Source organism: Hyperoodon ampullatus (assembly GCF_949752795.1).
Source record: "Hyperoodon ampullatus genome assembly, chromosome: 2".
NCBI lineage: Eukaryota > Metazoa > Chordata > Mammalia > Artiodactyla > Ziphiidae > Hyperoodon > Hyperoodon ampullatus.
Window position 1 is genome coordinate 10,021,469 of NC_136915.1, and position 72,089 is coordinate 10,093,557.

Consider the following 72,089-nt stretch of genomic DNA (forward strand, 5'->3'; position numbering starts at 1 on the left):
CGGTGAGAGGCCCGTGTACCGCAAAAAAAAAAGGGGGGGGGTAGGTGATTTGCAGGTGATGCAGGGGTGTAAGTGAGCCCCTGTAGACTGGAAAATCACAGTTGATTTGGGAACTTGTACAGGTTGGTTTTCTATGCTTATCACCCAGGACTCTCACTTGGCCTGAGATATAGGTGCTGGGGGCCCAATAATGGACTGAAGGAACCTGAGTTGAAAGCATTTTTTTTCGTGTCTCTCAATATTAAAATTCAGTGATGCCACTTGATTGAAACTCTGTGTAAGACTCTCCTCTGAGCATGTTTTAGTCCATGCCATAATCTTCATTCATCCTCATAAGGAAGTAGAGTAAAATTTATTCTGCTTGACAGATGAGGAAAGAGCTTTCAAGATTCTGTGAACTCGACCCAGTCACACAAGGAAGATGAAAGGACTCAGGCTAAAATAAGATTGGGTATTCTGGGTATTGACCTTTATCTGATGGTCAGAACAACCTTGATCTTGGGCTTTTCTCTCACCTGGAGTTTACCTGCCATTCCAGTTTTCAAGACCTAATTCATTGGTTTCTCTCCAGCTGCCTGAAGACCCCCTTGGACAACCTCTCAATAACCAACTGCCAGCTTACAGAATCAGACGTGACACATCTGTCCCAGTGCCCGAACATCAGTCAGCTAAAAGGCCTGGATCTGAGTGGCGTCACTCTGACCAACTTTAGTCCTGAGCTCCTCCAAGTTCTGCTGGAGAAAGTTTCAGCCACTCTCCAAGAACTGGACTTAGATCTGTGTGGGATCATGGACTCCCAACTTGAGGCCATCCTGCCTGCCCTGAGCCACTGTTCCCAGCTCAGGACCTTCAGCATGTGTGGGAACCTCCTCTCCATGGCCATCATGGAGAAACTACTGCGTCATACTCATGGACTGCCCAGTTTAATTCTAGAGCTGTATCCTGCCCCAAGGGAGAGTTACAGCCCTCAGGGAGATTTCCACCCAGAGAGACTTGTCCAGCTTCAGGCTGGGCTGTTGAAGATTCTTAGAGACTTAGGACGTCCCAGGATCATCTGGATTAGCTCCAGCCCCTGTCCTCACTGTGGAGAAAACACATTCTATCATCCCGAGCCTGTTGTATACAGCTAAAATACCCCTGCCTAGTTGGTATTCTGCCTCGTTCTCTATCAAAAACTTTCTTCTGAGCACTTGGACTCCGAAATCTAGGCAAAGGTGCATCCTGAAGGGAAAACTGACCCATGGTTTCCAACATCTGATCAATGTGAATGGGGAAAGGAAAGGTGATCCAGCAAGGGTGCAGGATTGCAGGGGGAAATCTTGACTCAAGTAGTTGATGGGACATTCAGGAATATGTGTTTATAGAGTCTGAAATATTGATCTAAATTTCTGGAAGGAAGTTCAGGCTTGAGATACACATGTTGGAGTTACCCCTGAGTGGATGGCTGTAAATAAATGGTCAGAAATAAAGAGACCCCCAGTGTAAACCGACTGCTGCCCCCCATGATGTATTATTCTGTTTTTGCAGTTTATACCTCAGTAATCTTCAGTTACTGGTAAAAAAAAAAAAGGCACTGAGTTGTCTATAATCTGAAACCTTACCATTCCTGCAAATTCTTTATTCTATCTGGGGCATCTCTTACTGCATTGCTTATTTCTGTGGCTGTCCAGTGGGTTAATATACACAACAAGGAGAACATACTCAGTGGCCAATGAAACAATAGCATGAAGAGCTCTTGGCAGGGTCTTCACTGCTGACTCAGGCCATGATCCTGGAAATGAGTAGTCCTCGTGGTTCTCCTGGTGGGTCCATTAGTCTCAGTTTCTGGTCTTTGAATGTGCTGGGGAAAAGCTTCACTACACAAGGCAGTGCCCATGGTTCTGGAAGGTGTTATCTATACACGTAAGCTGAGCCTCTGGTCCTCACCAACCCATGCCTGTCATGGGTGGGTAGTGGTCCTTCTTTAATTAATCTAGTTGTGGCCAGTATAGACATCCAAATTCCTTTTAGCAAAATTTTAAAACCATGTAGGCATGTAACATGTTTTTAGTATTTTTATAGTGTGGTAAAAATTATACCATTTGGGGGCTTCCCTGGTGGTGCAGTGGTTGAGAGTCCACCTGCTGATGCAGGGACACGGGTTCATGCCCCGGTCCGGGAGGGTCCCACATGCTGTGGAGTGGCTGGGCTCGTGAGCCATGGCCATTGAACCTGTGCGTCCGGAGCCTGTGCTCCACAATGAGAGAGGCCACAGCAGTGAAAGGCCCACATACCGTTAAAAAAAAAAATTATACCATTTGGGGGAACCAGTTCATGTCAATTAGAGATTGACTTTATTCCCTTAATACCTCCTGTCTCTCCTCGTTATGCAAAACTGGTATAGAATGTTTTGACATCAGCATATCAGGATATATAACAAATACCTGTTATGTACCTCATACAACTCATAGCCTGCTGTCCCCATCATCTGTTTCACGTCCTCGGATTCAACCAACTTCAGATGGTTTAGTGCTATATTTACTATTGAAAAATATCTTTATGTAAGTGGACCCAAGTAGTTCAAACCCATGTTTCCAGTGTCAGCTGTATATATAGTTATGTATTAGAGGGGAGTTATTATGGGAATGGGCTTACATGGTTCCAGAGGCTGAGAAGTCCCACAGTCTGCTGTCTGTAAGCTAGAGAACCAGCAAAGCTGATGGTATAACTCAGACCAAAGTTTGAGGCTGAAAAACGGTGGAACTGACAGCATTATTCCAAGTCTGAGGCTGAAGGCCTGAGAACCAGAGGACCCCTGGTGTAAGTTCAGAGTATGAAGTCTCTAGAGCCACAAGCTTCAGTGTTCATGGGCAAGAAGAGAGAGAAGGTGAGAATTGGATTTCTTGTTCCATTCAGGCCCCCAAGGGTAGGATTATGCCCACCTACATTGGTGAAGGCAGATCTCTTCCCTCAGTCTATGGATTAAAATGCTAATCTCTTCCAGAAACACCCTCCCAGACACACCCAGAATTATTGTTTTACCAGATATCTGGGCATTCCTTCACCAAGGTGACTCAAAATTAACCATCACAGTCGCCCTAAACAAAAGGCACCAAAATGAAGACTCCTCGTTACAAAATCAAAGACTGGTGTTATTGGCTTGAGGGAGGAATAGGATATAAGGGTGGGAGGACTTTAGGCAAGGGCCTCATTTTCCCCATAACATGAAGATAATGGCGCACACTCAAGTTACAGGATTTCAGCACGAATCAATGAGACAATGTTAGTTGGTGGCCTGGCACAGGACCTGACATGCAGTAAGAGCTCAGCAATAGGGTCTTTCCCTTGTTTTTTCCTCCTGGTGGACACACCCACTATCTTCATCCTCTAGTTTACCCTCTATTCCTGACAACCTCAAGGAGAGCAGAATCCAGGGTGTGAAGTGGGACTCAGGTTATACCTCTGGCACCAAAGAATCCTGATTCACCCAGGGTGCTTTAGCAGCCAGTGCAGAGAGGGGGAAAGAGAAGAGATTGGATTCATCTCTAGTGATTATTAGGTAGACATTCTGAGTCTCAGAACTTTTAGGCACCTACTGGTAGACCAGACCAGAGGATATAAATTAGTTTTGCTAGCAGAACTATATAATTCAGTATTTTAAAAAAATCTTGAAACCACTATATGACGTTTTGGGGGGCTCTGAAGAGCTCGGGTCCTTTATGTCCTCCATGCAGAAAGAATTCAGTGAGAGGCAAAGTGATAGATAAGAAGTGATTTATTAGAATAGGATGCTTGTGAGGCTTATAAGTGGGTGGGCAACAGGGTGCTGCCCTGGAGAACTTAGTGGGCTACAGTTTAATAATCAAAGGAAAAGTGGGGAGGAAGAAAAGACCACCTTCTTCTTCATTCTTGAGTAGATGTCATGCCTCCATCATCAGCTCCTCCTCCAGGTTGGACAGGGGAGTTTTCTTGTCCCTACATGGTCAAGCCTGGACTGTCATGGCACTATGAAAAAATTATTTTAGGTCTCAGTACAATGAGGGTCTTTCACTTTGAAATGCCACCTTTCCATAAATTATTGTTTTTCATGGGGGTAGAGAGCATGTCCTAGGGGCCATTAACTTACTGAGCTCACGGGGCAGGATGTGGGTCTCATGCCACCATTTTTTTATTGTTTGGGGGCATGTCTCATGTTTCTGTTGCATGGTTTTGTTGCTAAGCATGCCTGCTTGGTTTTGTGGTCAAGCAAGCCTGTTTTCTTAAGTGATCATTAACTTAGAGGGGTTTCCCATATATATTTTTTTACTTAATCCCCTCATGGAATTAACTACTTAATTACCTACTTTGTCCCTTTACTCTGTCCCTATCAATCTTATATTATGTAAATGTTAGTTGAGTAAATAATTACACTGTGATTTCTATAAATAATAAAGATATAAATGTTCCTTAAAAATTATAAAGTATCCTTTATCAAAGATAAGGTGAGGCTTCCCTGGTGGCGCAGTGGTTGAGAGTCTGCCTGCCGATGCAGGGGACACGGGTTTGTGCCCCGGTCTGGGAAGATCCCACATGCTGCTGAGTGGCTAGGCCCGTGAGCCATGGCTGCTGAGCCTGCGCATCCGGAGCCTGTGCTCTGCAACGGGAGAGGCCACAACAGTGAGAGGCCCGCGCACTGCAAAAAAAAATAATAATAATAAATAAAAGATAAGGTGACCGTATGTGCGTGGGTTTATCTCTGGGCTCTCTATCCTGTTCCATTGATCTATTTTTCTGTTTTTGTGACAGTACCATACTATCTTGATTACTGTAGCTTTGTAGTATAGTCTGAAGTCAGGGAGCCTGATTCCTCCAGCTCCATTTTTCATTCTCAAGATTGCTTTGGCTATATGGGGTCTTTTGTGTTTCCATACAAATTGTGAAATTTTTTGCTCTAGTTCTGTGAAAAATGCCAGTGGTAGTTTGATAGGGATTGCATTAAGTCTGTAGATTGCTTTGGATAGTAGAGTCATTTTCACAATGTTGCTTTTTCTAATCTAAGAGCATGGTATATCTCTCCATCTATTTGTATCATCTTTAATTTCTTTCAACAGTGTCTTATAATTTTATGCATACAGGTCTTGTCTCCTTAGGTAGGTTTATTCCTAGGTATTTTATTCTTTTTGTTGCAGTGGTAAATGAGAGTGTTTTCTTAATTTCACTTTCAGATTTTTCATCATTAGTGTATAGGAATGCCAGAGATTTCTGTGCATTAATTTTGTATCCTGCTACTTTACCAAATTCATTGATTAGCTCTAGTAGTTTTCTGGTAGCATCTTTAGGATTCTCTATGTATAGTATCATGTCATCTGCAAACAGTGACAGCTTTACTTCTTCTTTTCTGATTTGGATTCCTTTTATTTCCTTTTCTTCTCTGATTGCTGTGGCTAAAACTTCCAAAACTATGTTGAATAAGAGTGGTGAGAGTGGGCAACCTTGTCTTGTTCTTAATCTTAGTGGAAAAGGTTTCAGTTTTTCACCATTGAGGATGATGTTGGCTGTGGGTTTGTCATATATGGCCTTTATTATGTTGAGGTAAGTTCCTTCTATGCCTACTATCTGGAGGGTTTTTATCATAGATGGGTGTTGAATTTTGTCGAAAGCTTTCTCTGCGTCTATTGAGATGATCATATGGATTTTCTCCTTCAATTTGTTAATATGCTGTATCACATTGATTGATTTGCGTAAAGTGAAGAATCCGTGCATTCCTGGGATAAACCCCACTTGATCATGGTGTATGATCCTTTTAATGTGCTGCTGGATTCTGATTGCTAGTATTTTGTTGAGGACTTTTGCATCTGTGTTCATCAGTGATATTGGCCTGTAGTTTTCTTTTTTTGTGTGGCATATTTGTCTGGTTTTGGTACCAGGGTGATGGTGGCCTCGTAGAATGAGTTTGGGAGTGTTCCTCCCTCTGCTATATTTTGGAAGAGTTTGAGAAGGATAGGTGTTAGCTCTTCTCTAAATGTTTGATAGAATTTGCCTGGGAAGCCATCTGGTCCTGGGCTTTTGTTTGTTGGAAGATTTTAAATCACAGTTTCAATTTCAGTGTTTGTGATTGGTCTGTTCATATTTTCTACTTCTTCCTGGTTCAGCCTCAGAAGGTTGTGCATTTCTAAGAATTTGTCCATATCTTCCAGGTTGTCTATTTTATTGGCATAGAGTTTCTTGTAGTAATCTCTCATGATCCCTTGTATTTCTGCAGTGTCAGTTGTTACTTCTTTTTCATTTCTAAATCTGGTGATATGAGTCTTCTCCCTTTATTTCTTGATGAGTCTGGCTAATGGTTTATCAATCTGTTTATCTTTTCAAAGAACCAGCTTTTAGTATTATTGATCTTTGCTATTGTTTCCTTCATTTCTTTTTCATTTATTTCTGATTTGATCTTTATAGTTTCTTTCCTTCTGCTAACTTTGGTGGTTTATTTTTCTTGTTCTTCTTTCTCTAATTGCTTTAGGTGTAAGATTAGGTTGTTTATTTGAGATGTTTCTTGTTTCTTGAGGTAGGATTATATTGCTATAAACTTCCCTCTTAGAACTGCTTTTGCTGCATCCCACAGGTTTTGAGTCATCGTCATTTTCATTGTCATTTGTCTCTAGGTATTTTTAAATTTCCTCTTTCATTTCTTCACTGATCTCTTGGTTATTTAGTAGTGTATTGTTTAGCCTCCATGTGTTTGTATTTTATACAGTTTTTTTTCCTGTAATTGATATCTAGTCTCATAGCATTGTGGTCGGAAAAGGTACTTGATATGATTTCAATTTTCTTAAATTTACCAAGGCTTGATTTGTGACCCAAGATATGATCTATCCTGGAGAATGTTCCATGAACACTTGAGAAGAAAGTGTATTCTGTTATTTTTGGATGGAATGTCCTATAAATATCAATTAATTCCATCTTGTTTAATGTATCATTTAAAGCTTGTGTTTCCTTATTATTTTCATTTTGGATGATCTGCCCATTGGAGAAAGTGGGGTGTTAAAGTCCCCTACTGTGATTGTGTTACTGTCAATTTTCCCTTTTATGGCTGTTATTATTAGCCTTATGTATTGAGGTACTCTTATGTTGGGTGCATAAATATTTACAATTGTTATATCTTCTTCTTGGATTGATCCCTTGATCATTATGTAGTGTCCTTCTTTGTCTCTTGTAATAGTCTTTGTTTTAAAGTCTATTTTGTCTGATATGAGAATTACTACTCCAGCTTTCTTTTGATTTCCATTTGCATGGAATATCTTTTTCCATCCCCTCACTTTCAGTCTGTATGTGTCCTTAGGTCTGAAGTGGGTCTCTTCTAGAGAGCATATATACGGGTCTTGTTTTTATATCCATTCAGCCAGTCTAGTCTTTTGGTTGGAGTATTTAATCCATTTACATTTAAGGTAATTATTGATATGCCTGTTCCTATGACCATTTTCTTAATTGTTTTGGGTTTGTTATTGTAGGTCTTTCCCTTCTCTGGTGTTTCCTGCCTAGAGAAGTTCCTTTAGCATTTGTTGTAAAGCTGGTTTGGTTGTGCTGAATCCTCTTAGCTCTGTTTGTCTGTAAAGGTTTTAATTTCTCTGTGAAATCTGAGTGAGATCCTTGCTGGGTAGAATAATCTTGGTTGTAGGTTTTTCCCTTTCATCACTTTAAATATGTCCTGCCACTCCCTTCTGGCTTGCAGAGTTTCTGCTTAAAAGATCAGCTGTTAACCTTTTGGGGATTCCCTTGTATGTTATTTGTTGTTTTTCCCTTGTTGCTTTTAATATTTTTTCTTTGTATTTAATTTTTGATAGTTTGATTAATATGTGTCTTGATAAAGGAGGCAAGAATATACAATGGAGAAAAGACAGCCTCTTCAATACATGGTGCTGGGAAAACTGGACGGCTTCATGTAAAAGAATGAAATTAGAACACTCCCTAAAACATTACACAATAATAAACTCAAAATGGATTAAAGACCTAAATGTAAGGCCAGAAACTATCAAACTCTTAGAGAAAACATAGGTAGAACACTCTATGACATAAATCACAGCCAGATCATTTTTGACCCAGCTCCTAGGGAAAAGGAAATAAAAACAAAAATAAACAAATGGGACCTAATGAAACTTAATAGCTTTTACACAGTAAAGGAAACCATAAACAAGATGAAAAGGCAACCCTCAGAATGGGAGAAAGTATTTGCAAATGAAGCAACTGACAAAAGATTAATCTCCAAAATTTACAAGCAACTCATGCAGCTCAATATCAAAAAACCAAATAACCCAATCCAAATATGAGCGGAAGACATAAACAGGCATTTTTCCAAAGAAGATATACAGATTGCCAACAAACACATGAAAGAATGCTCAACATCATTAGTCATTAGAGAAATGCAAATCAAAATGACAATGCGATATCATATCACACCAGTCACAATGGCCATCATCGAAATATCTAGAGATGATAAATGCTGGAGAAGGTGTGGATAAAAGGGAACCCTCTTGCACTGTTGGTGGGAATGTAAACTGATACAGTCACTATGGAGAACATTATGGAGGTTCCTTAAAAAACTAAAAATAGAACTACCATATGACCCAGCAATCCCACTACTGGGCATATACCCTGAGAAAACCATAATTCAAAAAGAGACATGTACCATAATGTTCATTGCAGCTCTATTTACAATAGCCCAGAGATGGAAACAACCTAAGTGTCCATTATTGGATGAATGGATAAAGAAGATGTGGCACATATATACAATGGAATATTACTTAGCCATAAAAAGAAACGAAATTGAGTTATTTGTAGTGAGGTGGATGGACCTAGAGTCTGTTATACAGAGTGAAGTAAGTCAGAAAGAGAAAAACAAATACCGTATGCTAACACATATATATGGAATCTAAGGGAAAAAAATGTCATGAAGAGCCTAGGGTTAGGACGGGAATAAAGACACAGACCTACTAGAGCATGGACTTGAGGATATGGAGAGGGGGAAGGGTAAGCTGTGACAAAGTGAGAGAGTGGCATGGACATATATACACTACCAAATGTAGGGTGGATAGCTAGTGGGAAACAACCACATGGCACAGGGAGATCAGCTAGGTGGTTTGTGACCAACTAGAGGGGTGGGATAGGGAGGGTGGGAGGGAGGGAGATGCAAGAGGGAAGAGATATGGGAACATATATATATGTATAACTGATTCACTTTGTTGTAAAGCAGAAACTAACACACCATTGTAAAGCAATTATACTCTAATAAAGATGTTAAAAAAAATAAAGAAGATGCGGCACATATATACAATGGAACATTACTCAGCCGTAAAAAGAAACGAAATTGAGTTATTTGTAGTGAGGTGGTTGGACATAGAGTCTGTCATACAGAGTGAAGTAAGTCAGAAAGAGAAAAACAAATACTGTATGCTAGCACATATACATGGAATCTAAAAAAAAAAAAAAGTCATGAAGAGCCTAGGGGCAAGATGGGAATAAAGACCCAGACGTACTAGAGAATGGACTTGAGGACACGGTAAGGGGGAAGGGTAAGCTGGGACAAAGTGAGAGAGTGGTAGTGTATATATGGACATACATATATCCATTACCAAATGTAAAATAGATAGCTAGTGGGAAGAAGCTTCATAGCACAGGGAGATCAGCTCAGTGCTTTGTGACCACCTAGAGGGGTGGGATAGGGAGGGTGGGAAGGAGACACAAGAGGGAGGAGATATAGGGATATACGTATACATATAGCTGATTCACTTTGTTATACAGCAGAAACTAACACATCATTGTAAAGCAATTATACTCCAATAAAAATTTAAGAAAAAAATTATAATGTAAATTTAATACTTTTAAAGAGTGAATGTTTACTTTTAGGAAAAGTTTAAATTGATTTGTAGCCTCTAAACAAATGAGACTTTAAAACTGATTTTAAACATTAATGAACAAGAATGGTTTCTTCTTTAAGAAATTTTAGAATAATAAAAGTTTAGGGCTGGAAAGTTTACAGTCATATATATTTTTTACAGTAGACTTTATTTCTTGGGGCAGTTTTAAGTTCATCTCGAAAATGAGCAGAAAGTACAAAGAGTTCCCATTTAACTCCTACCCCACCACATGCACAGCCTTCAGAACTATAAACTTCCTTCACCAGCTTGGTACATTTGTTACATTGATGAACCTACATTGACACATCATTATCACCCAAAGTCCATAGTTTACATTAAGGTTCAGTCTTGGCGGTGTAGTTTCTATGGGTTTTGGCAATCATATAATGACGTATATCCATCATTATCATATCATAGAGAGGACTTTCACTGCTATAAAAGTACTTTTGCTCTTTTTCATCCCTCCCTCTCCCTCATTCCCTGGAAACCACTGATCTCTTTTGCTGTCCCCAGAGATTGGTCTTTTCCACAATGTCACATAGTTGGAATCATACAATATGTAGCCTTTTCAGATAGGCTTCTTTGAATTATTAATACAAATTTAAGCTTCCTCCAAGTGTTTTCATGGTTTGATAACATACCATTGTCTGAATATACTGCAGTTTATTTATTCATTTACCTACTGAAGGACATGTTAGTTGCTTCCAAGTTTTGGCAATTATGAATAAAGCTGCTCTAAGCATCTGTGTGCACATTTGTTGTGGACATAAGATTTAAACTCATTTGAGTAGATACCAGGGAGTGAGATGGCTGGATTGTATGATTAGGGTGTGTATTACAATTATTTACCTTGACAATCTCACCTGTTAGAGATTGTCCCATAAAGGGCAGGTATTGTGTCCCTCACACTGTGGTAGTACAACTGAACACAAAGCCTGAACTGCATGGTGTGTGGAAATCTTTAACATCAGTTTATAGCCAAATGATACTTTTCACTGAAATGCAGATCTGTGCAAAATCAACATTTTCTGGCTACCAATAACATAGATAAGTTGATATGGAAGAAATAGCAATTGTGGTCTATATATTTGTACATGTAAATGTACATGAAAGAAAAGTTTTGTTTTCAATACTATTTTTTTTTGTTTTGCCCAAAGCAATACAAGACCCATTCTCAATGTACAACATTCCAATAATACAGATAGAGCAGGCATCTCCACTGAACTTCCTCCTCATCCCAAGCCCCTCTCCAGAGGGCAAAGTTTAGTGTATTTTCCAGACTTCTCTCTGACTTTCTATACATTTATACGTTCATGTAGAAATATCTGGTTTGTCTTCCCTTATAGAGGAGATGTCTTAGTGTGGTTTTGATCATCTTGCTTTTTTCACTTAAGGGTAGGTCTTAAAAATCCATCCTTATTCGTATTAACTTGCATATTTTATTCCATAAAAATGAATGGTCCACAGTTTAACCCTTTGCCTGTTTGTGTACATTTAGTTTGTTCCATTTTTGTTCTTGTTGTTGTTACCAAGCATATACTACAAAAATCCTTATGCCCAGGAAAGCTTCTCTTTGGTTTCTCAGTGTTTTCTCCATCTCTCTAAATTATTCATTTTATCTTATCTTAGATCAACTTCACCAACTTCTGACAGGCCCTCCACTATCTTCTATTAAAAAAAAATAGCAAGAAGGAAGAAAAGAAAATCCTCACATGACTTCATCTTATCCTCCAGTTCTTATATCCATGGGCTGAACTGCTCTACTTTTATTTTTTTAATCTGTGCAATTTCTTTGGAATAATAGATTCTGTGGTTAAAACAAGGTAGTAAATATCTGGACCAGATTCTCTCTCAGGTCTTCCAGCAAGGTAGGAGTCAATGACTCCAAAATTTTATTACAAATGTTAAAGTGAGCAGTGCCTTGCCAGGATCTGGGGCAGCATAGTGCAATATTCAAGAGCACTGACAAACAGACGGGACAGAATTCCAGTTTTAACATTTACTGGTGTGTGTCCTTGAAGAAGTTTCTGTCCTTCTCTGAATCTATGTCTTCCCCTATTGAATGGGTACCATGATGATCTCTAACTCAGATACAAACACTGAGCCCAGAACTTGTTGCAGAGTAAATCCTCCAAAAATGGCAGCAGCTGTTTCTTGACATTCAAAGACCACAAGCATAAATAGCCAGGCCCCAGGGAATGACCCAGCTCTGCAGCAGAGTCCAGTAACCTGCCAGCTGGTCCCTCTGCCAAGATGTGATGGGTTGACTGTGGAACCCAGCATCTTAGGAGCCAAGCCTGGGTGACCCCCTAGAGTTCAGCCCATTGGCTGGCACAAGCCCCCTGGTGGCCAATTTGACACCAATTTGCAGGTGGCTATGGCTTCAGGATCACGGTTTGTCTGATTGGTGCCAACTCATGGGAGCAGATGTGAAAATAAGTCAACACCTGATTGCCCCCTGCCCCCAACGATTTTCTGTTTCTTCTTGGCAAACATCTGGGGGTTGTTGGTGAACTCCAGTGGGCCAATGCTCAGATAATTCATCCATGAATTTGAAGGCGTAGCCGTGTTGACCTGCAAACCCTGTGGGGCTCACTCCGAGGTCCCAGTTCTGGTCAGACATTTCTTGCTGGCACATTTCATGCTCTGGGCCTCCGGTTCTTTGTCTGAAAAGAAACTGTCTCTGAGGTCCCCAGTTCACTGTAGTTGCCAGATACACTCCTGAATCTGGATTTTGTGCTAGATTATTTTTTTTCTTGAACTAAGGTTCCGATAGTCACTGGAGTAGGAACAACTTGGATACATGCCGTTTCTGTAGCCTAGGTCCCCAAATCCCACTTTGGGGTCATCCCACCCTTTGCCCACTGCAGGAGTGGGTGAACAGTTTCCTTCTCTCCCAGTCTCAGGTCAAATTGCCTGGGCATCTTCCTACATGAGACACAAACCCCACAGAACCCAGGGCCAGACAGGGGGTGAGTGAAGGATTGCAGGCAGGGACCATGGAGACCTGGAGGGCACGGGTCCCCACATCAGGGAAGCTGCCTCGCAGTTCATGCCCAGTGACACCCCTTAGGGATGTGGGTTCAGTGATGCTACATTTTTCTTTTAAGATTTTTTCTTCAAGGGATATTGGGCAGTAAATTATGATTAAAAAAAACTTGATTTTTAACCTCTGGCCACAAATCTTATTTGTTAAAACATTGTCCCAAAACATGCCTGTAGGAGTCTCTTGAGCCCCACTGTTGAGAGGCCTCCAGGGGAACTACCCCCCACCCCAGACCCCAAGTTCTCCACCTGGTTTGCCGTATCCTACAGAAAAAACAAACTTCTGGTTGACCTGTATCCTGTATTTCTCTACACTCTACCTATTTGCAGGGGACTGACCATTACTGACTTCATTCTGGCAAAGAAGACATGCAGATGGCCAACAGGTACTTGAAAAGATGCTCAGCATCACTAATCAGGGAAATGCAAATCACAACCACAAGGAGATATCACCTCACACATTTTAGAATGGCTGTTATCAAGAAGACAAGAGATAACCAGTGACGGTGAGGGTGTGAAGACAAAGGAGCCCTTGTGTAGCCACTGTGCTGGGAATGTAAGAATGTGCAGACAATGTGGAAAACAGTATGGAGGTACCATAACATCCAGCAATTTCAGTTCTGGTTATATATATGAAGATAATGAAATCACTTTCTCAAAAAGATATCTGTAGCCCTAAGTTCTCTGCAGCATTATTTACAATAGTCAAGAAAGGGAAACAACCTAAGTGTCAATCAATGAATGATGAAGAAAATGTGAATATATATATAATACATATATATTCATATATATATATATGAATATTATTCAGGCTTGAAACCATAAAAAAGAAGAAAATCCTGCCATTTTCAACAATATGGACAGATCATTAGGGCATTATGTTAAGTGAAACAAGTCAAAGAAAAATTTATGGGGAAATGAATAAAGGCGGTCAAAAGGTACAAACTTCTAGTTATAAAATAAATGTGTCATAGGGATGTAATGTATAGCACAGTGACAAAAGTTAACAATTCTGTATTGCGTACTTGAAAAAAAATGCTAGGAGAGTAGATCTTTAAAGTTCTCACCACAGGAAAAAAATTTAACTACATGAAGTGATGGATGATAACTAAACTTATCGTGGTGATAATTTCACAGTGTATACATACATCAGATCATTATGTTGTACACCGAAAAAGAGGTCAATCGTATCTCAATAAAACTGGAAAAATTCTTCTAGGAAAATATGCCAAAAGAAAACTGAAAAAAGAAAAGAGTCACGGCTTTTACAATGGAAAAGAGAAAAACAAATATTTGCACTTAGGGTTGATTTAGCTGTATAAACTTAAAAGAACCAACTGAGAAGGAATAGAGAGAGTGTGGCTGTATCACTCTGTGCAAACCCTCACCATTCAGACCATACCAGGTGTGCTTGGATGGTGTGTACCAGAATAAATAACAATATAAGAATAAAACAATCTTCCCCTAACTTTCTTCACCAGTAGGGAAAGAATTAATAAGATCATGAAAATCTTCTGATGGATCCTTCCTGAACTGCCTGCACCTCTTTGCCCAGCCTCAGTGGCTTACTTCCTGTTCTCAAGTTGGCCACGCTCTTCACTACATCAGGATTTGCACAATGCACCCATGGCTCCAACATGATCCCCTCAACTGGCATGTATACTTCCAAACTCTAAGTCAGTCTCCTGAACTTCTGCTAGGCCCATCTGTTCACATCCTTGTAAAATCCAGCTTTAGGAAGAACCCTGATTAGTCAGTTTTAGAAGAATCCACACCTTTGATACCTGATATTCCAATAATATCTGATCCAAGTTCCTCATTCTCCACTCTTGGTATCTGATCACCCTGGACAGCCTTCGGTAGGAATCCTGTTACACTGGTTTAGCCAGATTTCCCCCAGAACTGAAGTCTCCTCATAGTAATTTTCCAGCCACAAACCCCCCTGCTTGTTGGTTGTGAATCCTCAAATGTCTTCATTGTATTGTGAATGGAGACCAGTTCCATACTGGTGTATCTTTTCCTCTGTTGCAATAATCCTGAATAAAATTCATCTTTACCATATAAACCTGTGTCTGTCTCTGGTTTTCTTTGACACAGATCCCACAGTTGATTACTGCTCAGACAAGAAAACTCCTTCCCAGTATCCTGCAAATTCCCAAATATCCCAGAGAGGCTCAACTTTGAGTCTGCCCACTTTGGACCTTTCCATTTCATCCCTGGAGTTTTCTTCAGAGAATTAGTTACAACCTGCCACTTTAAAACAATGGTCTTTTTGGATCTCATGGAAGCTGCAAACCCATAGAAACATCCCCACCTGAGACACTGCGATTTCCCCATTTCCACTAACATACAAGTGAAGTCTCTCAGTCAGTCCTCTCCAAAATTTAGGTTGTTTGACAACTCAGGGTTCCTTGGTTCCTTCTGATCCCGTCAACAAAGGGAATCTACCAGTTATTCATTGCATGGCAGTGGGCAGATTCCTCTACTGAATAAAACCCCAATCCACCAGGTTAAAAATGCAGAAAAATAGCAGTGACCTCTAGATTTTCTGTGAAGGTTACCTGAACTAGTGGGTAAAAAGTGCCAGCACCATTGCTCACCCAGTTTGTGTTCAATAAACAAAGATGGTTATGATTATTCTTGTTACAAATCTCACTATACTGCAACTCATTAATAAAGGTGCTTGATGGCCTGGGAGTTATAAGTCTATTGAGTACAATTTGGTTTAGCCCAATTTTATGTAAAAGCCATTTATACCCATGGTAGAAATATGGTGAAAAGAATCTTCAGGAAAGATACCAAGATGGAGAACAATCTTCAAATAATCCTTGCCTTGGCAGCCAATGGTATACAAGAATTCTTTGGGAACCTTATTGAATGGGGTGGGGGGAGGCATGGAAAATTCTGGGGGTGGAGGGAGGGTCCAGCTTTTTTTGTGTCCTGAAACTTCAAAAGAATCTCTGTGTGGTGTAGCTGGGGTGGAACTCATACCTGAATGTGGCAGATCCTTAAACACCAAATACAGCTTCTGAATTTTGTTTGGAAGAGGTGTTGGTATTTGTGAACAGTGCTTAATGTGAAGAGAAAACCAGAATTTTATTTCTGTGCCCATTGCTATTACCTTGATCAGAATCTGTGCTGAACTTAGTTAAGTTTTAGAAAACAGTAATTATCAAAATATACTTGGAAAGGGGATAATGGGACTATAGTTCAGCTTCCAAGACCCCTGGAAAATGGGTGGGGCTATTTGCCATCTGGGAATTATCCTCTGTGGGGAAAAAACCTAAAGGAAAACATCTCTTCTTAGCAGCTGCCCTTGGATGGCAGGGTTATTTGTGACTGACCATGTTCATGTCTCCCCCTGGGTCCAAGTTCCCAAACAGCCCACAGTGCCCACCATCAGTGGGTCTCAGTCTTGGAAATGCCTGACTTCTCAGGGCTCCCAGCCTCTCCCTCTTCTCACATTCTCAGATTAATCTTTTCATGCCTGTTTGTTGTGCTGATCCCATCATTCTGGGAGGAAACACCGTCAGAGATGACACTGCCTCCTCTTAGTCACTTCCTTTTAATTTCTAAACTCCACCCAGAGAATAGCCTTTAAATCTTCTCCCTTCTCAGGAGAAAACAACAACAACAACAACAACTATGCTTTCCACTGTTTAGCTCATTCACAGTCTCCCTTTAGGAATGCCCAGCTCCATGCTGCCCAGCCCCGCCCTTCTCACTGTGATTTTGACCTGACCTCCTTCAGAGAAGCCTTGACATAGGCTGGAAAACCAACCACATCCCCAAAAGCACTTCCCTTGCTGCCTGAATAAGCTCATGATCTCCCATGTTTCTGACATGACACCTGAGTGACACTTGATACAGGGATGGATTTATTGTGTTTCCTTTGGGAACAACACCACTGTCTTCATGAAGCTGTTTTTATTCTGAGACATTTTGATAATTGTGATATGGCCAAAGATCCCCCAACACTGATGCTTTAAATTTTTGTTTTTCCTATCCAATATCACAAATCGATAACCCCTTCCCTGTCTCATACCCGCAGGTATAACTATTGGTATTGGTAAAACCCAATCAATATTTGTGGAGTGAATCAAGGAACGTGCCTTTGACTCCAATACCCCTCCTTCGTTCTTTCTCTTTCCTGAGTGAATATCTGATTCAATCCATTCCTCTTGAGATAGACAAAGATCCGATCAGGATTAACCTGACGGACAGTCTGGAATCTAATCAGGTATGCTTTCTGATTGGAAGTTAGTAGTTGGAAAGAAGGAAGTTGTGATTAGAAAGGTCTATAAAGTCTTCATGTACCAAAGAAGAGATGCAGAATCCAGTCACCTCCTGGATTTTCCGAGGAGTCTGAGGTCCTAGCACCACCCCGCCGATATCATCAGAGCTGGTCAGTTACATACCTCAGCTAAGGACACACTCATCTTACCCATGATCTCTGTGTCTTGAATGGTGGCATGCAGCTTGATATGGAAGGTTTCTTATTTCTTTTCAGATAAACTGATTTAAAATTTTCGTTTTACCTCTAAGTGTAATTTTGCCTTAATCCCAAATACTTTGATTTGTGCTTTGGTATATATTAAATGTCTTAACCAAACAGATATTCTTTTTTTTTTTTTTTTTTTTTTTTTTTTGTGGTACGCGGGCCTCTCACTGTTGTGGCCTCTCCCGTTGCAGAGCACAGGCTCCAGACGCGCAGGCTCAGCGGCCATGGCTCACGGGGCCAGCAGCTCCGCCGCATGTGGGCTCTTCCCGGACTGGGGCACGAACCCGTGTCCCCTGCATCAGCAGGCGGACTCTCAACCACTGCGCCACCAGGGAAGCCCCAGATATTCTTTTTAATGAAAAGTATCTCTTTGGAATTTTATTTCTTGACATTTAAAATATTTACTTTGTGCAAATAGCATTCATTTTAGGGGTATCTCCTTCATCTTTCTCAGCCAAGTTAACTGTGGGAATTGAGGATGGAGGCTGTGCTGGGCCACATGATGCTCCTATTCCCATAGTTTTGGGGCCCTGAGTGATGGTCTGAAAGTTTTCCCCCAAGAAAGATAAGGGACATTGTTAAGGCTCATGGTACAGACTTACCACTGGGACATGAATTAAGCAAAGCACTGGGTGGAAATGGATGGACTAGTGGCTGCCTTTCCTTTTCCTCGGCACTTGTGAGATACTTGTTCTGCTGCCAGTAGGGAGAGAGTTATGGCTTTGTGCCCACTGAACCTAGAGTGGAATTGGGGAAAATTGAGGCTCTTCTACCACTGCACTAAGTCCCTCTGAAGGGTGGGGAGACAATGGAGGCTTGCTCATGCTTGGCATGAAAAGGATGTCTTGTTCTCTGATGGCTTCCACAGGTTTCCTTTTGGAAAAGATCAGAATGAGTATCTGGAATCCACCCAGACTCCTGGACCTGGTGGGAATGAGCCTGCTGAGGAATGAGGCCTTGGTGTTTGCTGCTCTGGAGGATCTACCAACAGAGTTCTTCCCATCACTGTTCATGGAGGCCTTCCATGGGAGACACAGTGAGACCCTGAAGGCCATGGTGCAAGCCTGGCCCTTTGTCCGCCTACCTCTGGGAGGCCTGATGGAGATGCCTCATGTGGAGACCTTACAAGCAGTGTTGGATGGGCTTGATGTCCTGCTTGCCCAGAAGGATTGCCCCAGGTGAGTCTGCCAGGTAGGCTGGTAGGGTCCTAGACATTGTTGAAAAGACAGCTGGTGTCATAAGAGTAGATAGCCAAGAGATGGACCAGAGGCTTCTGATGATGCCAAGGAAGAAGCTCAGAGGCCTTGGACATTGCTGAGCTCACTTCGGGAAATGCCTTCTGGAAGTGTAGGAGTGCCTAAGATGCAGGGGAGCCTGAAAGAACATGCCCCCACAGCCTTCTAGTGATGATTAAAGGTACTAGAAGTAGAAAACCAGAAAGAATGGAAGTGGGAAAGGAGATGGAGGAAAGAAAGGCAGAGAGGAAAGAAGAGGGCAAGGCAGCAGGTGATGTCAGGAATGTGAAGTAAAAGCACATGTGGGAAATGAGTGTTGCCTAAATTCTGAGTCTGTGCTTTCATTCAGTGTGGATCTTAAACCATCCCTGCCAATCTGCTGTTTCCCCCACAGGAGGTGCAAACTGCGGGTGCTGGATTTAAGGAATACTGGCCAGGACTTCTGGAGCATGTGGTCTGGATCCAATGTCAATGTGTCCTCAAGCTCATCAATGGCACCAGTGGCTAAGGACAGGTCAAGGACAGAACAGCCCTTGGCTCCCTTGGAGGTGTTTATAGAACTTTGCCTCAATGAAGGGACCATGGATGAATTCTTTATCTACCTCATGCAGTGGGTGGAGAAGAGAAAAGTTTCCATACACCTGTGCTGTAAGAAGCTGAAAATTGTTACAATGTCCATGGAAAATATTATGAAGGTCCTGAGTATGGTGCAACTGGACTGTATCCAGGAGGTGCAAGTGAATTGCACCTGGCATCTGTCCACCTTGGCCGTGTTTGCTCCTCTCCTGGGCCAGATGGGTAATGTGCAGAGACTACTTCTCTCCCACATCCACGTCTCTGCACTTGAGGAGCAGGAACAGCATCACGTTGTCCAAATTACCTCTCAGTTCCTCAGGCTGCACCACCTCCGGGATCTCCGTATGGAATCTCCCTCCTTCCTCCAAGGTCGCCTGGACAAGATGCTCAGGTGAGGATGGCACCACTGACCGAGTAACAGAGAACACAACACTAGAATGTCACATGCATTGTTTCCTTTGTTGCTCTACCTTGAAGTGTGGCATCACATAACCACACAAATCAAGGTAGAGGGACAAAGTGCAATAGAGGCTCTGGAAAGGAACACCATGCTAGGAAGCTATAGATTGGAGGGTTCAGATGTATCAGAGTGTTTGTGATTTCTTTCTCAGGAAGAGATGTCTTTGTTCAGGTGACTTAAAAAAAAACAACAACAGGTAAGAGGGCACTGAAGAGGGGAAACAAGCTCAGACCTGAGTATTTCTAGGGAAGCTCTGTGCTCAACCATTTTGTGACCACAGTGAGCCTGTCTCAAATTCCCCATCTGTAAAATGTTGCTTGTGCTCCGGATAAGGTAATTAATATACGGGAAATGCATGATTCTGGTGGTAAGGAATGGGGAGCCAAAAGCAAAATGAAAAGCGGTAGGTGGTTTTCAGATGATGCAGGGATGTAACTGAGCCCCTGCAGACTGGAAACCCCAGTTGATGATGTGGGATCTTGTCCAGCTTGGTTCTCTGTGCATGTCTTCCTCCAGCCTCATCTGGCCCAGAGGTATGGGCACCTGGGGCTCAAGTAGTGAGCTAAAGGCACCCTGATTTGAGAGTAGTTTTTTGTTTGTTTTGACTCTAAATATGAAAATTCAGTGATGCCCACTCTTGATTGAAACTGTGTGCTAGGCTCTCCTCTGAGCATGTTCTAGTGAATTCCACTATTTTCGTTCATCCGCAAAAGGAAGTGGAGTATGTTGTACCCTGCTTGACTGATGAGGAAAGAGAGCTTTCAAGATTCTGTGTACTTATCTCTGCCAAACAAAGAAGATGACAGGAGTCAGGCTAAAATGAGATTGGGCCTTCTGGGTATTGATTGTTATCAGATGGTCAAAATGACCTTGGCCTTGGGTAAATCATTTATCTCCCACCTTGACATCACATTCTATTCTAGTTTCCAAGACCTAATTCCTCAGTTTCTCTCCCAGGTGCCTGAAGACTCCCTTGGAGAACCTCGCAATAACTCACTGTCTGATTACAGAATCAGACTTGAAACATCTGTCCCAGTGCCTGAACATCAGCCAGCTAAAGGGCCTGGATCTGAGTGGTGTCACACTGACTGACTTTAGTCCTGAGCTCCTCCAAGTTCTGCTGGAGAAAGTTGCAGCCACGCTCCAGGAACTGGACTTAAACCTGTGTGGAATCATGGACTGTCAACTTGAGGCCATCCTGCCTGCCCTGAGCCACTGCTTCCAGCTCAGGACCTTCAGCATTTGTGGGAACCTCCTCTCCATGGTCATCATGGAGAAGCTGCTGCGTCATACTCATGGACTGCCCAGTTTAATTCTAGAGCTGTATCCTGCCCCAAGGGAGAGTTACAGCTCTCTGAGAATCCTACACCTGGGGAGACTTGCCCAGCTTCAGGCTGAGCTGGTTGAGATTATGAGGAACTTAGGAAGGCCCAGGACCATCTGGATTAGCTCTAGCCCCTGTCCTCGCTGGGGCAATGAGATATTCTGTCATGAGAAGACCACTATATACTGCTGTTTTGTCCCTCCCTAGTTGGTTGCCTCTATGAAAAGCTTTCTTCTGGGCGCTGGAAACTGAAACCTAGGACATAGGTGCATTGTGAAGAGAACACAGACCTATGGTTTCAGGCATCTGCTCAATGTGAATGTGAAAAGGAAAGGTGATCCAGCAGGGGTACAAGATTGAAGGGGAAAACTTGACTCAAGGAGTTGATGGGAAATTCAGTGGGTTGGTGCTCCAGGGATGGAGTGGATATAGGGGTGGAGGAACCTTAAGCAAAAGCCTCGGTTACGGGCTTCCCTGGTGGCACAGTGGTTGGGAGTCCCCCTGCCGATGCAGGGGACACGAGTTTGTGCCCCGGTCCGGGAGGATCCCACATGCCGCAGAGCAGCTGGGCCCGTGAGCCATGGCTGCTGGGCCTGCGCGTCCGGAGCCTGTGCTCCGCAACGGGAGAGGCCACAGCAGTGAGAAGCCCATGTAATGAAAAAAAAAAAAAAAGCCTCGGTTACCTTGCAAAAGGAAGATAATGATACAAACCCAGCTCATTAGACATTTGTTAAGTTCCAATGAGATAATGCACTTGAGGGCTTGGCCCTGGAGCTAGCATACACTAAGAGATAATTAAATGAGTCTTTCCCTTCTTTTTCTCTCCTAGAGGAAACCTCAGTATCTACATTCCTCTAGCTTACCCTCTATTCCTTACAACAGGGTGGAGAGCAAACCCAGGGCCTGAAATGGGTCTCACCTTTCACATGTGGACACCAATGAATCATGGTTCACTCAAGCTGCTCTATCAGCCAGTGCAGAGAGGAGGAAGGGAGGGCATAGGAGAGATTGGATTCATCTCTAGTGATAGACATTCTGAGCCTCAGGTCTCCTAGTCCACCAGCTGGTAGATCAGACAGGAGGATATAAATCAGTTTTGTAAGCAGGACTGTATACGTCAGTACTTTAAAAATTTTTTTCTGTCCTGTTAATACTAGTTGAGTTTAAATATTTGCACATTTATATGAATATTAAATACATGAAATTTCTTTGAAAATTATAGAGGTAATTTAGTACTTGTAAAGAATGCATGTGGATTAAAAAAAAATGTTGAACTTCCTTTGGCGTCTCAAGACAAATAAGACATGAAAACTGATTTTAAAGATCAATGAATGAGATTTTTTCACTTTTAAAAATATTTAGAATAATAAAATTTTAGAGGTAGGATTACAATTATATTTTTTAAAGTAGACTTTATTTTTTAGAGCAGTTTTAGATTCACAGTGAAACTGAGCAGAAAGTACAGAGAGTTCCTATTTGTCTCTTGCCCCCACATGTACAGCCTCCCTGGATATCCAAATCTCCCACCAGAAGAGTACATTTGTTATAATTCATGAATCTACATTGAGACATCCTTATCAACCAAGCTTCATAGTTTACACCAAGGTTCACTCTTAGGGTTGTACGTTCTATGGGTTTTGACAAATGTATAGTTGCATGTATCTACTAGTATAGCATCATATGGAGTATTTTCACTGTCCTAACTTATAAGAACCTGCTGTATAACACAGGGAACTCTACTCAGTACTCTGCAATGGCCTATATGGGAAACAAATCTAAAAAAATAAAGAGAGAGAGAGAGAGAGTGGATATATGTATATGTATAACTGATTCACTTTGCTGTACACCTGAAACTAACACAATATTGTAAATCAACTATACTCCAATAAAATTTTTTTTTAAATCCTCTTTGCTCTGCTTATTTATCTTTTCCACCCCCCAGTCCCTGGCCACCACTGATATTTTTGCTTTCCCCAGAGCATTGCCTTTTCCAAAATGTCATATAGAGTTACAGGTGTAGGAAACAATGTTATGGTTTCCAGGGTGGAAAGGTGGGGGAGGGATAAATTGGGAGATTGGGATTGACATATACACACTACTATATATAAAATAGATAACTAGTAAGAACCCACTTTATAGCACAGGGAACTCTACTCAATACTCTGTAATGACCTATATGGGAAAAGAATCTAAAAAAGAATGGATATATGTATATGTAGAACTGATTCACTTTGCTGTACAGCAGAAAGTAACACAACATTGTAAATCATCTATGCACCAATAAAAATTTTTAAAAAAGAAAAAATGTCATATTTCTGGAATCATACAGTATATAGCCTTTTCAGATTGACTTCTTTCACTTAGTAATAGATATTTAAGTTTCCTCCATGTCTTTTCATGTTTTGATCACATTCCTTGTCTGAGTACACCACAGTTTATTTGCTCACTCATATACTGAAGGACAGCTTTGTTGCTTCTTTGGTTTGCTGCTAAAATCATCTGTGTGCATGTTTGGTTTGGACATAAGTTTTCAACTCATTTGGGTAGATACCAAGGAACAAGGCTGCTGGATCATATGAAAAGGGTACGTATTACAATTTTTTCTGTTGACAAACTTACCTGTTAGACAGTGATGAAATAAAATTTATATTTTAAGACAGGACAAGAAAAAAATTAAACATAAAAGTCTCTCTCTGTGTTTGTTTGGGCCTCCTGCCTACCTAATATGCAATGAGCTCCTCAAAGATGGGAGTGCCTGCTCAACATTAAAGATCAATTTTTTTTTCTTCTGATGCTAGCAATGTAACTTCTTAAAAGAATAGTGTTCTTTCCCAGCTCTGTAGGGGTTCATGGTGACTTGCTGCCCACTTTGTATGTGCTTACCTGGACTATGTATCTTTGGTGAACTTTATGTAAAATATCAGGATGTCATTTTGATGTACGATCCTTTGACTCAAAAATGTATATTACTATGCCTTTGACTTCTAACACATGGAACAGTTCCCAGGGCTTTTTGAGAATCTGCTTCCTGGGTTATAATCCTCAGTTTGGCTCAAATAAAATTCCCTTTTTTTTCTTCTTAACTTGAGAGTTAATTGAATTTTCATCAACAACATTAATAGTCTCATAAAGTGCAGGGACTGTGTCTCTATCACCCTGTGGTCCTGCAGCTGAACAAGAAGCCTGGTGTGGCAGTAAATGCTTATAACTGTGGGTGCATGGACATATTTAACAACAGTTTATAGCCAAACATTATTTTGCACTGAAATGCACATTTGGGGAAAGTCAACACTAACTGTCTACCAATAACATAAATAAATTGGATTTGGAAGAAATAGCATTTGTGGTCAACGCATTTGTACATATAAGTTGTACTTGAAAGTGTAACTGAGCAGAACCCTATGGGCCCTTCCTGGGACAGACTCCCCCTCATGTCCTGCACCTGCCTCTTGCTTGTAGAAAACCTTTATCCTCCTAGGCCTATCCTGAGTTCCAAAGAATAAACAGAAAATATGACAAAATGCAGAAACAAAGGAAAATAATCAAGCAGGACAAAATAATAATAGCTTAGCCATTAAACAAATTCAAAGACCTTTAGTTCCTCCTCAAGGGCTATAGATGACATTCTGAGCCATATCCTTGAGCTACTTTGAAAACACTGAATGAAGTGAACTCCAGGCTGACTACAAGCACATAGAGACCAGAGGGGTTGGAAGCAGAAACTTGATGATATTTATTCCTGATTACCTCATCGCCAACAACCAGAAGAATGTCCATGAGCTGATCACACACCCTACAACACTCTCTCTCACCCTGTCTTTAAAAATCTTTTCCTGAAAGTCATCAGGGAATTTGGGCCTTTTGAGCAATAGTTGCCCCTGTTCTTTGCTTGGTGCCTGCAATAAACGCTACACTTTCCTTCATCACTCTCAGTATCAGTAGATTGGTTTCACTGCACACAGATCAGTGGACCCAAGTTTGGTTCAGTAACAAAAGAAACCTTCATTTGTTTCCCATACTTCTGTTGGTTTTGCCCAAGTAAGACAGGACTATACTCTCAATGTAAATATCCCAACAATACAGATAGAAGAAACATATCCCCTGAACTTCCTCTTCATCCCAGGCCCCTCTCCAGAGAGTTCAGTTTAGTGTACTTTCCAGACTTCTCTCTGACTTTCTGTACATTTATTTTTGCATGTGCTAATATCTGGTTCAGCTTCCCTTATGGAAATGGTGTCTTAGTGATTCAGATCATCTTGCTTTTTTAAGTTTAAGGGTGGGTCTTAAGGATCAGTCCTCATTCATATCAGCAGGCATATAGTAGTTCATAAAATGAATGGCCTACATTTTAACACTTTGCCTCCTTATGTAAATTTAGGTTGCTCCAATGTTTTGTTGTTCTCGCCAACCATAGAGTAATAAAGGCTCATGTGTGATCTCAGGACACGGGATGGGAGAGAGTGCCAGGTCTTCAATGGGGAAGAGTGTGATTCACAGAAGAGCTAGTAATTTGTTTGGTAATTAGATGTTTGTTCTGCCATACAGATACATCACTCAGATAAAGTTGTCTCTGGATAATAGCTCTCTCTCTGGCCCAGGCCCCCTTTCTAAATTCTTTTAGGTAGTTCAGAGAGAGGTGAAAGGTTTTCTTTGTTTGTTTCAGTCTGCTGTGTCTTCATTGCCTACAGCTCAAAACAATAAGTATACCAGTGTTGCACATTGGGAAGGGCTCTTTTTTAATCCCCTTACCTTCCTGTGTACCTGTCTAGGTACACATCTGCCTGTATTTAATTTAGTTTTCAGCTTATGTGTTTTTTGTCTGCCTCAATAGAATGTAGTCTGTACCTATGAGATAACATGGTAGTGGGACATATCACATTAATTGGATGTTTCCCTGATACCCAGAATAGCAGTTGGTACACTGTAGATACTCAGTAAACACATTTTAATTGAATGATAATTGACAAATATAATTGTAGATATTTAAAGTGTGCAATGTGGTGATGTGATATATGTATACACTGTGAAATGATTACCAAGGTCAAGATAATTAAGACATCCACAACCTCATAGTTAACTCTTTTTGTGTGTGTGGTGAGAATGCTTATAAGATCTACTCTCAGCAAATTTTAAATATACAATATTATATTATTAACTATAGTCACTGTGAGTGTACTAGATCCTTGAAGAGACGTCTGAACACCCATGTTCACTGCAGCGTTATTCACAATAGCCACAATATGGAAACAACCTAAAAGTCCTTTGATGGATGAATGAATAAAGGAAAAGTTGTATATGTTCATACTGGTATATTATTCAGCCATAAAAAGGAAATTCTGCCATTTGTGAAAATATGGATAAACTTGGAGGACGTTATGCTAAGTGAAGTAAGCCAGAGAGAGAAAGACAAATACTACATTGTATCATTTATATGTAGACTCAAAAAAAGGAAAAGAAAATCAATTTCTCATGAACAGAGAATAAAATGGTGGTTGACAGGGGCTGGGCTGGAGGGAATGGAGAGAAGTACATCAAAGGGTACAAATTTTCAGTTACGAGAAGAATAAATAATCCTTTTAAATGAATCGAGGAGAAAAGAGTGAGAGGGCAATACTGGGTAAGAGTATTAGGCTGTGTCACATGTGCTGGAGACACCCCAGTGAACTTGTCCACAGAGCCCTCCCCCCAACCACCGCCACCACCAGAAGCTCCTGCCGGTCCTCAGCCCGGGACGTTAGAGGATTTTCCTACAAGAGGGAGGCCAGTACAGGTCCCTGCGCTCCTCCTTCATTTGTGCTGGACAAGCAATGGGTCCTGGTTTGACTTTCATCTCCTATGACCTTCATAAGGATTAAAGTAGGCAATTTGCTGTCATTTGGATGATGGAGACACAGTAACAGACCTCATTATTTCTCATTTTCTCCTGAAAAACACAATTCTCAAAGTCTGAAAGCTGAGATGGGTGAGGAGACAAAACTGCAAAGTTTCCAAAGAGCGTCCCTTCCTCTGGCATAAATGTCAAGGTGAGGATCCTCGCCTTCCCTCCTAACCTGCCCCTGATATTTGCATCCAGACTGGATGCTCACCACTCTTTCTCTCTCCAGACTCTTCACTGGCCAGACACTGTGCCCTTGCGGTGAGTACGAGAGCAGCCACTGGAGCCTAATGCCAGGCAGGGCAAGAAAATCCAGACCCTGGGAACTCACAGTCCCAAATCCAGGGCCTCAGTGTCCCCAGTGGCCTCAGACACAAATCCTCAGACTTGATGGGACATGGTCCTGTGAGAGCCAGAGGACATGATCTCCTGCTAGGCTGACATTTCTCTACTCCCACCTCATTCTGGGTCCTACACCAGCTCCTCTGGATATTCTCTGCACTTCTCTCTCTTCTTTCTTTCATGCCCTGTGGCCCAATCCTGCCTGGAGAGAGTCCCAGACATCCTCCCCACCCACCATGTCTCTACAAGCCTGTCCTTTGGGATTAATTGCCCAGACCCAGGGTAATGTTGTCATCAAGTCTTTATTGATGAGGAAGAAAGAGCAACAGCTCCTTGTTTATAGCAAGTTATTAATGGATCTAAAGTGGAACCAGACCCTGTTGAGACTGGAGGGGGCAAGGAGGGTCAACACAGAGACCTGGACTTTAAAAAGGCACAGAAAGCAAGACATTCAGGGAAAGAAGACATTTGATTTAGGAGAGAAAAAAAGGCTTACTGGACCTGAGGAGAAATTTGTCAGCTCAAGGGCTGGGCCAAGAGAGCCACAGATGGGAGAGCCTCTGCAGGGGACTGGTCTTCAAGGTGCTCCATCACCTGTCGCACCTAGGAAGACCAGAGGAGTCAAGATCCTCCTCTGCTACCCAGGAGAGTTCACCCCTCAGCAGTCCTGTGTGCCTCAATGGATCCAGAGGCGCAGCAGGGAAACTCTATGCTTTGGGGTTAGTCATATTCTACAAAATAACTCAGTAGAATTAGAGAAGAGTTCCTTGATTTCTTCTGATCCCAGTGGAAGGGTGTCCCAACATTCTAGCCAGGCTCCAGGTTCGAGGAGAGGTGATGTTGGTGGGCTTCAGAAAGAGAGGACTTCCAAGTCAGTTCATGCTGGGAGAGGGAACTGGAGGCACACATATATTCTAAACCCTTATGCAGAGACCTGGGAGCAGATGTTTTAGAATCTCACTTGGGATACTGTGCCAGGAAAAGCAGACCAGGGCGTCCCCCTGATGGGTTCAGAGGGTAGCTCTGACCTGGGCAGCAAACAAGGTCATGAGGACATGCAACCAGGACAGGCTAGAAATGCCAGATCCACCAGATCCACTCTCACCAGACTCTGAGAGTCCTGCTGGACCCAGAATTGGGCAGGAAGGATGGCCCCTCTGTGCACATGGGCTCCCTCTTCCTCAACAGCCAGTGTGTCCCCTGAGTAAACAGGCTCTGTGTGGAGGTGGACAGAGGAGGTTTCCTCTGTGCAGGAGGAAGGGAGACGGATGGGCTTTTAAAATTTCTAGAACATTCCAACATTTTGACCCCTCCTATATACTTGGATCTCATGGACTGGGATCCCATAGAAACATCTCCAGCTTGGACTCTGTTATTTGCCCATTTACACTGACATCATGTGAAGTTTGTCAGTCAGTTTTTCCTAATGTTTAGGTTCCTTCTGAACCCCTCATCTGAGGGAATCTACCAATTATTCACAATGTGGAAGTGAGCAGGTTTCTCTCCCAAGCCCACACCTGAATCCACCAGCCTAAAAATGGGAAAAGAGCAGTGAACTTTTCATTTCCTGTGAAGGTTATTTGAGGTAATGGATAAAAAGTGCTGACACCATTGCTCACCAAGTTGTGTGTTCAATAAAAAAGAGTTGTTTATGTTGATCATTGTTACTTATCTCACTCTACTGTAGCTCATTAGTAAATGTGTTTGCTGGCCTGAGAGGTAAAATGTCTACTGAGTACAATTCAGTTTATCCCTATTTTATGCAAAGGCTGTTTATACCCATAGCAGAAATGTGGTGAAAGGAATCTTCTGGAAAGATACCAAGATGGAGAACACTCTTCAAGTCTCCTAGTCTTCTTAGGCTGCTTTATAATTGAATTACATGGACATCACAGTGAATGGAGGAAAGACATGGAGAATGCTTGGGGGTGGAGGAAGGGTCACACTTTCTTTGTATCCTGAAAAATCAAAAAAATCTTCATGTGATTCAGCCCAGGGTGGGAGTTATCGCTGAACATGTCAGATCCTTAAACACCAAATATAGCTTCTGAATTTTGTAGGGAAAGGTGTTAGGATTTGTGAACAGTGCTTAATATGAGGAGAACAGGATTTTATTTCTGTGTCTAATGACGTCACTTTGATCAGAATTTGTGTTGAACTTTTCTAAATTTGAGGAAGTACTAACTATCAAAATATACTTGGAAAGGGGTCAATGCAACTGTGGTTTGGCTGCCAAGCCCCTAGGAAAATAGCTGTGGCTAATTGCCGTCGGGGAGCGTCCCCTGCAGGAAGAGCCTAAAAGAAAATGTTTACTGGTAACAGCCACCACGATGAGGACAGGGTTTGGTGCACCTTATCCACATTCATGTCTCCCTCTGGGTCCAAGTTCCCAAACAGGCCACAGTGCCCACCCTCAGTGGCTCTCAGACTTGGAAATGCTTGACTTCCCAGGGCTCCCAGCCTCTCCCTCTGCTCACATTCTCAGATTTAGTCTTTTCATGCTACTTTGCTGTGCTGATATCATCGTCCTTCTGGAGAGAAACACCTTAAACACGACACAGGTTCCCTTTTTAATTTCTAAACTCCACCCAGAGAAAAGTCTTTTAGTCTCCATTTTCCCAAGAGAAAAAAATATATGCCCAAACTATACACTGTCTTGATTCATTCACAGTGTCCCTTTAGGAATGCCCAGCTCCACACTGCCCAGTCCCCATTCTTCCTTCTCATTGTGATTTTGATCTGACCTGCTTCAGAGAAGCCCTGACTTAAGCCCGGAGTGCCAAGCATATCCCCCATTGCATTTCCCTTGCTCCCTGAATAGGCTCATGATCTGCTATGTTTCTTATATAACACCTAAGTGACAACTTGATGCAGATAGAAGTTTATGCTGTTTCCTTTGGGAATGACAGCACCATATTTTTATAATGTTTTAATTTTTGGACATCTTGATTAGTTTGATCTTCACAAAGATTCTCCAAAAATGATGCTTTCTAGTTTTGTTGTTTCTGTCCAATATCAGGAACCAATAATATCTTTCCACACCCGTGGCTATAACTGACCCTATTAGTAAAACTCAATCAATGTTTGTGCAGTGAATCAATGATTGAGTCCTTGAATCCCCTACCCCCATTTATTCCCTCCTGAATGAAAATCAGACTCAATCAATTCATCAGGATGTAGGCGAAGATCCAATCATGATTAACCTGATGGACAGTCTGGAATCTAATCAGGCATCGCTTTCTGATAGGTTGTTAGTAGTTGGAAATGGGGAAGACGTGATTAGAAAGACCTATAAAAGCCTCGGGCATCAAAGAAGAGATGCAGAAACTTCTTCCTCTGGAGTCACTGTCTGGGTTCTCCACCTGGTCTTAGGACTGAGCACCCTGCCAACCACATCAGAGCTGGTAAGTTATAGACCTCAGTTAAGGACACTCTCCTCTTATGTATGGTCAGCTTGTCTTGAATTGTGCCATGTAGATCCGAATGGCAGGGAGAGGGGTTTCTTTAGTTATTTCTTTTCCGATGAACAAACTTCATGCTTTGGTTTTGCCTCTCAGTGTAGTTTTGCCTCATTCTCAACATTTTGATTTGTCCTTTGGTTTATATCATTTTTAATTATCTTAACCAAGAAGAGTTTCCTTTTAATGAAAACATCTGTTTGGAATTTTATTTCTTGACATTTAAAATATTTAGTTTGTACACAAAAGAGCATTCATTTTAGGGGTATGTCCTTCATCTTTTCCAGTCCAAGTTAACAGTGGGAATTGAGGATGGAGGCTGTGTTGGGCCACAAGGTGCTCTTATTCCCATAGTTTTAGGGACCTAAGTGATTTTCTAAAAGTTTTCACCAAAAAGATTAAGGTAAGACTTCAGGCTCATGGTACCCAATTCCCAGTGCAATACAATTAAGCAAAGCAGTGAATGGAAATGAATGGGCAAGTCGTTGGTTTTCTACCTCTTTGGAAGGAGGCTTGCTCTGGTTCCTGTAGAGGCAGCGTTATGGATTTGTGCCCACAGAGACTAGAGTAGAATTCTGCTAAACAGAGGCTCTTCCACTACTGTTGGAGCAGTGATTTGGCTATGAGTTTGTTCCTCTGCAAGGTGAGAAGAGAGATTAAGGGGTGTTCATGCTTGACTGAGAAAGATGCCTTTTTCCCTGCAAGTTTCCACAGGATTCCTGTTGCAGCAGAGTCAGAATGAGTGTCTGGAACCCACCCAGACTCCTGGGCCTGGCGGGAAAGAGCCTGCTGAGGGATGAGGCCTCAAACATCATGGCTCTGGAGTATCTGCCCATCGAGCTCTTCCCCCCACTGTTCATGGAAGCATTCTATGGGAGTCGCAGTGAGACCCTGAAGGCCATGGTGCAAGCCTGGCCCTTTGTCCGCCTGCCTCTGGGGGGCCTGATGAAGAAGCCTCATCTGGGAACCTTACAAGCAGTGCTGGCTGGGCTTGATATCCTGATTGCCCAGAAGGATCGTCCCAGGTGAGTCTGATCCAGGTCGCCTGGTAGGGTCTGGGGAGTCTTTGAAGAGACACCTGGGGTCAGGAGAGTGGATGGACAAGGGATGGACCAGAGGCTTCTGATGATTCCAATGAAGAAACACAGAGGCCTTGGCCATTGATGAGCTCACTTTGGGAAATGCCTTCTGGAAGTGTAGGAGTGCTTAAGATGCAAGGGAACCTGAAAGTACATGCCTCACCTCCTTCTAGTGATGCTTAAGCATCACTAGAAGGAAGGTACCAGAAGTGGAGAACAAGAAAGGATCAAAGGGGAAAAGGAAATGGAGGAAGGTAAGGCAGAGAGGGAAGAAGAGGGCAAGGCAGCAGGTGATGTCAGGAATGTGAAGTAAAAGCTCAGGTGGGAAGTCTGAGTGCTGCCTAAATGCTGAGACCGTGGTTTCATTATGTGTGGATCTTAAACCATCGCTGCAAATCTGCTGTTTCCCCACAGGAGGTGCAAACTGCAGGTGCTGGATTTAAGGCATACTGCACAAGGCTTCTGGAGAATGTGGTCTGGAGATGGGGCCCATGGGTACTCAAGCACTCTGATGGCACCAGTGGCTGAGGACAGGTCAAAGGCAGAGCAGTCCTTGGCTCCCGTGGTGGTGTTCATAGAACTTCACCTCAAAGAAAGGACCATGGATAGATTCCTCACCTACCTCATCAGGTGGGTGGAGGAGAGGAAAGCTTCCATACGCCTGTGCTGTAAGAAACTGAAGATACTTTCAATGCCCATGGAAAATATTATGAAGGTCCTGAGTATGGTGCAACTGGACTGTATCCAGGAGGTGCAAGTGAATTGCACCTGGCATCTGTCCACCCTGGCCGTGTTTGCTCCTCTCCTGGGCCAGATGGGTAATGTGCAGAGACTCCTTCTCTCCCACATCCACATCACTGCACTTGAGGAGCAGGAAGAGCAGCACGTTGTCCAAATTACCTCTCAGTTCCTCAGGCTGCACCACCTCCGGGATCTCCATCTGGAATCTCCCTCCTTCCTTGAAGGCTGTCTGGATGAGATGCTCAGGTGAGTGTGCACCACTGGCCAGGTAATGGTGAACACAACACTAGAATGTGAAACACACTGTCCGCTTTGCTGTTCTATCCTGAAGTGTGGTATCACATAACCATACAAATCAAGGTAGGGGCCCAAACTGGGATAGAGACTCTGGAAAGGGATACCACGCTAGGAAGATATGGACTAGTGGTTAGGATCTAGTGGTGTGAGTATGTTATTTCTTCTTTAGGAAGAGATATTTTTGTTTAGATGACTTAGGAAAATAGGTAAAGGAAGGGGGCCTTAAAGAATGAAAACTCCATCAGGCCTGAACATTTCTAAATGGAAGCTCTGTGCTCATCAGTTTTGTGACCACATTGAGCCTGTCTCAGATTCCCTGTCTGTAAAAGGTTGATTTTGCTCTAGATAAGGTACTTAATATATGGATAATGCATGATTCTGGAGATGATGGTAATAGAGCAGGAGCCAAAGGGATAATAAAAATTGGAAGATGGTTTGCAGTTGATGCAGGGATGTAACTAAGACCCTGGAGACAGGCAACCCCAGCTGATGTTGTGAGATCTTGCCCAAGTTGGTCCACTATGCATGTCACCCAGAAGCCTCACCTGGTCTGAGTTATGGGTGCCTGTGACCCAAGCATGGGCTGAAGGAAGCCTGAGTAGGAAGAATTTTAGGTATGTCACTTACTATTAAAATTCAGTGATGCCCACTCTTGATTGACACAAGGTGTCAGGCTCTCCTCTGAGCATGTTTTAACGCATTCCATTATCTTCATTCATCCTCAAAAGAAAGTGGAGTATGTTGTACCCTTTTGACAGATGAGGAGAGAGAGATTTCAAGGTTCTGTGGACTTGATCCAGTCACACAAAGAAGGTGAAAGAAATCAGGATAAAATGAGACTGGGCATTCTGGGTATTGATCATTATCAGATGGTGAGACCAAACTTAGCCTTGGGCAGATGACTTGTCTCCCACCTTAAGTTCACTTTCCACCCCAGTTTCTAGGACATAATTCCTCTTTTTCTCCCCAGGTGTCTGACAACCCCCTTGGACAACCTTGCAATAACTCACTGCCTCCTTTCGGATTCAGACTTGAGCCAGCTGTCCCAGTGTTCGAACATCAGTCAGCTAAAGGGCCTGGATCTGAGTGGCGTCTCCCTGACTTACTCTAGTCCTGAGCTACTCCCCGTTCTGTTGGAGAAAGTTGCAGCCACCCTCCAGGAACTGTACTTAGATCTGTGTGGGATCATGGACTCCCATCTTGAGGCCATCCTTCCTGCCTTGAGCCATTGCCCCCAGCTCATGTTCTTCAGCCTGCGTGGAAACCTCATCTCCATGGTCATCATGGAGAAGCTGTTGCGACACACCTCTGGGCTGCCCAGTTTAAGTCAAGAGCTGTATCCTGTCCCTCAGGAGAGTTACAGCTCTCAGGGGATCCTCCAACCTGGGAGAATTGCACAGTGTCGGGCTAAACTGTTTGAGATTCTGAGAGTCTTAGGACGTCCCAGGATCATCTGGATTAGTTCCAGCCCCTGTCTGCACTGTGGAGATAACACATTCTATCATCCCCAGCCCATCATATATCGCTGAAATACCCCTAACTACTTGGGTGCATCTATCAAAAGCTTTCTTCTGAGCACTTGGAAACTGAAATCTAGGACATAGTTGAATCATAAAGGGAAAACAGACCCAGGGTTTCAGATATCTGCTCAATGTAAATGTGAAAAGAACAAGTGAATAAGCGAGGGTGCAGGATTGCAGAGGGAAAAGTTAACTCTGAGGCCTTTAGGGGACATGTGTCCTATAAAGTCAGAAATATGAATCTAAATTTCTTTAGGTGGATTCGAGCTTGAGACACATATGTTGGAGTTCTCCCTGGGTGGATTTTGTCAAGAAATGGTCAGAAATAAAGAGACCCTCAGTATAAACTAACTGCTGCTCTCCATGATGTATTATTCAGTTTTCTCAGTTTATAACTCAGCAAACTCCTGTTACTGATGGAAAAAAAAAAAAAAAAGGCACTGAGTTGTCTGTGATCTGAAATGTTACCATTCAAGCAAGTTCTTTATTCTGTCTGGGGCATTTCTTTCTTCCATCCTTATTTCTGTGGCTGCTCAGTAGGTTAATACACACAAAGGTGAACATACTCAGTGGTCAATGAGCCACTGGAATGAGAGTTCTTGGCAGGGCCCTCACTGCTCACTCAGACCATGACCCTGGACATGAGCAGCCCTCATGGTTCTCCTTGTGGGTCCATATGTCTCAGTCAGGGCAGGAAGGGCATGGGGAGGGCATAGGAGAGATCAGAGTCATCTCTTGTGATAGACATTCTGAGCCTCAGTTCTCCTAGGCCACCTGCGGTAGATCAGACCAGAGGATAAAAATTAGTTTGGCAAGCAGGACTCTACAGTTCAGTATTAAAAAATAAATTAGGGCTTCCCTGGTGGCCCAGTGGTTGAGAATCTGCCTGCTAATGCAGGGGACACGGGTTCAAGCCCTGGCCTGTGAGGATCCCACATGCCCTGGAGCAACTAGGCCTGTGAGCTACAACAGGAGAGACCAAACAGTGAGAGGCCTGCGTACCGCAAAAAAAAAAAAAAGAAAAAAAGGAAGCAAGGGAAAAGCAACAAATAACAAAGGGATTCCCCATAAGGTTATCAGCTGATTTTTCAACAGAAACTCTGTAGGCAAGAAGGGAGTGGCAAGATATATTTAAAGAAATGAAAGGGAAAAACCTACAACAAAGATTACTCTACCCAGCAAGGATCTCATTCAGATTCCACGGAGAAATCAAAAGCTTTCCAAACAAGCAAAAGAAAAGAGAATTCAGCACCACCAAACTACCTTTACAACAAATGCCAAAGGAACGTTTCTAGGAAGGAAACACAAGAGAAGAAAAAAAAAAGACCTACAAAAACAAACCCAAAACAGTTAAGAAAATGGTAATAGGAACATACATATCAATAATTACCTTAAATGTAAATGGATTAAATGCTCCAACCAGAAGACACAGACTGGCTGAATGGATACAAAAACAGGACCCGTATATATGCTGTCTACAAGAGACCCACTTCAGACCTAGGGATACATACAGACTGAAAGTGAGGGGATGGTAAAGATACTCGATGCAAATCAAAAGAAAGCTGGAGTAGCAATACTCGTATCAGACAAAATAGACTTTAAAATAAAGACTGTTACAAGAGACAAAGAAGGAAACAACATAATGATCAAGGGATCCATCCAAAAAGAAAATATAACAATTGTGAATATTTATGCATCTAACATAGGAGCACCTCAATACATAAGGTAAATGCTAACAGCCATAATAAGGGAAACTCACAGTAACACAATAACACTGGAGGATTTTAACACCCCACTTACACCAATGGACAGATCATCCAGACAGAAAATAAATAAGGAAACAGAAGCCTTAAATGACACATTAGACCAGATAGACTTAATTGATATTTATAGAACATTCCATCAGAAAGCAGCAGAATACAGTTTCTTCTCAAGTGCACATGGAATATTCTCCAGGATAGATCACATCTTGGGTCACAGATCAAACCTTGGTAAATTTAAGAAAATTGAACTCATATCAAGCATCTTTTCTGATCACAACACTATGAGATTAGAAATCAATTACAGGAAAAAAACTGTAAAAAAACACAAACACGTGGAGGCTAAACAACATGCTTCTAAATAACTAAGAGCTCACTGAAGAAATCAAAAAATACCACAATGACAATGAAAACATAACCTAAAACCTATGGGATGCAGCAAAAGCAGTTCTAAGAGGGAAGTTTATAGCAATACACTCCTACCTTAAGAAGCAAGAAACATCTCAAATGAACAACCTAACCTTACACCTAAAGCAACTAGAGAAAGAAGAACAAACAAAACCCAAAGTTAGCAGAAGGAAAGAAATCATAAAGATCAGAGCAGAAATAAATGAAATAGAAACAAAGAAAACAATAGCAAAGATCAATCAAATTAAAAGCTGGTTCTTTGAGAAGATAAACAAAATTGATAAACCTTTAGCCAGACTCATCAAGAAAAAAAGGGAGAGCACTCAAATCAATAAAATTAGAAATGGAAAAGGAGAAATTGCAACTGACACCACAGAAATACAAAGGATCATAAGAGACTACTACAAGCAATTATATGCTACTAAAATGGACAACCTGGAAGAAATGGACAAATTCTTAGAAAGGTACAATCTTCCAAGACTGAGCCAGGAAGAAATAGAAAATATGAACAGATCAATCACGAGTAATGAAATTGAAACTGTGATTAAAAAGCTTCCAACAGGGAGGGTGGGAGGGAGGGAGACGCAAGAGGGAAGAGATATGGGAACATATGTATATGTAAAACTGATTCACTTTGTTATAAAGCGGAAACTAACACACCATTGTAAAGCAATTATAGTCCAATAAAGATATTTAAAAAAATGGTTAGCACCATTTTTAAAGTAAATATTGGTGCAATACGAAAAATAAATAAATAAGAGCATACAAAAAAAAAAAAAAAAAAGCTTCCAACAAATAAAAGTCCAGGACCATATGGCTTCACAGGCGAATTCTATCAAACATTTAGAAAAGAGCTAACACTTATCCTTCTGAAACTATTCCACAAAATTGCAGAGGAAGAAACACTCCCAAGTTCATTCTACAGGGCACCATCATCCTGATGCCGAAACCAGTGATATTACGAAAAGAAGAAAATTACAAATGAACATCACTGTTGAACATAAACACAAAAATCCTCAACAAAATAGAATCCTAGCAAACAGAATCCAACAACACATTAAAAGGATCATACACCATGATCAATTGGGATTTATCCCAGGGATGCAAGGATTCTTCAATATATGCAAATCAATCAATGTGGTACACCACATTAACAAATTAAAGAATTAAAACCATATGATCATCTCAATAGATGCAGAAAAAGCTTTTGACAAAATTCAACACTCATTTATGATAAAAACTCTCCAGAAAGTGAGCATAGAGGGAACCTACCTCAACATAATAAAGGCCATATGCAAGAAACCCACAGCAAACATCATTCTCAATGGTGAAAAACTGAAAGCATTTCCTCTAAGATCAGGAACAAGACAAGGATGTCCACTCTCACCACTCTTATTGTATTGGAAGTCCTAGCCATGGCAATCAGAGAAGAAAAAGAAATAAAAGGAATACAAATTGGAAAAGAAGAAGTAAAACTGTCACTGTTTGCAGATGACATGATACTATACATAGAGAATCCTAAAGATGCCACCAGAAAACTACTAGAACTAATCAATGAATTTGGTAAGGTTGCAGGATACAAAATTAATGCACAGAGATCTCTTTCATTCCAATACACTAACAACAAAAGATCAGAATGAGAAATTAAGGAAACAATCCCATTTACCATCACAACAAAAATAATAAAATACCTAGGAATAAATCTACCTAAGGAGGCAAAAGACCTGTACTCAGAAAACTATAAGATACTGATGAAAGAAATCAAACAGATAGAGAGATATGCCATGTTCTTGGATTGGAAGAATCAATATTGTGAAAATGACTATACTACCCAAAGGAACCTACAGATTTAATGCAATCCCTATCAAATTACCACTGGCATTTTTCACAGAATTAGAACAAAATACCTTACAATTTGTATGGAAAGTCAAAAGACCCCAAATCACCAAAGCAGTTCTGAGAAAGAAAAACGGAACTGGAGGAATCAGGCTCCCTGACTTCAGACTATACACAAAGATACAGTAATCAAGACAGTATGGTACTGGCACAAAATCAGAAATATAGAACCATGGAACAAGATAGAAAGTCCTGAGATAAACCCATGTGCCAATGGTCACCTAACCTATGACAAAGGAGGCAAGAGTATATCAACACAATGGAGAAAAGACAGTGTCTTCAGTAAGTGGTGCTGGGAAAACTAGACAGCTCCATGTGAAAGAATGAAATTAGAACATTCCTTAATACCATACACAAAAATAAACTCAAAATAGATTAAAGAACTAAATGTAAGGCTTGATACTATAAAACTCTTAGAGGAAAACATAGGTAGAACACCCTCTGACATAAATAGAAGCAAGATCTTTTTGATGCACCTCATGAAGTAATGAAAATAAAAGCAAAAATAAAGAAATGAGACCTAATTAAACTTAAAAGCTTTTGCACAGCAAAGGAAACCATAAACAAAATGAAAAGACGATGCACAGAATAGGAGAAAATATTTGCAAATGAAGAAACCAATAAGGAATTAATCTCCAAAATATACAAATAGCTCATGCAGCTCAATATCAAAAAAACAAATCACTGAATCAAAAAATGGGCAGAAGACCTAAATAGACATTTCTCCAAAGAAGACACAGAGATAGCCAAAAAGCACATGAAAAGATGCTCAGCATCACTAATTATTGGAGAAATGCAAATCAAAACTACAATGAGGTATCATCTCACACCAGTCAGAATGGTCATCATCAAAAAAATCTACAAACGATAAATGCTGGAGAGGATATGGAAAAAAGGGAACCCTCTTACACTGTTGGTGGGAATGTAAGTTGGCATAGCCACTATGGAGAACAGCATAAAAGTTTCTTAAAAACTCAAAATAAAGCTACCATATGATCCAGCAAGTCCACTTCTGGGCATATATCCGCAGAAAACCATAATTCGAAAAGACACATGTACCCCAGTGTTCATTGCAGCACTATTTACAATAGCCAGGACCTGGAGTCAACCTAAATGTCCACTGATAAAGTAATGGATAAAGAAGGTGTGGTACATATATACAATGGAATATTACTCAGCCATAAAAAAGAACGAATAATGCCATTTGCAGCAACATGGATAGACCTAGAGATTGTCATACTGAGTGAAGTAAGTCACACAGAGAAAGACCAATATCATATGATATCACTTATATGTGGAATCTAAAAAAATGGTACAAATGAACTTATTTTAAAAACAGAAATAGAGTTATAGATGTAGAAAACAAACTTAAGGTTGCTAAGGAGGAAAGGGGCAGGGAGGGATAAATTAGAACTTGGGATTGACATATACACACTATTATATATAAAAAAGATAACTAATAAGAACCTACTGTATAGCACAGGGAACTCTACTCAATACTCTGTAATGACCTGTATGGGAAAAGAATCTGAAAAAGAATGGACATATGTATATGTATATGTATAACTGATTCACTTGGCTGTACACCTGAAACTAACACAACATTGCAAATCAACTATACTCCAATAAAAATTTTAAAAAAGAGAAAAAAATCCACAAGGAGATATCACCTCAGAACATTTAGAACGGCTGTTTTAAAGACAAGAGTTGATGAGGACATGGAGAAAAGGGAGCTCTTGAACACTGTTGCTGGGAATGTAAGTTGATGCAGTCACTGTGGAAAACAGTATGGAGGTTCCTCAGAAAATTAAATATACAACTACCATATAATCCAGCTATTCCACTTCTGGGTATATATATGAGTGAAATGAAATCAGTATCTCAAAAAAAATCTGCAGCCACAGTTTCACTGACGCATTATTTACAGTAGCAAGACATGTAAACAATCTAAGGGTCCATCAATGGATGATGGAGAAAATATGAATGTATATATTTATATATATATATGAATATTTTTCAGCCATAAATCCATAAAAAAGAAAGAAATCCTGCCACTTTCGGTAACATGGACGGACTGTGATGGCATTATGCTAAGTGAAATAAGTAAAGAAAGACCTAATGGGGAAAGACATAAAGGTGGTTAAAAGGTACAAACTTCCAGTTACAAAATAAATAAGTCAAGGGGATGTAATGTGTCTGTCATAGCACAGTGATAAAAGTTAAAAACATTGTATGTTGTGTATGAAAATTGCTAAGAGAGTAGATCTTTAAAATTCTCATCATGAGAAAAAAAACTTATATTTATGTGATGTGATGTATGATAACTAAACTTCTTGTGGCGATCATTTCACAGTGTATACATGTCACATCATTATGTTGTACACTGGAAAAGGAATACAATGTTATAGGTCAATTATACCTCAATAAAACTGGAAAATTTCTTCTAGGAAAATATGCCAAAAGAAAAATGAAAAAAAATATAAGGAGACAGGGCTTTTACACTGAAAAAGAAAAAAAAAACCCACAAATATTTGCATGTCTGACTGGCTTAGCTGTGTAAACTATGACAGCCAGCGGAGAAGCAGTAGAGAGAGTGTGGCTGTACCATCCTGTGCTCACCCTCACCGCACAGACCATAACACGCGTGCTTGGATGGTGTGTGCAGGATTAAATAACAGTATAAGGGGGAAAGAAACCTCACTTTTCTCACTAGTAGGGAAAAACCACTGCTTTCATTATTGGTAAATTTTCTTCCTAGAGCGACTGTTCTCAAATTTTCAGTCTCAAGATGCCTTTATATTTTAAAAATATATCGATGATCCTAAAGAGCTTTTGAGTATCTGGGTTATATTTATCAATATTTGTCATGCTAGTTACAATGGGAAATATTTAAAACTCATTTATCAATTCAGTTATGCATAACAATACCAACCCGTGACATAAACAACACATTTTTACCAAAAGCTGTTATGTTTTCCAAAACTATAAATAAATAAATAGATAGATAGATAGATAGATAACATTTTTTAAAAAGTAACATGAAGTGTCTCATTTAAAAAATATATACTCTTTATTGGGACATAATTTACTACTATGCAGTTCATCTTTTTCTGTAATATAATTTTTATTTTATATTGGAGTATGGTTGATTTACAATATTGTGCTAGTTTCAGGTGTACAGCAAAGTGATTCAGTTACACATATACATATATCCATTCTTCTTCAGATTCTTTTCCCATATAGGTTATGAAAGAATATTGAGTAGAATTCTCCTCCACACTGGACCTTGGCTGACCCTTGCCTGACTTCCAGGTGCAAGAATCCCAGGAGGACTTGGAGGGAAGGAAACCTGCCGTGAACTCAAGGGAGGGGAAAGCGCCAGGGAGACAACCTCTTCTGCGCTCCCCCACCCACTGCCAAATGCCTCTGGTCCCCTATGGACTTTGCACCCAGGTGTGTGCTGGGGCCCTCTCCTGCACAGGGATAGGTGCAGCTGTCCTGCAGCTGAGACTTCTCTAGAGGAGGGACACAGGAATATGTGAGGACCCCAGAACCAGCTGTTCTCTGACTCTGCACCTGATAGAGGGAAAGGGCTCACCTGCACTGCAGGCCCTGGTGTGGGCCCTGGTCTCAGCGTCTCATCCTCTCCCTTCCAGAGATCCAGAGTCCAGTGGGTGTGGCCTCAATCCTTACCCTGATCCCCTGGGTTCCCAGCCCAAGGAGAACAAACTCCTCCCAACTCCCTGGTCAATCTGGTCCTTGATCCCCACGGTCCTGTGAGTTTCTGCCGGGAAACAGAAACCAGCTTTGATCAGGTACACCATATTAATACTCTTAGGAATGCTTCCCATCTGCTGTTCCAGGGACTTGCTGCTCCAGGACCTTTCTCCTTCAAATGGAGCCAAACTGCACTGGTGAGGCGCCTCATGTGGATAAAATGCAGGTAGATCCAGACCCTTCTCCCTCCATTTTCCCACGTGTGACCTTGAACCAGTCAGGGTATCCCCTCTCTCCATGGCCTCTCTTCCTCTCAGGCTCACACCCCGTATCTCCCAGAGATGCAGTAAAGAGGAAAGTGTGTGAAGAAAAGAATGAAGAAGCCCCAGACGAGGTGACACTGGTCAGAAAGTTCACACTCACAGAACTCTTGGGGAATTTCATGACATTGGAAGTCCAAAGGATCAAATGTGGGAGGCTGATACAAACTTAGTAAGGAGGATGACAATTTACAAAACATAGAAAAGATGCCGACGTCCTGTCATCAGTTATGAGAAGAAGGCAGTCACTGCTCACACTACGCCTGATAAGTTTCTCACAAGGAAATAAAACACTTTAATTCTCAACATCTTAAATTACAGTGTGCTAAGTCAATGGTAGTTTACTAGTTTTTATTTATCTGTATATTCATAATCACAGCAAGAGAGTTCTTAAATTTTTTTTTTTTTTTTTTTTTGCGGTACGCGGGCCTCTCACTGCTGTGGCCTCTCCGGCTCAGCAGCCATGGCTCACGGGCCCAGCCGCTCCGTGGCATGTGGGATCCTCCTGGACCGGGGCCCGAACCCGTGTCTCCTGCATCGGCAGGCGGACCCCCAACCACTGCGGTACCAGGGAAGCCCAAGAGTTCTTAAATTTTTTAAATGTCAGAGGATAATCATATTTTTTTCTACTGATTATTAAGATTGTGTTGTAGTTTCAGTTTGCACATTCATTTTTATTATTGTTGGGGAAGAATAATTCCTCTAACCTTCTACTTTCTTCAACTGATCTAATAATCAAGTTGACATAAGACAGATTAACACAAGAAAAAAAGAAGTTTAACTGGGAAAGTTCAGGAGTCCCACAAGCACAGTGAGACCCCAGGAGAAGCCAAGCAATGGAGGCTTATGTGTGATCTCATGACACAGAATGCGAGAGGGGCCCCAGGCTTCAAAGGGGAGGAGGGTGATTCACAGAAGAGCAGGTATTTGGTAATTAGATGTTTGTCCAGCCATACAGGTATGTCATTCAGATGAAGTTGTCTCTTGGTAATAACTCTCTCTCTGGCCAGGACCCCTTTCTAAATTCTTTTAGGTAGTGCAGAGAGAGGGAAAAGATTTTCTTTGTTTCAATTGGCTGTGTCTTGATCGTCTATAGCTCCAAAAATATGCATACCAATGTGGCACATTAGGGGGGTGGCGTTTTTAATCCCTTCACCCTCCTGCACTACTGTGGTCTAGGTACAGCTCTGCTTGTATTAAATTTATTTTTCAGCTTATGTGTTTTTTGCCTACCTCAATAGAATGTAAGGTCTGTACATGTGACCTAACATAAGAGTGGGTCACATTCATTGGATGGTTCCCCGACACCCAGAGTAGCAGTTGGCACACTCTAAATACTAAGTAAATACATTTTTCTAATTGAGTAATGATTGACAAATATAATCGTAGATACTTAAATTGCACAATGATGATGATGTGATCTATTGCACATATACATTGTGAAAAGGTTACCAAGATCAGGATAATTATGACATCCATCACCTAATAGTTAATTCTTTTTGTGTGTGTAGTGAGAATGCTTAAGATCTACTCTCAGCAATTTCAAGTATACAATATTATATTATTAACTATAGTCACTGTGTGTGTCTTCGATTTTTGAAGAGATAACTGAACACCCGTGTTTATTGCAGCATTATTCACAATAGCCACAATATGGAAACACATAAATGTCTTTTGATGGATGAATAAATAAAGAAAAGGTGGTATATGTACATAATGGTATATTATTCAGCCATAAAAAGAAGGAAATCCTGCCATTTGTGAAAACATGGATAAAGCGGCAGGGCATTATGATAAGTGAAGTAAGCCAGAGAGAAAAAGACAACTATTATATGGAATCTTTATATGTAGAGTCAAAAAAGAAAAGAACAATTTCACAGAAACAGAGAATAAGATGGTGGTTGCCAGGCACTCAGCCAGGGGGAATGGGGAGAAGGGTAAAACTTTTCAGTTATATGAAGAATAAATAAGTACATTTAAATGGATCAAGTAGAAAGGAGTGAGGAGGCAGTATTGGGTATTAGGGGCTGTCATGTGCGCTAGATACTTCCTAGTGAAAGTGCCCACAGAGTCCCCACCTCGATGGGTTCCTGCTGTCCTCAACCCGGTCATTAGAGGAGTTTTCCCACAAACGGGAGGCCAGTGCCCCTGAGGCCACTGCAGGTCGTCCCTGCGCTCCTCCTTCATTTGTGCTGGGCAAGCAATGGATCCTGGTTTGACTTTTATTTCCCATGACCTTTCTATGGGTCAAAGTAGACAATCTGGTGTCACTTGGATGACAAAGACACAGTGTCGGACCTCCTTCTTTCTCATTTCCTCCTGAAAAGCACAATTCTCAAAGTATGGAGGCTGTGTTGAGTGACGACACTAAGTGGCAAAATTTCCAAAGAGCATCCCTTTCCTTGGCCTAAATACCAAGACGGGGACCCTCCACTTCCCACCTAACTTGCGTGCCATCTTTGCATCAAGAATGGGTGCTATTTACCCTCTCTCTCCAGACTGTCCATTGGACAGACCCTGTGACTTTGGGCTGGAGGTAGGGGCAGCCACTGGAGCCTAAGGCAGGTCAGGCCAAGCAAATCCAGTCTCTTGGGAACTCCCAGCCCCAAGCACTGGCCCTCAGTGCTCCCAATGGCCTCAGACACAAGTCCCAAGTCTTGAAGGGATTACAGCCCTGTGAGTGCCAGAGGACATGGTCTCCTGCTCAGCTGCCATTTCTCTTTTCCCCCCTCATTCTGGGCCCTACAGCAGATCCTCTGGAAATTCTCTGCCCTCTCCCTCTTCCTTCCTTCAGTCCCCATGGTCCAATCCCACCTGGAGAGGGTCCCAGACATCCTCCCCACCCACCATGTCTCTACAAACCTGTCCCTCGGGATTAATTGCCTGGACCCAGGGTAATGTTCTCATCAAACCTTTATTGATGAGGAAGAAAGAGCAACAGCTCCTTGTTTATAGCAAGTTATTAGTGGATCTAGAGTGGAACCAGAGCCTGTTGAGAACTAGAGGGGGCAAGGAAGGCCAACACAGAGACCTGAACTTTAAAAAAGGCAGAGAGGACAAGACATCTCAGGGCAAGAAGGAATCTGAGTTGGGAGAGAAAAAAGACTTACTGGGCTTGAGGAGAACTTTGTCAGATCAAGGGTTGGAACAAGAGAACCACGGAGGGGAGAGCCTCTGCAGGGGACTGGTCCCCAGGGCCTCCCATCAGCTGTCACCTCTAGGAAGACCAGAAGAGTCAAGATCCTCCTCTGTAACTTGGGAGGGGTCTCCCCCTAGCATTTCTGGGTGCCTCAGTGGATCCAGAGGAGCAGTGGGGAACTCTATGCCTTGGGGTTAGTCATAAACTCCAAAATAACTCAGAGGAATTAAAGCAGAATTCCTTGATTTCTGCTGATCCCAGTAGAAGGGGGGCCCAGCATTGTAGCCAGGCTCCAGTTTCTAGAAGAGGTGATGTTGGTGGGCTGCAGAAAGAGAGGACTGCCGAGTTTCTTCATCCTGGAAAGGGAACTGGATGCACAGAAACATTCTAAACCCCTGAACAAAGACCCTGGAGCAATGATTTGGAATCCCTCTTGAGATCCTGTGACTGGAAAAGCAGGACAGGACGTGCCCCTGATGGGTTCAGAGGGCTGCTCTGACCTGGGCTGCAAATGAGGTCATGAAGACAGGGAATCAAGACAGGGTAGAAATGCGAAATCCAGGCTCCTCACCTGACCCTGGGAGTGCTGCTGGGCCCAGAACTGAGTGGGAAGGATGACACCTCTAGGCACCTGTGCTCCCTCCTCCTCGATGCTCAGTGTGTCCCCTGAGCAAAGAGGCTCTGAGTGGATGTGGACAGAGGAGGTTACACTCTACCCAGGGGAAAGGGAGAGGTCTGGGCTTTTTTCTAGAACATTCCAACACTTTGACCCCTCATAGCTCCTTGGATCTCACAGAAGCTGTGATCCTATAGAAACATCCCCGGCTTGGACTCTGCTATTTGCCCATTTACACTGACATAACCTGAAGTCCGTCAGTCAGTCCTTCCTACCACTTAGGTTGTCTGACAACTTGGGGGGCCTTCGGTACCCCTCACATGAGGAAATCTACCAATTATTCACAGTGTGGAAGTGGGCAGGTTTCTCTCCCAAGCCCACACCTGAATCCACCAGCCTAAAAATGGGAAAAGAGCAGTGAACCTTTCATTTCCTGTGAAGGTTAACTGAGGTAGTGGATAAAAAGTGCTGACACCATTGCTCACCACGTTGTGTTCAATAAACAGAGAGGTTTATGATTATCATTGTTACTAATCTCACTCTATTGCAGCTTATTAATAAAGGGGTTTGGTGGCCTGGGAGTTAAAATTGAGTACAATCCAGTTTACCCCAATTTTATGCAAAGGCTGGCTATTTATACCCATAGCAGAAATGTGGTGAAAGTAATCTTCTGGAAAGATACCAAGGCAGAGAACACTCTTCAAAACTCCTAGCCTTCTTTGGCAGTTTTATAATTGAATTACTTGGACATCACAGTGAATGGAGGAAAGGAAGGCAAGAAGAGCTCTTAGGGGTGGAGGGAGGGTCACACTTTCTTTGCACACTGAAACTGCAAAAAAACTCCATGTGATGAAACCCAAGGTGGGAGTCATCCCTGACTGTGGCAGATCATTAAACACCCAATATAGCTTCTGAAGTTTGTAGGGAAAGGTGTTGGTATTTGTGAACAGTGTTTGTTCACAAATATGAGAAGAAAAAAATTTTATTTCTGTGCCTAATGGTGTCACTTTGATCAGAACTTGCGTTGAACTTTCTTAATTTTGAGGAAATAGTAATTATCAACATATACTTGGACAGGAGCCAATGGGGTAGTGGTTCAGCTGCCAGAGGTCCTGGACAAAGGCTGTGGCTAATTGCCATCGGGGAGCGGCCTCTGTGGGAAGAACCTAAAAGAAAATGTTTACTGGTAGCAGCCACCACGATGAGGACAGGGTTTGGTGCACCTTATCCACGCCCATGTCTCCCCCTGGGTCCAAGTTCCCAAACAGCGCACAGTGCCCACCCTCAGGGGTCTCAGTCTTGGAAATGTCTGACTTCCCAGGGCTCCCAGCCTCTCCCTCTGCTCACATTCTCAGATTTAGTCTTTTCATGCCAGTTTGCTGTGCTGATCCCGTCTTTCTGTAAGGAAACACCCCAAACATGACACTGTTTCCCTTTTTCATTGCTAAACTCCACCAAGAGAAAAGTCGTTTAGTCTCCCTCTTCCCCAAGAGAGAAAAAAAATATTTCACACTGTTTGGGTCATTCAAAGGGTGCCTTTAGGAAGGCCTACTCCACACTGCTCACTCCCCACCCTTACTCCTTATTGTGATTTTGACCTGACTTCTTTCAGAGGAGCCCTGACTTTAGCCTGGGGGACCATGAACATCTCCAATTGCATTTCCCTTGCTCCCTGAATAGGCTCATGATCTGCTATGTTTCTGATGTAAAATCTAAGTGACAACTTGATACAGATAGGAGTTTATGTTGTTTCCTTTGGGAATGACCCCAATGTGTTTTTGAAGTTGCTTTAATTGTGGGACATTTTGATTAAGTTGATCTGGCCAAAGATTCCCCAACAATGATGCTTTCAAGTTTTGTTTTATCTTTTCAATGTCAGGAACCAATAATCTCTTCCCTGTCACACACCCTTGGCTATAACTGACCCTATTAGTAAAACTCAATCAATGTTTGTGCAGTGAATCAATGATTGAGTCCTTGAATCCCCTCCCCCCATTTATTTCCTCCTGAATGAATACCAGATTCAATCAATTCATCTGGTTATAGGCAAAGATTCAATCAGGATTAAGCTGATGGACAGTCTTGAATCTAATCAGGCATCGCTTTCTGATTGGATGGTAGTAGTTGCAAAGGAGGAAGATGTGATTAAAAAGCCTATAAAAGCCTCAGGCACCAAAGAAGATTTGCAGAAACTTCTTTCTCTGGAGTCACTGCCTGGGTTCTCCACCCCATCTGAGGTCTGAGCACCCTGCCACATCAGAGCTGGTAAGTTACAGACCTCACCTAAAGACACTCTCATCTTATCTATGGTCAGCAGGTTTTGAATGATGGCATGTAGCTATGGATGGCAGGGAGATTTTCTTTCTTTTCAGATGTACAAATGTAAGGCTTTGATTTCGCCTCTAAGTGTGATTTTGCCTCTAAGTGTAATTTTGCCTTAATCCCAAACATGTTAATTTGTACTTTGGTTTATATCATTTAAAAATCTCTTGGGCTTCCCTGGTGGTGCAGTGGTTGAGAGTCCGCCTGCCTATGCAGGGGACACGGGTTCCTGCCCCGGTCGGGGAGGATCCCACATGCCACAGAGCGGCTGGGCCCGTGAGCCATGGTCGCTGAGCCTGCGCGTCCGGAGCCTGTGCTCCGCAACGGGAGAGGCCACAGCGGTGAGAGGCCTGCGTACCGCAAAAAAAAAAAAAAAAAAATCTCTTAACCAACCAGATTTTATTTTTTAATGAAAACATCTGTTTGGAATTTTAATTTTTTACATTAAAAAGCTTTAGTCTGCACAGGGACTTTCCTGGTGGTCCAGTGGTTAAGACTCCACGCCCCCAATGCAGGGGGCACGGGTTCAATCCCTGGTTGGGGAACTAAGATCCCTATGCCTTGTGGTGCGGCCAAAAGATTAAAAAAAAAAAAAGATTTAGTTTGCACAAATGGTATTCATTTTAGGCATATCTGCTTCATCTTTCCCAGTGCAGTTAACTGTGGAAACTGAGATTGGAGACTGTGTTGGGCCACAAGATGCTCCTATTCCCATAGTTTTAGGGCCCTAAGTGGTGGTCTGAAAGGCTTCCCCAAAAAAAGACTGGGGTCAGCCTTCGGGCTCATGGTAGCCACTTCCCAATGCAACCTAACTGAGCAAAGCAGTGAATGGAAATGGATGGACGAGTGGTTGGGTTTCTTCCTCCTTGGTACTTGTGAGAAGCTTGTTCTGGTGCCCACAAGGGCAAAGCTATGGCTTTGGGCCCACTGAGCCCAGCGTGGAATTCTGCTAAACTGAGGCTCTTGCACCACTGCCAGAGCAGTGACTTTGGCTCTGAGTTGGTTCTTCTGAAAGGTGGGGCGACCGAGTAAGGGGTGCTCATGCTTAACCTGAGAAAGATTCCTTGTTCCCTGCAAGTTTCCACAGGATTCCTTTAGAAGCAGAGTCACGATGAGTGTCCAGAACCCCCTGAGACTCCTGGACCTGGCGGGAATGAGCTTGCTGAGGGATGAGGCCTCGACCATCACGGCTCTGAAGGATCTGCCCACAGAGCTCTTCCCCCCACTGTTCATGGAAGCATTCTATGGGAGTCGCAGTGAGACCCTGAAGGCTATGGTGCAAGCCTGGCCCTTTGTCCGCCTGCCTCTGGGGGGCCTGATGAAGATACCTCATCTGGGAACCTTACAAGCAGTGCTGGCTGGGCTTGATATCCTGCTTGCACAGAAAGATCATCCCAGGTGAGTCTGATCAAGGTAGCCTAGTAAGGTTTTGGGGAGCCCTGAAGAGAAAGCTGAAGTCAGGAGAGTGGATGGACAAGGGATGGAATGCAGGCTTCTGATGATGACAATGAAGAAACACAGAGACTTGGCCATTGCTGAGCTCATTTTGGGAAATGTCTTCCAGCAGTGTATGAGTGCCTAAGATGTAGGGGAGTCTGAAAGTACATGTCTCAGCCAGGGATGCGTAAGGGTAATAGGTGTAGAAAGCCAGGAAGGATGGAAGGGGAAAGGAGATGGAGGAATGTGAGCCAGAGAGGGAAGAAGAGAGCAAGACAGCAGGTGATGTCAGAGATGCGAAGTAAAAGCTCAGGTGGGAAGTCTGAATGTTGCCTAAATGCTGAGACTGTGGTTTCATTATGTGTGGATCTTAAACCATAGCTGCCAATCTGCTGTTTTCCCACAGGAGGTGCAAACTGCGGGTGCTGGATTTAAGGAATACCAGCCAGGACTTCTGGAGAATGTGGTCTGGATACAGTGTCCATGGATGTTCAAGCTCACTGATGGCACAAGTGGCTGAGGACAGGTCAAGGACAAAACAGCCCGTGGCTCCCTTGGAGGTATTCATAGAACTTCATCTCAAGGAAAGGACCTTGGATGGATTCCTCACCTACCTCCTCAGGTGGGTAGAGCAGAGAAAAGCTTCCATACACCTGTGCTGTAAGAAGCTGAGGATTCTTTCATTTCCCATGGAAAATATTATGAAGGTCCTGAGTATGGTGCAACTGGACTGTATCCAGGAGGTGCAAGTGAATTGCACCTGGCATCTGTCCACACTGGCCATGTTTGCTCCTCTCCTGGGCCAGATGAATAAAGTGAAGAGACTCCTTCTCTCCCACATCCACATGTCTGCAATTGGGGAGCAGGAAGAGCAGCACTTTGTCCAAATTACCTCTCAGTTCCTCAGGCTGCACCACCTCCGGGATCTCCATCTGGAATCTCCCTCTTTACTTGAAGGATGCCTGGACCAGATGCTCAGGTGAGTGTGCACCATTGGCCAGGTAACAGCGAACACAACACTAGAATATCCAAAGCACTGTCCCTTTTGCTTCTCTATCCTGAACTGTGATATCACATAACCACGCAAATCAAGGTAGGGGCCCAAACTGGGACAGAGCCTCTAGAAAGGGACACCCTGCTAGGAAGCTATGGGCTAGGGGTTAGGATCTAGTGGTGTGGGTATATGATTTCTTCTTTAGGAAGAGATAGCTTGGTTTAGATGAATTAGGAAAATAACTAAGGGAAGGGGGCATTGAAGAGGGAAAACTCCATCAGGCCTGAGCATTTCTAAATGGAAGCTCTGTGCGCACCAGTGTTGTGACCACAATGAGCCTGTCTCAAATTCCCTGTTTGCAAAAGGTCGTTTTTTGCTCCTGATAAGGTAATTAATATATGGATAATGCGTGATTCTGGAGATGATCATAATAGATCAGGAGCCTAAAGCAGAATAAAAACTGGTAGATGGTTTTCAGATGATGCAGGAATGTAACTGAGCCCCTGCAGACTGGCAACCTCAATTGATGTCGTGAGATCTTGCCCTGGTTGGTCCACTATGCACATCACCCAGAAGCCTTACCTGGCCTGAGATATGCGTGCCTGTGGCCCAAACATGGGCTGAGGGAAACCTGAGTAGGAAGCATTTTATGTATGAATCTTACTATTAAAATTCAGTGATGCCCACTCTTTACTGAGACAAGATGTCAGGCTCTCCCCTGAGCGTGTTTTAGCGTACTCCATTATGTTCGTTCATCCTCATAAGAAGTGTAGTAAGTTTTTCTCTGCTTGACTGATGATGAAAGAGAGCCTTCAACTTGACTCAGTCACACAGGAAGGTGAAAGGACTCAGGTTAAAATGAGACTGGGCATTCTGGGTATTGATGGTTATCAGATGATCAGACTCACCTTGGGCTTGGGCAAGTCACTCGTCTCCCTACTTGAAGTCAACTTCCACCTCGATTTCCAAGACCTAATTGCTCTGTTTTTCCCCAGGTGTCTGACAACCCCCTTGGACAGCTTCGCAATAACTCACTGCCTCATTTCGGATTCAGAATTGAGCCATCTGTCTCAGTGTCCGAACATCAGTCAGCTAAAGGGCCTGGATCTGAGTGGCGTCACCCTGACCTACTCTAGTCCTGAGCTCCTCCCGGTTCTGTTGGAGAAAGTTGCAGCCACCCTCCAGGAACTGTATTTAGAGCAATGTGGGATCATGGACTCTCACCTCGAGACCATCCTGCAACCCCTGAGCCACTGCTCCCAGCTCACGTTCTTCAGCCTGCGTGGAAACCTCCTCTCCATGGCCATCATGGAGAAGCTGCTGCGACACACCTCCGGGCTGCCCAGTTTAAGTCAAGAGCTGTATCCTGTCCCTCAGGAGAGTTACAGCTCTCAGGGGATCCTCCAACTGAGAAGATTTTCCCAGTGTCTGGCTGAGCTGTTTGAGATTCTGAGAGTCTTAGGACGTCCCAGGATCATCTGGATTAGTTCCAGCCCCTGTCTGCACTGTGGAGATAACACATTCTATCATCCCCAGCCCATCATATACTGCTGAAATACCCCTAACTACTTGGGTGCATCTAAAAGCTTTCTTCTGAGCACTTGGAAACTGAAATCTAGGACATAGTTCCATCGTGAAGGGAAAACAGACCCATGGTTTCAGACATCTGCTCAATGTGAATGGGAGAAGAGAAAGTGATGAAGGGGGGTGCAGGAATGCAGAGGGAAAAGTTGACTCTGACAGATAATAGGCCTTTTGGGGAGATGTGTCTTATAGAGTCAGAAATATGAACCTAAATTTCTGGAGGTGGATTGAGTCTTGAGACCCACGTGTTGGAGTTATCCCTGGGTAGATGGTTGTAAATGAATGGTCAGCAATAAAGAGACCTTCAGTGTGAACTGACTGCTGCTCTCCATGCTGTATTATCCTGATTTCTCAGTTTATACCGCAGGAATCTCCAGATACTGATGGAAGAAAAAAATGGCTTTGAATTGTCTATAATCTCTAATCTTACCATTCCCACCAGTTCTTTAGTCTGGAGCATCTCTTACTTCCTTGCTTATTTCTGTGGCTGTTTAGTGGGTTAATACACACAAAGAGGAACATACTCAGTGGCCAGTGAACCACTGGAGTGAAGAGCTCTTGGCAGGGCCTCACTGCTGGCTCAGGCCATGACCCTGGACATGAGCAGTCCTCATGGTTCTCCTGGTGGGTCCATAACTCTCAGTTCTTGGCTTTTCAGTGTGGGGGGAATGGGCTTTACAGCACAAGGCATGGCTCCCAGTTCTGGAAGGGGTCATCCACACTGCAGATAAGCTGAACCTCTGGACCCATGGTGAGTAATGGTCCTTCCTGAATTAATCCAGTTGGACTGGGGAAGTTATACAAATTTCTTTTAGCCAACTACTAAAATCATACAGGCATGTGACATGGTTTTAGTGTTTTTATACCTCATTAAAAATTATATCCTTTCAGGACTTCCCTGGTGGAGCAGTGGTTTAGAATCCTCCTGCCAATGCAGGGGACACAGGTTCGAGCCCTGGTCCAGGAAGATCCCACATGCCGTGGAGCAACTAAGGCCATGTGCCACAACTACTGAGCCTGCACTCGAGAGCCTGCGAGCCATAACTACTGAGCCCGTGTGCCACAACTACTGAAGCCTGTGCACCTAGACTCCAAGCTCCACAACAAGAGAAGCCACCACAATGAGAAGCCCTGCTCGCTGCAACTAGAGAAAGCCCGAGAGCAGCCACGAAGACTCAACACAACAAAAAATAAATTAATTAATGAATTAAAAAAAATTATATCCTTTCAGGGGCTAGATTATATCAATGAGAGATTGAATTTATTCCCATAAAACCTCCTATGTCTCACCATCAGGGAAGACTAGATAGCATATTTTGCCATCAGATAATCAGGATGTATAATGTATAACAAAACACTTGTGGGTGTATGTGACCTCCCTGCCTGTGGTAAGACTGTATTTGTCAGGGTTCTCCTGAGTAACCAACAGTGTACATCTGATTGCTGAGCAATGTGTCAGCGAGGGTTACCACCCCCTTCTCAGTTGAAAAATCCCCATATAACTTATCGTCTGCCCTCCATATCCTCATTTCCACACCCTTGGCTCCACTAACTAGATCCTGTAGAACTATATTTACTCTTGAAAAACTCTGTGTGTAAGTGAATCTGACCATTTCAAGCCAGTGCTTTCCAGGGTCACCTGTATATATATTAAAGGAGATTTATTATGGGAATGGGCTTGCCTGATTACAGAGGCTGAGATGTCCCACAGCTTGCTGTCTGTAAACTAGAGAGTCAACAAAGCCAGTGGTATAACTCAGACTGAGGATTAAGGCTGAGAATCAGGTAAGCGGAGGGTGTGACTCCAAGTCTGAGGCCAAAGACCTGAGAACCAGGGGACCGCTGGTTTAAGTTTCACGGTATGGAAGCTTGAGAGCCAGAAGGTTTGATGTTTATGGGTAAGAAGACAGAGAAGGAGAGAATGTGCCCTCTTTGTTTCATGCAGAACCCAAGGATTGCATGATGCCCACCCATATTGATGAGGGCAGATCTCTTCACTCAGTGTATTGTTTCCAATGTTAATTTCTTCCAGAAACACCCTCATCCAGAATTCATTTTTTACCATCATTTTTTTGCACAGCAATATTCATACACAAAAAATTTAACCATCATAGTGACCCTAACAAAGGGCATTCACAGCAAAGCTCCCTGCTGAGGATTCAGGAGCTGGTGCTGTTGACTCAGTAAGGGAGGGGATATAGGATTGGGGGGACCTTAGGTAAAACCTCAGTTTTCTTGTGAAAGAAAGACAATGTTACAAACCTAGTTTCTGGGATTTTTTTTTTTTTTTTTTTAGTTTCTGGGATTTTTGTAGGATCCAACGAGATGATGCACTTGTAGGCTTGGCACCCAACCTGGCAAACAGTAAGACATTATTAAATGAGTCTTTTCCTTCATAGCAGAAGCTCCCAGGATTCTTTATCCCTCTAGCTTACCCTCTATTCCTTACAACAGGGGAGGAGAACAAACCCAGGACATGAAATGTGTCTCAGCATTTACATGTGGCCACCAATGAATCATGATTTACCAAGCTGCTCTAGTAGCCAGTACAGGGAGGGTTGGGTGTGGACATAGGAGTGATTGGATTCATCTCTAGTTATAGACATTCTGAGCCTCAAGTCTCGTAGACCACCTGCTGGTTGATCAGGCCAGAGGATATAAATTTGACCTGTTTGGCAGACAGCACAGCACGGTTCAGTACTTTTTTTTTTAATCTGCTGTTATGTAAATGCTAGTTGACTAAATAATTGTGCTGTGATTCATTTAAATATTAAAGATATAAATGTTCTTATAAAACTATAAAGGAAATTTAGTATTTTAAAGAATGCATGTGGATTTTAAAAAGTGTTTAACTTGGTTTGGAGTCTCAAAACAAATAGGACTTAAAAACTGATTTTAAAAATCAGTGAGCATTGGGACTTCCCTGGTGGTCCAGTGGTAAAGAATCCTCCTTCCAATTCAGGGGACAACGGGTTTGAGCCCAGGTTGGGGAACTAAGATCCCACCCACATGCTGCAGGGCAACTAAGCCCATGGGCCACAACTAGACAGAGAAAACCTGAACACCACAACTAGAGAGAAGCCTGTGCGCCACAGCAAAGAGCCTGCGCTGCAACGAAAGATCCCGTGTGCCTCAAGGAAGATCCCAAGTGCCGCAACTAAGACCTGACGCGGCCAAAAACAAACAAACAATGAGCATTAATTTTTTCTCCTTTAGAACACATTTAAAATAATAAAATTTTAGAGCTAGAAGGACTACAATTATATTTATAATAGTAGATTTTATTTACTTATTTTATTTTTATTTTTTTAATTTGTTTTTGACTATTTTGGGTCTTTGTTACTGCACGCGGGCTTCCTCTAGCTGCGGCGAATGGGGGCCACTCCTTGCTGCGGTGCACGGGCCGCTCACTGCGGCGGCCTCTCCCGTCACAGAGCACGGGCTCTAGGTGCACAGGCTTCAGTAGTTGTGGCACACGGGCTCAACAGCTGTGGCTCGCAAGGCTCCAGAGAACAGGCTCAGTACTTGTGGCGCATGAGCCTAGTTGCTCCGCGGCATGTGGGATCCTCCCGGACCAGGGCTCGAACCTGTGTCCCCTGTACTGGCAGGCGGATTCTTAATCACTGCGCCACCAGGGAATAGAAAGCTTTCGACAAAATTCAACACCCATTTATGATAAAAACTCTCCAGATAGTAGGCATAGAAGGAACTTTCCTCAATATAATAAAGGCCATATATGAAAAACCCACAGCCAGCATCATTCTCAATGGTAAAAAACTGAAACCATTTCTACTAAGATCAGGAACAAGATAAGGTTGCCCACTCTCACCACTATTATGCAACATAGTTTTGGAAGTTTCAGCCACAGCAATCAGAGAAGAAAAATTTTAAAAAGGAATCAAAATAGGAAAAGAAGAAGTGAAACTGTCACTGTTTGCAAATGAGATGACGTAGACAATCCTAAAGATGTTACCAGACAACTGTTAGAGCTAATCAATGAATTTGGTAAAGTAGCAGGATACAAAATTAATGCACAGAAATCTCTTGCATTCCTATACACTAATGATGAAAAATCTGAAAGAGAAATTAAGGAAACACTCCCATTTACCATTGCAACAAAAAGAATAAAATACCTAGGAATAAACATACCTAAGGTGACAAAAGACCTATATGCAGAAAACTATAACACACTGATGAAAGAAATTAAAGATGATACAAACAGATGGAGAGATATACCACATTCTTGGATTGGAAGAATCAACATTGTGAAAATGACTATACTACCCAAAGCAATCTACAGATTCAATGCAATCCCTATCAAACTACCACTGGCATTTTTCACAGAACTAGAACAAAAAATTTCACAATTTATATGGAAACACAAAAGACCCCTAATAGCCAAAGCAATCTTGTGAAAGAAAAATGGAGCTGGAGGAATCAGGCTTCCTGACTTCAGAATATACTACAAAGCTACAGTAATCCGGACAGTATGGTACTGGCACAAAAACAGAAATATAGATCAATGGTACAGGATAGAAAGCCCAGAGATAAACCCACACACATATGGTCACCTTATTTTGATAAAGGAGGCAAGAATATACAATGCAGAAAAGACAACCTCTTTAATACATGGTGCTGGGAAAGCTGGACAGCTACATGTAAAAGAATGAAATTAGAACACTTCCTAACACCATACACAAAAATAAACTCAAAATGGATTAAAGACCTAAATGTAAGGCCAGACACTATAAAACTCTTAGAGGAAAACATAGGCAGAACACTCTGTGACATAAATCACAGCAAGATCCTTTTTGACCCACCTCCTAGAGAAATGGAAATGAAAACAAAAATAAACAAATAAGACCTAATGAAACTTAAACGCTTTTGCACAGCTGAGGAAACCATAAACAAGATGAAAAGACAACTCTCAGAATAGGAGAAAATATTTGCAAATGAAGCAACTGACAAAGGATTAATATCCAAAATTCACAAGCAGCTCATGCAGCTCAATATCAATAAAACAAATAACCCAAGCCAGAAATGGGCAGAAGACCTAAATAGACATTTCTCCAAAGAAGATACACAGAATGCTAACAAACACATGAAAGGATGTTCAACATCACTAATCATTAGAGAAATGCAAATCAAAACTACAATGAGGTATCATCTCACACCAGTCAGAATGGCCATCATCAAAAAAATCTACAAACAATAAATGCTGAAGAGGTTGTGGAGAAAAGGGAACCCTCTTGCACTATTGGTGGGAATGTAAACTGATACAGCCACTATGGAGAACATTATGGAGCTTCCTTAAAAATCTTAAAATAGAACTACCATATGACCCAGCAATCCCACTACTGGGCATGTTCCCTGAGAAAACCATAATTCAAAAATAGTCATGTACCACAATGTTCATTGCAGCTCTATTTACAATAGCCAGGACATGGAAGCAACCTAAGTGTCCATCGACAGATGAATGGATAAAGAAGATGTGGCACATATATACAATGGAATATTACTCAGCCATAAAAAGAAACGAAACTGAGATATTTGTAGTGAGGTGGATGGACCTAGAGTCTGTCATACAGAATGAAGTAAGTCAGAAAGAGGAAAACAAATACTGTATGCTAACACATATATATGCCATCTAAAAAAAAAAAGTCATCAAAAACCTAGGGGCAGGATGGGAATAAAGACACAGACCTACTACAGAATGGACTTGAGGACACGAGGAGGGGGAAGGGTAAGCTGGGATAAAGTGAGAGAGTGGCATGGACATATATACACTACCATATATAAAACCGATAGCTAGTGGGAAGCAGCTGCATAACAGAGGGAGATCAGCTTGGTGCTTTTTGACCACCTAGAGCGGTGGGAGGGAGATGCAAGGGGGAGGACATATGGTGACATATGTATATGTATAGCTGATACACTTTGTTATAAAGCAGAAACTAACACACCACTGTAAAACAATTATACTCCAATAAAGATGTTAAAAATAAAATAAGAAATGTACATCTCAAATCTTTCCACCTCAGACTCCCACATTTTAATAATTCTCTTTGTTACATGGCTTTTACAATTTCTCATTTCCCATTTTTAAAGTGAATAGAAATAGTCTTTTCATGCCAATTTGTGCTGTTGATCCCAACTTTCTGGGAGGAAACACCCTCAAAGATGACTGTTTCCTTTTAGTCACTCCCTTTAATATCTAAACACAACCCAGAGAAAAGTCTTTAAATCTGCCTCCTCCCCAAGAGAAAAAAAAAAAACCACCTATATTTTAGACTATTTGGGTTATTCACACTGTCGCTCTAGGAATGCCCAGCTCCACTCTGCCCAGCCCCCACCCTTACTTCTCATTATGATTTTGGCCTTACCTCCTTCAGAGAAGTCTGGACTTAAGGTTGGAAAACCAATCACGTTCCCCAAAGGAGTTCCCTTGCTTCTTGAATAGGCTCCTGATCTCCCATGTTGCAGACAGAACACACAAGTGACACTTGATAGAGGGACACATTTATTTTTTTCCTTTGGGAACAACACCACTGACTTCATGAAGCAGTTTTAATTCCAGGACATTTTGATACTTTTTTTATGGCTAAAGATCCCCAAACAATGATGCTTTAAAGTTTTGTTTTTCCTATCCACTATCACAAATGGATAACCCTTCCCCTGTCTCACACCCACAGTAGGTATAGATGTTGACACACGAGCATATTTTACATCAGTCACTATAATTATTGCTATCCCAACAGGGGTAAAAGTGTTTAGTTGACTAGCAACACTTCACAGGGATAATAGTAAATGGTCCCCAGCCATGATGTGGGCCCTAGGTTTCCTCTTCCTTTGCACAGTTGGTGGGTTAACAGGTATTTTCCTAGCTAACTCATCATTATATATTGTTCTTCATGATACCAACTACGTAGTTGCATTTTCACTATGTACTCTCAATAGGAGCTGTCTTCGCTATCACAGGAGGGTCTGTGCACTGATTCCCACTATTCTCAGGATATACACTCAACTCGACATAAGCAAAAATTCACTTTGTAATCATATTTGTAGGTGTCAACATGACCTTCTTCCCCCAACATTTCTTAGGTCTATCTGGCATACCTCGACAGTACTCCAACTACCCAGATGCCTATACCACATGAAATACTATTTCATCAACAGGCTCATAACAGTAGTCATGTTAATAATTTTCATTATCTGAGAGGCATTCACATCCAAATGAGAAGTCCTAACAGTAGAACTTACTACTACAAATTTAGAGTGGTTAAATGGATGTCCTCCACTATATCACACATTTGAAGAACCGACTTAACATCAATCTAAAACAATCAAGAAAGGAAGGAATTGAACCCCTTTTACTGATTTCAAACCAACACCATAACCATTATCTCTTTCTCTATAAATGAGGTATTAGTAAAAATTTATGTAATTTTGTCAGAGTTAAGTCACAGGTGGACATCCTCCATATCTCTATGGCATATCCTTTCCAACTAGGATTTCAAGATGCAACATCACCCATCATGGAAGAAATACTACAATTTCACAACCACACATTAATAATTGTCTTTTTAATTAGTTCTGTGGTTCTTTATATTATTTCACTAGTGCTAACAACTAAGCTAACACATACCAGCACAATAGATGCACAAGAAATAGAAACAATTTGAACGGTTTTACCAGCCATTATTTTGATTTTAATTGCCCTGCCATCATTACGAATCCTCTGCATGATGGATGAGATTAATAACCCATCCCTTACTTTAAAAACTATAGGTTACCAGTGGTATTGAAGTTATGAGTACACTGACTATGAAGATTTAAGTTTTGACTCCTATATAATCCCAACATCAGACTTAAAACCAGGGGAATTACGACTGCTAGAAATAGACAGTCGAGAAGTATTACCCATAGAGATAACAATCTGAATTCTAATTTCCTCCGAAGATGTATTGTACTCATGAGCCGTACCTTCCTCAGGCCTAAAAACAGACGCAATCCCAGGATGCCTAAATCAAACAACCCTAATATCAACATGACCAGGTTTGTATTACGGACAGTGTTCAGAGATTTGTGGGTCAAACCACAGTTTCATGACTATCGTCCTCGAACTAGTACCGTTAAAATACTTGGAAAGATGATCCCCATCAATATTATAAGTTCATTAAGAAGCTAGGTAGCGTTAACCTTTTAAATTAAAGACTGAGAGCTAAGACTCTCCTTAATGGTATGCCACAGTTAGATACATCAACATGATTCATTACCATTTTATCTATGTTTCTAGCACTGTTTATTATATTTCAACTAAAAATCTCAAAATACCCTCATTACTCTAACCCAGAATCAACACACACCAAAGTACAAAAACAGTCCACCCCTTGAGAAACAAAATGAACGAAAATCTATTTGCCTCTTTCATTGCCCCAGCAATAATTGGCCTCCCTCTAGACATTTTAATTATTATATTTCCAAGTATTTTATTTCCAACGTCAAATTGACTAATTAATAATCGCATAAACTCTCTTCAACAACAACTAATCCAACTCACATCCAAACAAATAATAAGCACCCACAATCACAAGGGGCAGGCTTGATCATTAATACTAATGTCACTCATTCCATTTATTGGGTCAACTAACCTTCTAGGGCTGCTGCCCCACTCACTCACACCCACCACACAGCTCTCAATGAATATAGGAATGGCAGTTCCCTTGTGGGCCCGCACCGTGATTACAGGTTTCCATAACAAAACAAAAGCATCATTGGCTCACTTCCTACCATAAGGAACACCCCCCACCCCCCCACCCCCCCGCCTCATCCCTATACTAGTAATTATCGAGACTATCAGCCTATTTATCCAACCAGTAGCATTAGCTATGCAATTGACAGCCAATATTACAGCAGGGCACTTGTTGATCCATCTAATTGGATGGACAACTCTAGCACTAACAAGCATCAGCACTGCTACAGCTTTTATTACACTCATCATTGTTATCCTACTTACTGTCCTCGAATTTGCCATTGCTCTAATTCAAGCCTATGTATTTACTCTCCTAGTAAGCCTTTACCTACGTGATAATACATAATGACCCACCAGACCCATGCATACCATATAGTAAACCCCAGTCCTTGACCTCTCACAGAGCCTTTCAGCCCTCTTAATAACATCGGGCCTAATCATGTGATTCCACTTCAAATATTTATGTTTCTAGCACTTCAAATATTACTAATATTTGGCCTACTAACTAACACTTTAACAATATATCAGTGATGACGAGCTGTCATTCGAGAGAGCACTTTCCAAGGCCATCACATACCAATCGTCCAAAAAGGACTTCAATATAGGATAATCCAATTTATTACCTCAGAAGTCCTCTTTTTTGTCAGCTTATTTTGAGCCATCTACCACTCAAGCCTCGCCCCTATACCTGAATTAGGCGGGTGCTAGCCGCCAACAGGCTTCGCCCTCTAAATCCACTAGAAGTACCGCTCCTCAACACTTCCGTGCTACGAGCTTCTGACGAGTCTATTACTCGAGCCCACCACAGCCTTATAGAGGGGAACCGCAAGCATATCCTCCAAGCCCTTTTTTTTTGTGTGTGTGTGGTACACGGGCCTCTCACTGTTGTGGCCTCTCCCGTTGCGGAGCACAGACTCCGGACGCGCAGGCTCAGCGGCCATGGCTCACGGGCCCAGCTGCTCCGCGGCATGTGGGATCTTCCCGGACCGGGGCACGAACCCGTGTCCCCTGCATTGGCAGGCGGACTCTCAACCACTGCGCCACCAGGGAAGCCCTCCAAGCCCCTTTTATTACAATCACCCTAGGCGTATATTTTACACTCCTACAAGCCTCAGAGTATTATGAAGCATCCTTTACAATTTCAGACGGAGTATACGGATCAACTTTCTTCATAGCCACAGGATTCCATGGACTGCACGTAATTATTGGGTCCACCTTCCTCATTATCTGTTTCCTATGCCAATTAAAACATCACTTCACATCCAACCATCACTTCAGCTTTGAAGCCGCTGCTTGATACTGGCATTGTGTAGATGTTGTATGACTATTCCTTTATGTATCTATCCATTGATGAGGCTCAATTCTTTTAGTATTAATTAGTATAATTGACTTCCAATCAGTTAGCTTTGGTGTAGCCCGAAAAAGAATAATAAACTTAATACTGGCCCTATTGACAAACACAGCACTAGCCTCATTGCTCGTACTCATCGCTTTCTGACTCCCCCAGTTGAATATTTATACAGAAAAAAAAAAGTCCTTATGAGTGTGGGTTTGACCCCAGAGGATCAGCCTGCTTGCCTTTTTCTATAAAATTCTTCTTAGTAGCAATCACATTTCTTCTCTTCAACCTAGAAATTGCCCTCCCACTGCCCCTCCCCTGAGCAACTCAAACAAATAATCTAAAAACAATACTCACCATAGCCCTGCTCCTAATCTTATTATTGGCAATTAGCCTGGCCTATGAATGAACTCAGAAGGGACTAGAATGAACTGAATACGGTAGTTAGTTTAAAATGAAAGAAATTATGTCGACTCATTAGATTATGACTAAGTTCATAATTACCAAGTGCCTTTAGTATATATTAATATTATTATAGCTTTCACAGTGTCTCTTGTAGGACTGCTTAACATATCTTAACACTTAATATCCTCATTATTATGTCTAGCAGGCATAATATTCATCATGGCAACCCTAATGATCCTAAATTCACACTTCACCGTAGCCAGCATAATACCCATCATCCTGTTAGTGTTCACAGCCTGTCAGGCCACACTCGGATCATCCTACTAGTAAAAGTACCAAACACATACGGCACTGACTACATACAAAACCTTAACCTCCTCCAATGCTAAAATGTATTGTCCCTATGATTATATTAATACCCCTGACTTGATTATCAAAAAATAATATAATTTGAATTAATGCTACAGCCCATAGCCTACTAAATTAGCCTCACAAGCCAGCTTCTCCTTAATCAGTTTAATGATAACAGCCTTAATTTCTCATTAATGTTCTTTTCTGACTCATCTACACTGCTATTGATCTTAACAATATGATTCATACCACTAATATTAATAGCCAGCCAGTCTCACCTGCTCAGAGTCACTGACCCGACAAAAACTATGCATCACTATAGTAATCATATTACAAACATTTTTAACCATAACACTTACCACCACAGAACTAGTTTTATTTTACATTATATTCGAGGCTACACTAGTTCCTTCACTCATTATCACCACTCGATGGGGTAACCAGACAGAACGCCTTAATGCAGGACTCTACTTTTTATTCTACACACTAGTCGTGTCACTCCCACGTCTAGTAGCATTAGTATATATCCAAATCCCTACAGAACCTCTAAATTTCTTAGTACTCCAATACCGAACTCAAGCATTACCCAATTCCTGATCTAATGTCTTCATATGACTAGCCTGCATAATAGCTTTTATAGTACAAATACCCCCTCTATGGCCTCCACTTTTGACTACCCAAAACACATGTAGAAGTCCCCATCGCAGGCTCTAGAGTCCTTGCAGCCGTATTACTAAAACTTGGGGGCTACGGCATATTCCGAATTACAGCAATACTTAACCCACTGACAGAATTCATAGCATACCCCTTTCTTATGCTTTCCCTATGAGGAATAATCATAACCAGTTCAATCTGTCTGCACCAAACAGACCTAAAATCACTTATCACATATTCTTCCGTCAGCCATATAGCACTTGTCATTGCAGCTATTCTTATCCAGACGCCTTGAAATTATATAGGAGCCACCACTTTAATAATCTCCCATGGCCTCACATCATCTCTACTATTCTGCCTAGCAAACTCAAATTACAAGCAAATGCATTAGCCGAACAGTAATCTTAGCCCAAGGCCTACAAACCTTCCTCCCACGAATAGCCACTTGATGACTGCTAGCAAGCCTAACAAAGTTAGCTTTACCCCCAACTATTAATCTGGTTGGAGAGTTGTTTGTAGTTATATCGTCCCTCTTATGATCAAAATTTACTGTTATCTTAACAGGAGCCCACATTGTAATTACAGCCTTATACTCTCTCTATATATATTAATTACAGCACAATGTGGTAAATACACCATATTAACATGACACCCTCTTTCACATGAGAAAATGCCCTTATAGCCCTTCGTATTTTACCCCTCCTAGTCTTGTCACTAAACCCCAAAACCATCTTAGGCCCTCTGTATTGTAAATATAGTTTTAAAAAAACAACACTGGATTGTGATTCTAGTAACAGAAGACTGAAACTTCTTATTTACTGAGAAAGTATGCAAAAAGTGCTAATTCATGCTCCCATGCCTAACAGTATGGCTTTTTCAAGCTTTTAAAGGACAGTAGTTATCCATTGGTCTTAGAAATCAAAAAATTGGTGCAACTCCAAGTAAAAGTAATAAACCTATTTTCCTCTTTCACTCTGGTCACACTGCTTATACTAACAATCCCAATTATAATAACTAATACAGATCTTTACAAAAGCAACAAATATTCATCATATGTAAAAACTACTGTCTCATATGCTTTCATTACCAGCCTAATTCTAACAATAATATTTGTCCACACAGGCCAAGAAATAGTTATTTCAAACTGACATTGGATCACTGTTCAAACCTTTAAATTAACACTTAGCTTCAAAATAGATTACTTCTCAATAATATTTGTACCAGTAGCGTTATTTGTCACATGGTCGATTATGGAGTTCTCAATATAATACACACACTCCGATCCCTACATTAACTGGTTCTTCAAATATCTACTCCTCTTCCTCATCACCATGTTAATTCTTGTTACTGCCAACAACCTCTTCCAACTTTTTATTGGGTGAGAGGGAGTCGGAATTATATCTTTCCTGCTCATTGGGTGGTGATACGGGAGAGCAGACGCAAACCATGGCCGCTCTCCAGGCAATCCTGTATAACCGCATCGGGGAGACTGAACTTATTGTACCAATAGCATGATTACTGTTTAACCTAAATGCATGAGACCTGCAACAAATTTTTATACTCAACTTAAATCACTCAAATCTCCCCCTCGTGGGACTCATACTAGCTGCAGCTGGAAAATCAGCCCAATTTGGACTTCACCCCTAGATCCCGTCAGCAATAGAAGGTCCTGCTCCTGTCTCAGCCTTACTCCACTCAAGCACAATAGTTGTAGCAGGAATCTTCTTGCTTATTTTATTTTACCCTTTAACAGAAAACAACACACTTATTCAAACAATAGCACTATGCTTAGGAGCCCTTACCACCCTATTCACCTAAAACAACATTAAAAAAATTGTCACTTTCTCCACTTCAAGCCAATTAGGCCTAATAATGGTAACAATTGGCATCAACCAACCCTATGTAGCATTCTTACACAACTGCACACATGCTTTTTTTTAAGGCCATGTTATGCATATGCTCCAGATCTATTATTCACAGCCTGAACAATGAACAAAGTATTCGAAAAAGAGGAGGCCTATTCAAAGCTATACCTTTCAACACAACAGTCCTTGTTATTGGAAGTTTAGCACTGACAGGAATGTCTTTCCTCACTGGCTTCTATTCTAAAGAGCTGATCACTGAAGCTGCTAACACGTCTTATAGCAGTGCCTGAGCCCTGCTCATAATTCTAGTTGCCACTTCCCTCACAGCTGTCTATAGTGCTCGCATTGTCTTCTTCCCACTACTAGGACAACCTCGATTCTCTCCCTTAACCTCAATAAACAAAAACAACCCACCCCTAATTAACTCCATCAAATGCCTATTAATTGGAAGTGTTTTTGCCAGGTTTATTATCTCCGACAACATCCTCCCAACAACGGTCCCCTGTACCTAAAATTAACTGCCCTTACAGTGACCATCCTGGGCTTTGTACTAGCACTTGAAATTAATCTTAACACACAAAACTTAAAACTTATTTACCCTTCAAATACCCTCAAATTCTCTAGTCTTTTAGGGTATTTCCCCACTGTCATGCACCATTTACCTCCCTACCTAAACCTATCAAAAAGCCAAAAATCAGCATCCTCCCTCTTAGACTCAATCTGACTAGAAAATATTTTACCAAAACCCACATCCCTTATTCAATTAAAGCTCTCCATGCTAGTCTCAAGCCAAAAAGCCCTTATCAAATTATATTTCTTATCATTCCTTATTACCTTCATCCTTAGCTTTTATTTAATTATCACGAGTAATCTCCATAATAGCCACAACACCAATAAACAGCGACCAGCCAGTAACAATTACCAACCAGGTACCATAACTATATAATGCTGCAATCCCTGTAGCTTCCTCGCTAAAAAAACCAGAATCACCAGTGTCATAAATAACCTAGTCTCCCAGCCCATTAAAATGAAACACAACTTCCACCTCTTCATCCTTTAAAACACACACCATTAAAAACTCTATTACCAATCCTGAAAGGAATGCCTCCAAAACAGTCTTATTAGAAACCCAAACTTCAAGATAATGCTCGGTAGCCATAGACATTGTATAACCAAACACAACCCGTATTCCTCCTAAATAAATCAAAAACACCATCGAGCCTAAAAATGAACCACCAAAATTCAACACAGTCCCACACCCAGCACCACCACTCACAATCAACCCAAAGCCCCGATAACTAGGTGAAGGTTTTGAAGAAAACCCACAAAACTAATCACAAAAATAACACAAAATAAATACATGTCATCATCATTCCCACATGGATTCTAACCATGACTAATGACATGAAAAATCATCGTTGTCATTCGACTATAAGAACACCAATGACCAACATCCGAAAATCACATAAATAAAAATCATCAACAATGCATTTATTGACCTCCCAACCTCATAAAATATCTCTTCATGATGAAATTTTGGTTCTTTATTAGGTATTTGTTTAATTCTACAATTCCTAACAGGCTTGTTCCTAGCAATACACTACACACCAGACACAATAACTGCCTTCTCATCAGCAACACACATCTGCCAAGACGTTAACTATGGATGAATCATGCAAACGGAGCTTCCATATTCTTTATCTGCCTTTACATTCACATAGGACGTGGCCTATATTATGGATCCTACACCTTTCTAGAAACATGAAACGTTGGAATTGTTCTGCTGTTTACAGTTATAGCCACTGCATTCATAGGCTACATGCTGCCATGAGGACAAATATCATTTTGAGGAGCAACAGTCATTACCAACCTTCTCTCAGCAATCCCATATATTGGCACTACTATTGTCAAATGGATCTGAGGTGGCTTTTCTGTAGATAAAGCAACACTTACACGATTTTTTGCCCTCCATTTTATTCTCACTTTCATCATTACAGCACTAGCAGCTGTACACCTACTATTTCTCCACAAAACAGGATCCAGCAAACCCCTGGGGAATCCCGTCCAACATAGACGAAATTCCATTCCACCCCTATTACACAAAGACATCTTAGGCACCCTGTTACTAATTCTAGCCTCACGAATACTAGTCCTATTCTTACCCAACTTACTAGGAGACCCTGACAACTATACGCCAGCAAACCCAATCAACACAGGGCCACACATTAAACCAGAGTGATATTTTCTATTCGTATATGCAATTCTATGATCAATCCCTAACAAACTAGGAGGAGTCCTAGCCCTAGTGCTTTCAATCCTAATTTTAGCCTTTATCCCAATATTCCACACATCCAAAAATGAAGTATAACATTCTGACCCCTTAGCCAATGCTTATTTTTTGAGTGCTAGTAGCAGATCTACTAACACTAACATGAACTGGAGGACAACCTGTAGAACACCCCTTCATCGTTATCGGACAATGAGCATCTATTTTATACTTTCTTCTAATCCTAGTACTAATGCCAATAACTAGCATCACTGAAAACAGTCTCCTAAAATGAAGAGTCTTTGTAGTATATCATGTTACCCTGGTCTTGTAGACCGGAAAAGGAGAACAACACACCTCCCCAAGACTCAAGGAAGAAGTCCCAACCTTCGCCACCAGCACCCAAAGCTGGAATTCTACTTAAACTATTCCCTGAAATTTTATTATAGGACATTTACAGAGCTGTTAAGTACTATGTCTGTATTAAAACAGCCCATCTTATCACAAACTATTAAGTACATCATGCATAACTGTACTACCACATCAATAAGTACATATACCCCATATGTACGTATTACATTATATGTATAATCATACATTACATTATTTACCCCATGCTTATAAGCATGTACATCATATTATTAGTATTACATTATTAGTATTACAGATTATTAATCATACTTAGCACATTATGTCAAATCACTTCCAGTCAACATGCATGTCCCATCCATTAGATCAGGAGCTTAATCACCATGCCGTGTGAAACCATCACCTTGCTCGCTATTACTATCCATATTGGTAAAACCCAATCAGTATTTGTGGAGTGAATCAGGGAACAAGGCTTTGGCTCCAATACCCCTGGGCATATACCCTGAGAAAACTATAACTCAAAAAGAGTCATGTACCCCAATGTTCATTGCAGCTCTATTTACAATAGCCAGGACATGGAAGCAACCTAAGTGTCCATCAACAGATGAATGGATAAATAAGATGTGGGACATATATATACAATGGAATATTACTCAGCCATGAAAAGGAATGAAATTGGGTCATTTGTAAAGATGTGGATGGAACTAGAGTCTGCCCTACAGAGTGAAGTAAGTCAGAAAGAGAAAAACAAATACCAAATGCTAACACATATATATGGAATCTAAAAGAAAAAAAAATGGTTCTGAAAAACCTAGGGGCAGGACAGGAATAAAGACGCAGACGTAGAGAATGGGCTTGAGGACACGGGGAGGGGGAAGGGTAAGCTGGGACGAAGTGAGAGAGTGGCATGGACATATATACACTACCAAATGTAAAATAGATAGCTAGTGGGAAGCAGCCGCATAGCATAGGGAGATCAGCTCGGTGCTTTGTGACCACCTAGAGGGGTGGGATAGGGAGGGTGGGAGGGAGACGTGGTGGGAGGGAGACGCAAAGGGAGGAGATATGGTGATATATGTATATGTATAGCTTATTCACTTTGTTATAAAGCAGAAACTAACACACTATTGTAAAGCAATTATACTCCAATAAAGATGTTTTTAAAAAAAGAACATATATATTTAAATAACAATGAAAGCATTATTTATAATATGTCATTGAGTTGTTATAGTTGCACAGTGTAAAGGGGATGTGCATACATATCATATTGTATATGAACATGTAGGCTATGGCCACTTAATAGTGTGTCCAATAAAATGTGTGTTTGTATGTATGTAGAAAATAAAAATTAAAAAAAATAAAGTCTACGATTTGATGAGTTTTAACAAATGTATACACCTGTGAAACCAGCACCACAATCAAGACACAGTATATTTCCATTACCCTCAAAAGTTCCTTTGTACCCTTTGCTCTCAGTCACCCCTACCCTGGCCCCCAGTAACAATTACTGTGGGTTTTTTTTTTTGTCACCATAGATGCACATTCTAGCATGCCACATAAATGGAATCATACAGTATGCTGTCTTTTGTGTCTGGCTTCTTTGACTAAACATAATACTTTTGAGAACAACCTGCCTTGTGTGTGTATAAGTGGTTTCTTTCTTTTTATTACAGTGTAGTATTCCATTGTATGGACATAACACACTTTATTCATCTCCTGGTGGACAATTGGGTTGTTTCTAGGTGTGAATGTTATAAAACAAGCTGCTGTGAGCATTATGTACAGCTCTTTGTGTGGAGATATCACTTCTTTTATTTTGGGTAACTGCCTAGGAATGGGATTCCTGGGTCAAACAATAAGCTTATGTTTACCTTTATAAGAAACTACATTTCCCTGATAACTAATGATGTTGAGCACTTTTCATGTGCTTAATTTCCACTTGCATACCTTCTTTTGTGTTCAATTTTTTCAGCCAATTTTTTTCTTATTATTAAGTTGCAAGAATTTTTAAACATACTCCAGATAAAAATCCTTGTTCAATATATGTATTGTGAATGTTGTCTCCCAGTCTATGCCTTGTCTTTTTATTTTATTAGTGGTGTCTTTAGAAGACCAAAAATGTTTAATTTTAATAGTATAATTTATCAATTTTCTCTTTCATCCTTTGTGAGTTTGTGTCCTATTTGAAAAAATCTTTGTCCACTCCAAGCTTGCAAAGACTTTAAGTTTTTTCCTAGGCGTTTTATCGTTGTAACTTTTACATGTAGATCTGTGGTCCATTACAAGTTAATTTTTATGTATGGCATGAGGTAAGTTTTAATATTTATTTTTTTCCCATGTGGATATCCAGTTATTCCAGCACCATTTATTGAAAAGACTTTTCTTTCCCCATCAAATTACCTTGGCACCTTATCAAAATTACGACATGTGTGGGTCTACTTATGGATTCTCTATCCTCCTGCCAACACCATGCTGTCTCAATTACTGCAGCTTTGTATTAAGTCTTGAAATCAGGTAGTATGAATCTTCCAGAATATTCTTCTTTTACAAAATCAATTTGGCTAAACATGGTCATTTGCATTTCCATACAAATTTTAGAATAAGTCTGCTAATTTCTACCAAAAAATCTGGTGGAATTTTGATTAGGATTGCATTGAATCTATAGATTTAGAGGGAATTGACATCATAACAATATTGAGTCTTTTAGGGCCTGAGTATGATGTACCTCCCCTTTTATTTAGCTATTCTTTAATTTCCTTCAACAATGTTTTATAGTTTTCAGTGTACAGGTCTTGAACATATTTTATTAAATTTACCCTTAAGTATTTCACATTTTGGATGCTATTGTAAATGGAATTTTTATTTCAATTTCCAGTTGTTTGTGGCTAGTTACTAGCATAGAAACAGAATTGATTTTTTCGATTGACCTTGTATCCTGTGACTTTGCTAAGTTCACTTAGTTCTAGTAGCTTTAGCATGGATTCTGGAAGCTCTTCTTTGTAGATATTCATATTGTTTGCAAATAAAGACTGTTACCTCTTCCTTCCCAATTTGTGTGGATTTTCTTTCTTTTTGTTGCCTTGTTGCAATGGGTAGAGTCACCAGAGAACTACGTTGAATAAAAGATGTGAGAGTATGCATCTGTACCTTGTGCCTAAGGAGAAAGGATTCAGTCCTTCAAAATTAAGTATGAATTTGGCTATAGATTTTTTTCATAGTGGCCTTTATTATATTGAGGAATTATATTTTATTCCTATTTTGCTGAGAGTTTAGAAAAATCGTGAATGGATAATTGAATTTCATCAAATGCTTTTCCTGCATCTACTGAGATGATCATATGTTTGTTTGTTTGTTTGTTTGCTTTTGTTCTATTGAAATGGCTAATTCTACTGATTGATTTTCAAATGTTAAACCAATCTTGCATTCCTGGAATAAGTCTCTCTTAAATCACTGGAAGAGATATAGGGGTATGGAATTGGCAGGAGGGGAGGGATGGGGACACATAGCAGCCCTAAGATGGGTGATGCATACATATGGGCCTTCATTTTACTATTATTTTTTTCAACTGTATACATATATGTG

General features: G+C 41.5%; 4 protein-coding genes across 4 annotated transcripts in view; all 4 read left to right on the plus strand.

Annotated features, from left to right (window-relative positions):
• LOC307063597 (PRAME family member 4-like) overlaps positions 1-1,130 on the plus strand; it is a gene marked incomplete at both ends in the record, with an annotated part of 3,066 nt that extends 1,936 nt beyond the window's left edge. Inside the window, one exon of the mRNA XM_079719816.1 lies at positions 572-1,130. Coding sequence (XP_079575942.1) covers positions 572-1,130 — 559 coding nt within the window. The remainder of the gene's footprint in view (positions 1-571) is intronic.
• Positions 1,131-18,300: 17,170 nt separating this feature from the next.
• On the plus strand, positions 18,301-28,425 carry LOC307063607 (PRAME family member 27-like; the record flags this gene model as incomplete). Its single annotated transcript, XM_079719828.1, has 4 exons — positions 18,301-18,587; positions 19,039-19,611; positions 20,638-21,023; positions 28,355-28,425. The coding sequence occupies 4 exons, from the start codon at positions 18,301-18,303 to the stop codon at positions 28,423-28,425; spliced, it is 1,317 nt and encodes a 438-aa protein (XP_079575954.1).
• A 2,992-nt stretch (positions 28,426-31,417) lies between these two features.
• Positions 31,418-49,526, plus strand: LOC307063615 (PRAME family member 8-like; the record flags this gene model as incomplete). Its single annotated transcript, XM_079719840.1, has 5 exons — positions 31,418-31,704; positions 32,173-32,745; positions 33,767-34,132; positions 42,437-42,500; positions 49,473-49,526. 5 exons carry the CDS (start codon positions 31,418-31,420, stop codon positions 49,524-49,526), a joined length of 1,344 nt encoding a protein of 447 aa, XP_079575966.1.
• Positions 49,527-49,605: 79 nt separating this feature from the next.
• LOC307063624 (PRAME family member 8-like) lies at positions 49,606-52,479 on the plus strand (the record flags this gene model as incomplete). Its single annotated transcript, XM_079719851.1, has 3 exons — positions 49,606-49,892; positions 50,338-50,910; positions 51,921-52,479. 3 exons carry the CDS (start codon positions 49,606-49,608, stop codon positions 52,477-52,479), a joined length of 1,419 nt encoding a protein of 472 aa, XP_079575977.1.
• Positions 52,480-72,089: the final 19,610 nt, after the last annotated feature.